General features: G+C 42.3%; 1 protein-coding gene across 2 annotated transcripts; it reads left to right on the top strand.

Annotated features, from left to right (window-relative positions):
* Positions 1-365: 365 nt before the first annotated feature.
* Positions 366-47255, top strand: CHRFAM7A (CHRNA7 (exons 5-10) and FAM7A (exons A-E) fusion). 2 transcript variants are annotated; one of them, XM_088148356.1, is made up of 10 exons: positions 366-626; positions 6215-6354; positions 23330-23374; positions 28347-28456; positions 37265-37344; positions 37981-38148; positions 40857-41051; positions 43145-43231; positions 43798-43907; positions 46481-47255. In XM_088148356.1, the coding sequence occupies exons 1-10, from the start codon at positions 572-574 to the stop codon at positions 46997-46999; spliced, it is 1509 nt and encodes a 502-aa protein (XP_088004482.1). In that variant the 5' UTR covers positions 366-571; the 3' UTR covers positions 47000-47255. The 2 variants fall into 2 exon arrangements, with proteins under 2 accessions (XP_088004482.1, XP_088004483.1); XM_088148357.1 differs by lacking the exons at positions 366-626; positions 6215-6354; positions 23330-23374; positions 28347-28456 and adding an exon at positions 31835-31855.
* Positions 47256-60948: the final 13693 nt, after the last annotated feature.

Here is a 60948-nt window from a genome sequence, read left to right as displayed (position 1 = left end):
GCGGGCGGCCGCCCCGGATCGCCGCCTCCAGCCGCCTGGCTCGCGCTCTCCGGTCGGGACGGAGCGAGCTGGGCCCGCCGCCGAGCCAGGAGGGCGGGAAGGGGTGGAGGGGGCGGGGGGGGGGTCCCGCCGCTATAAAGCCGGCTCCGTCCCGGGAGCTGCAGTCTCTGGCGGCAGCCGCCTCTCGGCTCCTGACGCGCGGCGCGGGGAAGGAGGGAAGCCCATCACGTGGGGAAGGCAGAGCCGAGGCGAGCGGAGGCGGAGGAGGCGAGCGAGCGAGCAGCCTTCCCTGCGCTGCGCTTGAGCCGGCGCCGGCGGGCGGGCGGTCGGGCGGGCGGGCACTGGGCGAGGGCGGGGGCAGGCAGAGAGGCGGGCCAGGCGGCGTCTCGCTCCGGCAGGCTCCGAAGAGGCGGCGGCGGCGGCGGCGCTCCCCGGCGCTCTCCAGTCCGCGGGGCTCCCCGGCTGCGCGGGATCCCCGGAGCTCCCGCCGGCCCTGCGCCGAGCGAGCGCCTCGCCAGGGCTGCGGAGCGCCAACTTTGCGTCTCGCCCCACCAGCTGGGAAAGCGGCGGGATGGGGCTCCGGGAGCTGTCCGTGGTGCTGATCCTCGCCGGAGGACTCGTGCGCGGTGAGTGGTCGGCACCTCGGGCTGGGCTGGGCTGGGCTGGGCTGGGGGGATCGTGGGAGGAGGCGGAGCAGGGGAACAGGGCCTCTGAGCAAGTCCAGAGTGTCCCGTTCCCACCTTCTTGGTCTTGGTGAGGGGTGGTGTTAGGACTTGGGCATTTCTCTTTCGAGGGATGGTCTCCATGCAGATCTGTATGAAGGTGCCGTATTCAGCCGGCGAGGCAGGTAACCCAAACCTTAGTGAGGAGCAACCCGCTAAAATTGGCTGAGGCTGGAAATAAGAAAGGAGGAGGAGCCAACAAGAGACCAAGAACAACCAAAGTGCTGCTCGTTTTGCGTAAACCTACTTTCTCCAGCAGGGCTTTCCTCCCCGCCCACCCCGCACCCCACCCCCCAGCATTGTGGGACCCTCCAACTGAGTTTGCACGTTGCGATGATGTGATTTGTTGGTTCTCAGCTTAGGCTGCTGCATGAACTCAGCCACTGGGTTTGGTGAACCCTGGTTGAAGTCGTGTGAATCCAGCTACTTGTCATTCATTCAACACGCTATGTCTAACATACTGGAGAGATCTGCAAGTGGGGTATAAAATCCAGAGGACTGAATTCAACTTGGGGTTATATGTGTGTGTAATCTCAAGAAAACACGCCTAGCTTCCAAACTTTCAAGGGTATTGTTACCCTGATACTATCACACCTACTCAGACACCCATTCCCATTTACAATTACTGGGGAAGTCACTATGCCTGAAAAATGCGGGTCTAATTTCTGGGGGGAAAATACGTACAGAATTGGGCTATGCAACTTGGCACGTCCCTGGAGAAGTTGGAAGGTTTGCTCAACCTTTTCCCCCCAATACTTAAACCCGGTTCAGTCACAAGCAAAGCTGGTGTGGGGGGAGAGAAACGGGTCAGCAAGAATCTAGCTGCTGCAGTTCTGTGGATGCTTGCCTGAGATAAGTCCCTCTGAACTCATTAGGGTTTCTGAGCTCTGTTGCAGACAATAGCACTGTGAGGCTCATGGCTCTTAAGTTAATTAGAAAGAATAAAGGAATTACTTTTTTTTTTTTAAGTACCCCATCAAGCCAATTTTCAGAAATGATTTGCAAAGAGTTTCCAGTAAGTTTTTATGATGCGGAAGTACTGTGTGTTCTTTCAATTTCTGCTAATCGGGCTCCATCGTGGTAGCTGTCTTTTGTACCCCTGATGTGCACATTTTTTTAAAAAAAAAATATTTATCAAGAGTGGTTACTGTAAGGCACGCGGAACTCATTTGGAAGCAAAGTTGGAAGCAGGGAGGCAGAAATTTGCAATAAATAAATAGTTCCGTAGAAGTGGCTTAAAGACCAAAGGGCTTTCCCCCCTGTGGCGTCAAGAACTGGTATTGAGAGATAGACCGCCTTTGTCTCTGGGGATTTTATTTCACCATGGGGGCCGATAGGTCTTAATGAATCTATGGTTCATAGATTTTTCCTGACTTCCTTCGAAACGATCTAAACTAGCATCCTTTCTCAGGTCCAACAGCTGTGAATTCCATCAATCGATTGGAAGCATCAGGTGAAGATAGGCGTTGATAGGTCTGTCTTGAACCTTCCACCAAAGAAAGACCGCTGCTCTTCCGAAGAAGACCCCCCTCTCTGCACGCTCTTAGGACAGATTCCCTTGAACGTATATCTAGAAACACTTCTTCTGGGGGAAACAAACTGAAAGAGGAGTTCTAAACGTGTGCAAAATGCCTTTCTCTTCTCACTGCGAAGCCCAGGTCTCCCCTTCCTTCTGTCCTGGTAGTAACCAAGTCTAGCAAACCAGCACTTCACAGGTCCCGGAGGTGCACTGGGAGAAAAGGGGGGCCTCCCTCAGCGTTAAGGTCCCAATCCAAATCACTGATCCCCTGACACACCCACCCCATATATTGCAGCTGGTTTACTCAATGCTCATGGGACTTTGGATTAGGGGCCATTGAAGTCTATATTGAGAGCCCCAGTTAGTATGGTTCTTTAAAGGCAAGGTGAATCTTCCAGGGGGTTTTCTTTCATCAGAGCTCCATCCAAATGCCCTTGGACGTGAAGAACCCAGGGCAAGCAAGCACCTTGCTTCTAATTTGGGGATCGGCCCTGCGGCTGAAGCCAAGGGGCAGGATGGACCTGAGCTGAGGTTTCACTGAGGAGCAGCACATCGCCTCCATGAGATGAAGCCCTTAGCAAGGTGGATTTGTGCCAAGGTGGATAGACCTATGGCTCCTTTTGGGATGATCAGGTGGACTGATGCTTTTCCTTCAAGGCAATAACACTCATCCCTTAAAATCCAGTTTCTGGGAGTTATTAGGCAGGTCACGTTTCCCGTGAACTTGACTTTGGGTGAGATGTTTGTGGAGGTTTTTTGGTAATAGTATGGAAGTGGTTTGTCCTTGTCTTCTTTGGGACATGGGGCTTGACTTCCTCATCCAATCCACAGCTCTGGAATTTCCTTGTGGTCTCCCATCCAAAAGCTAACCAGTCTGTTTTTGCTTTGCCTTTGATCCCATACAAGGTTGGCTAGGGGCTGCTCTTGGTTGAGATGAAGTGTTTGTCCCACATTGCACTTTTTTTTTTTGGTTGGGGATTTTGGTTTCTCCCCAAGCTCTCATTCACTTTGACTGGAATGTACACAAAACATCCAGTTTAGGACAGGAGAGAAGTGTGCGTGTAGTGATTCAAACAACCCTCTGCCCTTCTCAGCTACTTCAATGGCTTTTGAATGATTGCTTTTAGCCATGAAGTAGCTTGTTTGGCTTGAACGTAGCATGCTCCCAAGCCTTCTGTGTCACTTATCTCCGGACAATCGTTACTGTAGTTTTATTTGTTTCTAAACATTGTGCACAGGCCAGAGACATTTTTAATTAATTAAAATTTAATAAATTAAATGAATTGCTGAATCCAGGCACAGTGATTGATAAACCATGATGGCTTAGCATGAAAAGAAATCCCACCCAACAGTGGCTTATTCAATAAATGGCGATTAAGCAAACCACGGGTTCAGACGACAGAGGGATCCAGTTTTAAAGTTGCATGAAAGAATACGGGGAACGCATATTATGGATTATGTAGACTGGGAAGGTTGAAGAAAGAGATAAAATTTGAGGGAAGAATGTCTATTTCATTGAGCGGAGAGCTATGCACTGAGCAAATCTATTTATTTATTTATTTGTTTATTTTAAAAAAAAAAACACTTGCCCACAAAAATCGGCACATTAGAGCGATTGTTTTTCTCTTCCTGTCCCATCCCAATGGGCCAGTCCTTGCAAAGAGAATCCCCTTTGCAGAGAAGCCTCAACATCTGTCCACGAGTACATTTGAAATAAGAAGAGAAAGCAGAGTCAAGTTTCAAAAACAGCTCATGCCTGCAGATGTTTCAGTTGTTCTGCCAGATGCTCATCTCTTTTTCCCCGGGGAAGAGAAATAAGGCTTCTCAGTGCCTTCAGCTGAGAAACTTTACATGCATCATTATGAATCTGGGGGAGCCAGTTGGACGCGTGCAGATTTATATCCTATTTCCCCTTATCTAAGCATTTACTTTAAGGGGCAGTAAGGAAGGGTTAAGCACACCTTCTTCATGACTTCTAGTTTGATCTCCAGAAGGGATGTTTGGTAGCTGCTGAGGGGAGAAGGAAAGCTCTCCTGGTTAGTGATATGGTGCTGATCTCCCATTTTCATCTCCTGCTTCTTATCTACTAAACTAGTTTCCATACTTCGCTAAGCCAGAGGTGCATTGCCCAACACCTTTGAAGTCTTGGATGATGTGGTCCTCAGAAACTCTAAAGGTTATTTTCCAAATTCTGGTGAAGAATTAGTTTAATGTATTTCAGTTCAATTCTAGGCAAATGTAAATAAACCCATGTTCGCATTTGCTCCAGCCCCACCTGTGACTTTTTGGAGAGCAGCCCCTTGTGGTTTTGCATTAAATTATGGTTTTGCATTAAATTATGAACCTTGGTTGAGGAACCCAAAGGCTCACACAACATACTCAGTCCAAACCAAACCAATTGCATGTGAGCACTTAGCGTGATGTGGGTGAACCCAGCCATAAAGTTGTGAACCACGAGGAGGATCATGTCGGCCTTTGTGACTTGCTAACAATGTAGCGCAGTCATTAAGATGTTGGACTTGATAGAATAATATAGGGTTTCTCAACCCTGACAGCTTTAAAATGCTTGGACTTCAAAAGCATGCTGGCTGGGGAATTCTGGGAGTTGAAATCTACACATTTTAAAGCCTCCAGGGTTGAGAAACATTGGAGTAATAGAAGAGAATGTAAAGGTTGGAAGGGACTTTGGAGATAATCTACTACTACAGCATCCCCAACTTATGGCCTCTGTTTAAACACCTCTAGCAGAGGATCATCCATCATCTCCCTCACTAATCCATTGTTGCAACTTTTACCATTAGGGAATTCTTCCTATTGTTCCACCCACAGGCAGGTTCCAGTTCACCTTCTGACATCAGCCCAGTTGCTCTATCTTTCCCAGCCCAGCCAACCTCATAGGGTTGTTCTTGATAAAATGAAGAATGTTGCCTTGAGCAGGATAAGAATACAAAAGGAAGGATAGGAGGCAGCTATGGAGTTTGGTGGGTCTTGTCTAGAACGGTTATGATCTGAAGGATTGGAGACATGGTTTTCTCCCTGATTAACGTGTCTGCTCAAAGCACCATCCTCTTGGAGAGAAGCTCGGAGAGAAAGCACAACTAATCCAAAGACATTTAGGGAGCTTTGGGACAGGAGAGGGCTCCAAACTGTTTTTTTCCCCCTTTTCCGCTCCAACTACTCCACCAGGGTTCCTGATCATGACTCAGATATCAGATTCCAGGCTGGAGTTGTGAAAAAGTAGAGTGTCTAAGGCAGCTTAGCCTAAACTCAGATCAGGTTGGGGAGTTTGTGACCTTCCAGATGATGCTAAATTATTACACCCAGATATAATTTAGGTAGTGACCACAGTGGAACCCCTTGTTCAGTGGACGTACTCTTTCAGATCCATCTTTCAGTCAAGCTGAAAACACCTTTCCATAGAAAGCTATCACCCAGCTGGGTTCCAAGCATAATGCTTAGGGTTTGCATGTCTGGCACTTCTGACCCCCTTTTGCAAGCATTTGGGAGGGCAGAGGGCCCTTAAAGAAAGCGTGAGCTTGGGGCAGAGGGGAACTGGGTGGGAGGGGTCTGACATGCAGCTGACATTTTTGCAGAGTTTGCCTTTTGGGTTCTGGCTCCTATCCAGTTTGGGTGACATCACTTGGAAGAGCAGCAATTTTGTCACTTGATGCATTTTGCAGCTGACATCCCCAGAAGGTGTGAGTTGAAGCTCTTGCTGGTGCTGGCAAGGAATGTATGGAATTGCACTCCACGCCTCTAGAGCAGTGTTTCTCAACCTTGGCAACTTTAAGATGGGTGGACTTCAACTCCCGGAATTCCCTAGCCAGGGTTTCTTGACCTTGGCAACTTTAAGATGGGTGGACTTCAACTTCCAGAATTCCCCAGTCCCTGCTCTACAAGATGCCAGTTTGGGGAAGCTCTAGCTGATCCTGACTTTTGACCATTTTTATGACACACCTTTCTTCTCTTCCAGTGAGCCTGCAAGGGGAATACCAGCGAAAACTCTACCGAGAGCTGCTAAAGAATTACAATCCCTTGGAAAGGCCCGTGGCTAATGATTCCCAGCCACTGACGGTCTCTTTCAGCCTTAGTCTCCGACAAATTATGGACGTGGTAAGATTTCTTTGATTGCATCGTCCCGGATGCCTCACTCTCGCCCTCACTCAGGGGCAGCATTACAAACATCCAATTTCTCCCCGTGGGGGTCGGAGCATTGAAAATAGCCATGATGCGGCTACAGGCTCACTGGATCTGTATGTTCTATGTCGGTTTGGTTGGTCCTAACAAAGGTATTGCCGGTGTTTGCTGGACCTGGCTCACACTGGCTCGCGAGGGCCAATTGTTAAGTTTTTAGGACTTTTGCAAGCTGGTGGGGTGCAGAGGCTGAGCCATGGTGCCTAGAGTGCCAATCAGCTGTTAGGCAGCTCGCGGTGTGGCGCAGCGGTGGCAGTGGAGCAGGTAGAGCCCGTGGTTATACATCTATTGAGCGCACCATTAGGTACTGCCCATCTCTAGGTTTTGAATCCAGTCATGCCAGCTCTTTGAAGTAGGCCAGGTTAGGAAGCCAGGCCCTCAGGACTGACTGGAGCTCTGCTTCATTGATATAGGTATAGGGACAGAAACTTGAAAGCCTGATCGCGTGTTTCCTTCCCTCCCTCTTATATCCCAGGGAATTAGGGTGGAGCAGGTCTGAGCATCTTTCTCTGTTTCCCAAGGTGTTGGTTTTTGTAACTGTTTCTGCATAGTTCCTGCAAGGTCATCCCTGTGGCTCTCTACACAGCCTTTCGAGGCAGGCCAGGTCAGGAAACAGAAGACACAAGAAATACTCAACTGTATGGAATCTTCTACCCAAGAGAGTTCCTCCTCCTCCTCCTCCTCCTCCTCCTCCTCCTCCTCCTCCTCCTCCTCCTCCTCCTCCTCCTCCTCCTCCTCCTCCTTCTTCTTCTTCTTCTTCTTCTTCTTCTTCTTCTTCTTCTTCTTCTTCTTCTTCTTCTTCTTCTTCTTCTTCTTCTTCTTCTTCTTCTCCTTCTCCTTCTCCTTCTCCTTCTCCTTCTCCTTCTCCTTCTCCTTCTCCTTCCCTTGTCTTGGGTTTAAATCATGAGTTTGTAACTGCTCTTGCATGGTTTTGAGGCCACCTCCAAGGTTCCTCACAAGTAAGCCCAGCTAGATGGCAGCACCAAACTGTCCTTGGATGACCTTGGAAAAACCTCAGTAGGGTCACTGCATGGGGGACTCTCCATGAAATCCCAGGGCTGAAGGTTAGACGGAAAATTAAAAACAAACAAACAAACAACCCCCCCTCAAAACACACACACACACACACACAAAGAAGATGAAGGAGAAGGAGAAGAGGCCAACCATTTCTGATACGTTGCCAAGAAAGGAACATGGATTTGCTTGGGCATGTAATTTAAAAAAAAATAATTTTATTGTTGATTTACCTTTAAAGTCTTATAACACACCTTGAGATATCTTTGCTCTGGAGAATAGTATGTAAATAGGTTAATTAGACAAGTAATATAATTTCCATAGGGTTGAGCATTTTCTCTTCACAAACGGGAAGAAGACCCACATTTATTTCAAAGGCAGTTTTCTTGCTGAACTTTTCATTCTGGTGCTGTCTATTTTAATAACTGTAAATGGAGATTATCTATCTATCTATCTATCTATCTATCTATCTATCTATCTATCTATCTATCTATCTATCTATCTATCTATCTATCTATCTATCTATCTATCTATCTATCTATCTATCTATCTATCTAGTTTTGTGAAATCTGTTCTCTCCCCCCCCCCAGGGAAATAGATCTTTTATGCTAAAAAAAATTAAATGAATAGCAAGGCTTAACCGCCTCCCCCCCCCCATTTCTTCTACTACAGTCAGGGCTGACACAAGTGCTACTCTTAACTGATTGGGTCTCTGAATCTTTAAGAGCGGCATTCCCAGCCGTGCACATTGGCATGCAAATAGTCCAGAAAGGGTTAAAGTTGTTGGGGTTGTTGGTTTCTTGCAAGAGAAATATTCAAAATTGTTTCTCCTTTTGATATAGGCAGGGTGAGTAGATTGCAAGCAAGGCACAGGAAATATCACTCAGGGCTTGATTATCTGAAATTGGTATTTTGGAACTGCTTGTAAGAGGGGCATTTCAGAGACGGATGGGACTTTGGGCACGCAAAGTTGAGGAGCTCCAACTGAATGGAGAACAAATGTCGCGGAGCTATGCGTGCTGAAGAGGCGACTTTTTCTGCCTGTGATTTAGCTATTGGGAGGCGCAACGTTTCCATTCCGTTATGGTAACACTCTCATGCAATTTGGGGGTAAAAGAATACAGAATGTAGCAGCAAAGCTGAGCATGTAAGAGGGGAAAAGAACCTTACTTTGACTGGCTGTAGATCTGGAAAGTATTCTGCACCTACAGAAGTTGCAGACTAACTGATGGAAATTCAGCATCGCTGTTTCCAGTTGAGACAGTTTCGAAGAGGAATTAAGAAGAAGGTGCAGCAGTTAAGGCCTTTTCTCACCCATTGTGGAAATGTTTCTCCCTGATGAACTACATAACTACATGCAGGAAGCTGCATGGGAAAGAGAGGAAAATGCATTTCTTCTAGCTGCATTTATACAAGTTGCTGCTCCATTTCAGATCTCACCAAGGGCCGTGTCTATCATTCGACCCTCAATTTCTCTTTGTTTTGCTCTGTTTTCTCTCAAACCCATGGCTTGTCCCAAATGTCTCATTGTCTCCCTCTCTGGACATCTCTGTCTCTTTGCTCCACCATCTGCCTGCTCTTATCTCCAGATGTGTCAAGGTCACAATGCCTGGGAACCTCCAGATGTGTCAAGATAACAATGCCCAGCGTTCCAGCTGTGGGGTGCCAAGTTCCTCTTTTCAATTTCACCAGGATGGATCTGCCAGTCCTCTTTGGAGATGCAAACCATGCCTATTTAAAAAAACGAATGAAAGAGAAATTAGATTTTTTTTTTTAAATTAAGAGGAAAGAGAATTAAACCTGGAGAAGCAAATCACGGTGTTGCTAAATCATCAGCTCATTTGGAAGCGAGAGCTGAAAGATTGATAACCTGCCTATCAAATCCTACCAATCTCTGTCACCTTCACTCATCCTTGGAGATGTTAATCTAGTTGGTCTTGTGCTTTTAATTGTTTGCATTTTGAAGGTAGACTGGGAGGAACTTCCACTTCACTTTCTACTTTTGTCCTGTTTAGGATTTGCTCCTAGGCATTTAGAGTGAAAACAAGCTTTCAAGTCCTCTGGAAAGAAGTTCCAGATATCTACTTTGTTCTTTTATTTGAAAAAAAAAGCGGGGGGGGGGGAGTGCAGCGATATAATAATCACAAAGCGTTTTACAGGAGTCCTCCTCTTCCTAGTCAGAAATCAGAGAAAAGGCCTTCTTGGATTTTCAACTCCTTGAACATTTCTTTCGGTCTTCTTTTCCACCTTTCAGTTCTGCAGCAAGCTTTCATCCTGCTCTGAAATTGTTCCAAATCAAAAAAGTTTGGGAATATATACTAGCGATGACTCCAGGTAATAGATACCACAGCAGCTAAGAGATCAACAGTCAAGGTTCTACATCCTCTCCCAGTCAAACAGAATCAAAAAACCAAAATTTTGTGTGAGGCCAGATATCTGCGAGTAGGATCTCCAATCATGCTTGCTTCTATTTTAGTGTTAACTTCACTAATTAGCAGCCCACAGGATCATTCTAGAAGTGGGGAAATGCCACTCCTGACTTTTTAACTTGTGTAACTTATTTTCTGATCTGGCTGTATGGCACCTTTTATTTCCCAAGTTTCAGTAAAGCCAAATAAGGAGACTTGAGATGAGGCTTTTAATTAACAGAGGTTTTATTGGCCAAGGAAACCTTCTGGATGGCTCAAGGAGTGTTGCCCAGAATCACACCTTGCAAAGCAAGCAACAAAGATTTTACAGGCATATTCAGATATTTCAGATAGTACATCCCCTCATATCCATACAAGGGAATTTTGGGATGACCCAGGGAAAAGTAAAGGTGGGCCTAAAGAGGTGAATCTAAGTTTAAATACCTAACTTCTTTGGAATTTAGGGCCTCTCTCGTTGCAACTTCTTTGCCTGGTACCGATCTAATTTATGGCTTCAGGCTAATTGCTTTTAAGGAAATGGGGTGGGGTGCTGTGCTCTCTTAGAAGGCAATCAGGCATTCAACAAAGAGATAAGGTGGGGGAAAGAAACGCTGTGCTCTTTACAAAGCAAGTTAATCCTTATTAAATAAGATAGAGTGCACTATCACATGCATGCCCACACATTATGAGAGAGTGTAAAATTGTGTATCAAAACAATGCCCTTCATGGCCAAGGGACTGGACTGGAGGCCACAATCAGGCAATTAAGAGTGGACAGAAAATCAAGGCTTTGGACCAAGTTTAAGCCACAACAAATTTCGTTATTTATGAAAGATTTTGAAAAGCAGCCATTGAACAATTGCAGTAATCATATTTCTCAACAGAATAAAAGCAGTTTCAGTAGCTGACTGGAAGAATATTTCAGCTACCAAAATAGCACAAAGACGTGCATTAATCCAAACTGAAAAATGTAAGAGAGCAATATTGGGTCAGGCTAAATGCCTCGTAAATCCAGCCTTTTCTTTCCAGACTGTAAAGGGAGGCCCAGAAGTCAGACCGGAGTGCAAGGTTCCCTTCCCATGACCTTGAACAATGGCTAGTTAGAGGTAAAGCCTCTGATTGGTTGGTTGGTTACGTGCCATCAAATCATTGTTGACTCTTAGCAACCACAAAGGGTTTCTCCATGACGATCTGTCCCTAACCTGGTTCTTCAGGTCTTCCAAGGGTGTCCCCATCACCACAATAACTGAGTCCATCCACCTTGCTGCTGGTCATCCTCTTCTTCTCTTTCCTTAATTTGTCACCATCACAACTTAGTTGGATGGGCTCTTTTCCTTTTCAGCTTCATTGAATGATCCTGTTTCTGTGCACAGTTTTACACATCTCCATGACATCTATTTTCTCCCTTCTTTCTAAGAGAAAAAGCAATTTCCAAATGATGCCAAAATAAGGGCAATTTGCATAAAATGAACAAACCATCAGGTCTGAACAAAACAGGAAACCAAATTGCTAGTGTTTGCATTTCTGAAGTAGGTATGGAGGCATCATGAATTCCAAAGGTATTTTTTTATATGCATGTAAATTGGGCATTTAGTAATGAGTCAGCTGTGATTAAAGAGACTTGGGAAAATATCTAGAATCCTAGAAGATAGATTGCATGTGATAGATTGCTGTGATGACTAGGGCTGGAATATAAAGCTTCCTTTCGTTCCTAAAACAACAGAATCAGCAGATCCACACGTCATGGGATAGTTATGATCACCATTAAGCAGTTAATGCAATAGAATTACATCCCCGCACGTAATGTTTATGCCTGAGCTGTACGTGGTTCAAATGTCCTTGCCTTGTGTTGTTTTGAATTTTATGTAAGCACAGGGGCTAGAATAAATGTTTGCAGTTGCAGGGAAATTTGCATAGTGGACTACTAAATGGAGGGGGATTGCCAGTAGGCTTCCCTTTGGTATGGATTTATAGAGCATTATGTCCATGAATAAGTAGACGGTGGAAAAGAGATCAAGTGATGGCATCAGAGAGGTTCTTCTTCTTCTTTTAACTCCTTCAACTGGGGAAGTGCAGATTCTCAAATCAAAGAATTTATTTGTTAATTATTATATTCATATACTGCCAACTCCATATGGACTTCTGGTGGTTTAAAATATCTTCATATAAAATTATGAGTATCCATGGTGAACCCATCTCTTGAGAAATCTCTAGTGCTGGGAAAAGTGGAAGGAAAGAGAAGAAAAGGATGACCAACAGCAAGGTGGAGGGACTCAGTTATTGTGGTGATGGATGTACTGTTGGAAGACCTGAAGGACCAGGTTGGGGACAGATCCTCCTGGAGAAAATCTATGTGTTTGCTAAGTCAACACCAACTGATAGCACATAATCAATCAATAAATCAATCAAATAAGCACAATGACTCAAGGGTGGGAGGCAAATGCCAACACATGCTTGATGATGTCATCACACAACTTGCATACTTGCATCAGATGTCAGGATGCAAATACATAATTGCAGTATTGATGAGATGATGCCACCAGGCACACATCACTATTTGGGCATCACTGTGGTTCCCTGTGGATGCTACTGCATTAAACCATAAAACCAACAATTAAAACCATTAAAAACAAGCAAGCCTCTCTTGGAGTCCAAAATCCCAGCAACTTTCTAGATTGAAGCCTCTGCAAAATCTCTCTGTTTTTACTGCTCTCCTAAATGCCATCAAGAAAGGAGCCATCTGGATCTGCGAGACAGCCTGTTCCAAAGGGATGGACCCAAACTGAGAAACATGATCCCCTGGCCCCTCTCTCCCTGAACGTCACATAGCCAGAGAGAGAAGATTTAACTCCCTCCACCCGGCACAAAAAAGAAGCATCTGCCTGCTATGGGATGAACATAATGCGCCTTGCAACCCTTCAGAGGGTTCTGACAATTGCTAAGCTAACATCTGGTAATCTGTTTGCTCCCTGACCCAAGTCTTTCATTCTCGACTCTGTCCAGGGCTCTGAAGCGATGCCCATTGTAGAGTCTTCTGATCCTATTGCAAGCCTCAGTCGGTGTCTGTAAGTCCCTGAGGTCATCACCTCTCTTTCAAAATGTTGACTCTATCACTTGATGATCTGTGTCTCCAGCCTTTCACCTTGCCCAGAAGGAGAGCAAATTCTAATGCGGAAGGAACATCTTGGCTTGATGTGGTGTTTTGGATTTGAAGGCAAGTTTATGAGAAGGCATTTCCCCTACGATTCAGGCTCCATTTGCTGCTTCCTCGCTCTGCATTGAGTGGGTGTTCCATCTGCCAACTTGACTGATCAGCTTTCTTAATGCTCTGGACAAATAGACGATGGGGCATGTTTAGGACAGCTTAACTGCCCTTTTACAGGTTTGCTCTCATTGTCAAACTGTTTCTAAGCATTCCAGGGCTTAGAAGATTCCCACTAAACTCTTCCATCATTATATTTGAAAAACAGACCTGTTGTTCAGACAGATAAAAGAGAATCGCCATTAAAAGATCCCAGTTAAATGTAGCCCAAAGAATTAGTCAAAGGATGATCAATGACAAATGGGGAAAAATATCCGGAAGCCAACAGCAGTGACAATATATCTCTGGCTTGGTTGCTTAAAGTTGTCTATCACACCCTTTAGAGCAGTGTTTCTCAACCTTGATAACTTTAAGATGGGTGAACTTCAGCTCCCAGAATTCCCCAGCCAACCATGGCTGGCTGGGGAATTCTGGGAGTTGAAGTCCACCCATCTTAAAGTTGTTAAGGTTGAGAAACACTGCTTTAGAGACTTGCCCAGGATAACTCCTGACATCAAATACTTCCTGATTTAGGAATGTATTTTTGCCCAGAAAGTTTGTACCTCCCAAAGGGTAGAAAGTGTTAGTGGCTTGTATTAAAGTCAGTGTTGTTGCTGTTATCTGACAAAGCATCCACAATTTTCTAAGAACCATAAACCATTAAAAAAATTAAGATTATTCCCAATTGTAGGCTTACAGTTTAATAGAGGAAATACAGAAAGGAAAAGGGATGAAGATGGTAGAGGAAAACAAGCAGAATCCAAATCAAATACTGATTTTGATTCTGTAACTACCATGGGGGCAATACAGAGAAAGGAGACTTTATTTATTATTTTAAAACCTGTAATGCCATTTTAATTGCTCCAACTCAAAGTTACACATATGCAAAAAACACCATCATAATAAAATTACAATTTTCATCATAGATCTGTCCAATAATCAAAGCATAACCACGTACTCCAGAGTCAGGATTGAGCTGGGATACCTCTAAATTTAATAAATAAATAAAATCACAAAGAAGTTAGCACTGATGTTGTTAAACTTATGGTCAAAACATAACTTTTGTTTAAAAGGTATCACAGTAGTATTTTATTGATGCTAATTCTCTGGGCCCCCATTTCAGAGAAAGGCAGGCTACGAGTTTAATCAGCATTAAGTGTTTCTTTTAAATATGCCAGTGATGGTAGACAAGAAGTAGATTTATTGTGAGAAACGAAGGTTGATGAAGGAAAATTAAAATAGTTGTGCTCTGCCCGGAGAAGGATAACAGTAAACTGAAGGCAGTGGGACTGGGAGACTCGAGAAGAGATGAAATCAGGAATGAATGGGTAATGGATGAGTGTGGATTGAAAACAAAAGAGATTAACTAGTGTGAAAGAAGTACATTGAGGCGATTTAGACATAAAGAGAGAACGAATGAGGATCAAGTCGCAAAAAAAATGTAGGAAAGAAGAGTGAATGGGTTGAGAGGAAGGGGAAGACAGAGACAGTCATAAATGGATGGAGCTGATGTGATCCTCAAGACCAAAAAGGTCAGATGTTTAGAGAACAGAAGAAAGCAGGATGAATTCATGTATAGAAATGATGGAACCAGGAATTGTCTGCAACAATAGAAAGTATAAAGAGGTACAATGAATGGGCTTGTTACAGTGTTAGCTCTATTTCCTTTTCTTCTTCCTTTAATATAACTTGTTTATAATTTTGTCCCTGTCCTTTGCATAACATTTATTCTTCCAAACGGGAATAGTGTGCTGGGGATGTATGTGAACCCTTCCTTGGATCAAACCGTGCAAGTATTTGGTGTTTCATGTATCATCCCAATTCTGAAATTAATTGGAAAGCCCTGTTTGTGTAAAGCTCCATTACATTCCTACCAGCACCGGCAGGGGCCCTCAAATTAGCTCCATGTCTGCAAATATTCCATATATTCTATTAATGGACCATCCCATTAAATCAAAATTATATTCTATGTTCAACCAGCCTTGACATATCTGAACGGAGAAGCCTTACGCGTGACTTTACTCCAAACGCTGCACAAGAATATGTTGGTATATTGGTTTTGCTAAGTTTTCTAACGGCATAGCTTCTAAATACCATCAATATCCCTGCCATTTTATAATTATTGGAAACTTTCCCCATCTGAAGTGGAAGAAATACATTCACCTATTTAATAGCCTCTTCAGATTTCATTTTGGGAGAAGTGGAAATGCAGTTTCCACAGATCGGTGTTAGGACTTTTATTACTTAATAAGAAAAGTAATTTGTCTTGCATCAGTAAAAAAGATCCAATTAGGAGGTAGCCACAGCCGTAACTTTTATCTGATTAAATTGTATAAACTATGGTCTCTAACAGAATGTGGGAGATTTTTAAATACTGAGGATGCATGGAGGCACAGGCACTGAATATGAAAAGGGTTTCTTATAATCTCCTGAAAAGTGTATTGCAGTACACAAGGGGATCCTCTTCTGCAATTATGAATATTTGGTTCTGCGTTCACGTAACAATGGCGTTGCCATTATTTTTCTGACTGAAATGGACCTGAACGTAGCAAATATAAGAAATGATTTCACCCCACTTCAGGAAGATCTGTTCTTGCTGCAATTATTTTGAAAATGACATTTTCAAATTTGCATTTATCATCTAGATGCTAACGAGGCCTGTGCAAAATGCTTTGAATTAAACCATTCTGAATGGGAAACACCTCATTTTGAATTCAAAGCAGACTGCTTCTAGGTCAGAAAAGTTGTTCTGAGTGTGAAAGGGCAACTGTTTTGAAAGTGTTCTTCCAAGTGTTCAAAACTCATCTGAAATGCTTGGAACAGTCTGTTTCATAATTAAGATGCTGTTTCACATTCAGAAGGGGCCATTTCAAACAAAGAACTGAGTGTTTCAAATTCAAAAAGGGTTGAATGAAAATGTTTCACACATCTCTAATTATAACTTTATCTAGAAAGTAAGTTTGGATAACAGTATCGGCTTAATATCAGCTAGTTGAAGGCCTGTTTTCAGCTGCTAGGAGGTAAACTAGGATCTAGATGTTATCACTTACAATTTGGGTAAAAACTGATGTGGTAACGTTGTGCTTGTGAGAAGACCCGTGTGTAGTCAGGTCAAAAGTCTGTTTCTGGCTACTTTAGGACTCTGTAGCCATCATCCTCATCCTAATCATCTAACAAAAATTAGTGAAGATCAGGTTAATCTGACATGGTAGTTTTCTATGCACAAATAATTTGTTGCAATGGAGAAGCATCGGATTATGTGAGTTCCCAAACTGCTCATGATACTCAGAGGACAAGATACTCTGTCCATAATGAACAGATGTTGCTAAGTTGAGTCTGTTTTTTTCCCTGCAAAGCCCTCCAAATTGAGAAACGTCATTGGAGGTTACAAGGCAAACTTCTAATAGGGGTTTCAGCAACTGCGTCCCACATGGGCTGCATCTGGGAACGATCTGCATGGGTGCTGCAAGGCTTAACGCTTTCTCTTCATCTAAGTTCCCTAATGGAAGTTTGACCTGGAAGGAGCAGAACTTGTCTATTCTTGGAAATGAAGAAACTGCCTTGAAAATTCAGCTCAGGCATCACTGCTACTATAAACTCTCTTCAGCTTGTTTTCAGGGAGGAGAAAGAGATGGTATCCCACCCACTAGAGGTCCAACCCAACCCAACCCAACCCAACCCAACCCAACCCAACCCTTGCCTCGCCTCGCCTCGCCTCGCCTCGCCTCGCCTCGCCTCGCCTCGCCTCGCCTCGCCTCGCCTCGCCTCCCCTTTCCCCCTTTCCCCCTTTCCTTGTCTTGTCTTGTGGGAATTGAAGAAGCAAGAGAAGCTCTGAAAAATGTCTTGCTCTAATGCTCCTCTTTGTCATAAGGAAGAGAAAGGGAGCTCTTAATGCAACTGTCTCTGCATATGAAACTATCTTTGCTTAATGAGAAGATATCAGCTGCCACTTGAGCAAATAACCGAGCCTTGCTTTCAAAAAAATGGATCTGGGGCTGGGAGATGTTTGCTCGCTTGCTTCTTCATTTTTTTAAAATTTAAATCATTTCTGGGCTGCCTCTAAGGGCAAAACTCCTCCAGAGATGGCTTATAGAGGAAATAGAATGAAAGGTGGCTAAAAAACATTAAAACCAATGGCGTGCAGAAAATTGCAGGGAGCCAGTGGGGTGCAGAGGCTAAGGCACTGGGCCAGGCTTGGGGAAACTCAGAGTCAAATCCCTATTCAACCAGGAGCTCATTGGGTGATCTTGTAAAACAAACCATCATACGGTCCTCTCCAGCTAATAGAAAACATTCTGATTACGCTCCTGACTGGAAACAGGACAGTGTGCATGTAAATACCAGCAGCTCCTTGGAAGGGACATGGGAGAGAGAGAAGAGCTTTGACAGCGTGCCATTTTCTGAATTTTCAAGAAGATCGTTCACACTGCTCTCCTTATGGGTTGTTGCTCTGGAAATAAAGGACTTTGCTGGAACAAGATGACATACATCATACTATAACTGCAGCCAAGCCGTCTGTTATCTCAAGGCTGATTCCAGTAACCAAATGCCTAAATGTTGAAGTTGTGATGGAAACCCTTGCCAGATCCCACCATCTTTAGAGATGGGGTAAGGGGTCCCTATGAAAAGATTCTTTTTTCTTGGATGGTGGCTTGTTGGCCAGCCCATCTGTTAACTGCTTATTCTTGTTTTTTGGCTCTTTCTATTTGCTCCTAAGCCTCTCCACTTGCTTTAAATTGGTTTAACACTGCAGATTCTTATAACAGTAGAAATATGTTGTCTTCAATATACCTTTAAGCCATCTTAAAAACGTCCTTTTATGATAGATAGACATAATCTGACCAAACTGGAGGATTTCTTTTTATTCTATTGTTTTCAGAAGGAGAGTGATAGTTATTGCTTTATTTAGAGACAGAGATCAAAGAAGAGAAATAGTAAATTTCTGAATGTATCTACTCAGGAATAAAATCTTTTTTTGCCTTTAAGAAGAGTTACCCTCAGTCGAAACCATGGATCTTCTTCCTTTGCTTCCAGGGAGGTCAACCTTAGCTGGATTGTACTCAGATATTTGAAACTGTAATTGATGAAGGTATTGGAAAGGCTTTTATTACAAAACAGTGAATTTTTTATTGGAAAGAAGTATTATAATTATAACCTTTTAAAAAATGTTGGTAAAATTAAAGTAGGTTATGAGAGCTTCACTGCAAGAGTCATCCCTGCTGAATGTTTAAAGACTTCTTTCCCTCCAGAGGATGCGAAAGAAGTTAATTTTATTGTCTAAAGGAGAGGGGATAATAATGTTGATGCTTCTGCGCTGTTAGACAGAAATTTATTGCCTGGCATACTTGTTTGACCTCAGCGACAATCTCTTCATTAACGATTTGAGCTTAACTTGTTACTGCAATTAAATGAACAACAATATAACCTCTGTAGTAGAACAATCATTAGCTGGTCAGTAATGGATGGAGGAGAAAAGGTTAGTGTACCTCTAGGTAATGTTGGGGAAATGCAGATTTTTTTTTTTTTAATAGAGTAAATTAAAAGCTGCCCCAGTCAGCCGTTAATTTCTCAGCTCCTTCACTGTGTCCATTAATAATAATGATAATCATGATAATAAAGGTAATGATTATAAATGGCCTTCTTGACCACAGCAGACAACTGTCATTGGAAGAGCAAAGGAATGGAATAAAATGCAAGAAATCATTTGGTTGAGAAATGAATGCCAACGAGTCTCTCCTTCCGCTCAATGCAACCATAACCTCCAACTAACCAACCAACCAACCAACTAACTAACCACAACTTCCAGATTAGGAGGTGATCTCTTGCAACCCACTCCTGTTTGTCAGTTTTTTGAGCTCTGCCACATTTAATGTTTTATTTCCTATTTTTAAAATGAAGGGTTGTTTTAATTGTAATTCCCTGCCTCCAGCTAGATTCACTGCCCAAGTCCCACCCCTCTTCTGCCCGATGACCCTGGAGAGCATCAACAGCAACCCATTTTTTAATACTTATCTCTCCATATAGCATTTTTCTATTGTTGCGCTGTTACCTATTGATTTCTTAAATGGTTATGGAAGTTATCTGCTCATCATTGTAAAGATTCTTATTGAAAGCTGACGTGGGCCATCCCTCGGGAGTTCGAACGCAGAACATTTCTCAGCGTATGGTAGCTGTGGCATAAAGGCCCTGTGCCCCAGAACTTCTTAAAGTTTATTTTTAAGAACCTAGTCCATTTTCTGACTGCTCAGGAGAGGGATCTACCAGCAAGTTTATGGGATGTTACTGAAAACCAGGTTTGCTTCCAGTTTTGCTGGTTCAGTGTGTTATTCTGAATCATGAAGCCACCTTTACACAAAGCAATTTATTCTCTGGTTTTAGCCTGCCTCCCTCCCTTTCTGGTTTCCAGATTACACTGTTTGCCTGCAGGGAATTCTGAATTATGTATCATCAGTAGAATAGTAAACTAACCTAGAATGACAATTTTTACAACCGCTTGGGGAACTGGGACTGTGTTTTTACTATGGGCTATTGCTGTGCAGTGTGAATTTAGCGCTGGAGTAAGACATGGAGCGGGTAAGCAAAGTTATTCCTGTTTTTGCTTGTTGCATAGAATCCGTGTCTGGTTTCCTTACAGAATACTTCTTTCATATCTTCTGTTCTCCAAATTCCCTTCTTGTTGAAACCCTTCTGTAAGCCGATTATATGAGGATATTGATCTGTTCATATATTAGGTATCAGCTGCAGGGAGCTCTCTTTTACTTTCCAGATCAATAATAATGCTTCAGGGGTAGGGTTCCTTTTATGAAAAAAACCCACAACATCTTGTGAAGTCTCAGCCCAACCTTGCTGAGTCCTATTCTTTATTTAGCAACACTCATCCAAGCAAGCAAGATGTGTACAAAAGCGAATAGGACCCAGTCATTCAACATGGTGCAACCCTCCTCAATGATTCGTATCTGGCTAGGTGTTGCTTCTGTCCCCAAAGACTTTTTTGGGAGGGGGGCAGTGCCTTCAAGTCAATCTTGACTCCTGAACTAGCCCCTGCCGTTTTCCTGGCAAAATTTTTGGAAGTGGTTTGCCCTTCTCTTCTTCTTCCCAGGGCTGAGAGAGAGGGCCTGGCCCAAGGTCACCCAGCTGGCTTTGTGCCTAAGGCAGGACTAGAACTCATGGCCTCCCAGTTTTTAGCCTGATGCCTTTAACCACTACACCAGGCTGTCTCTCTTTTGCCCAAAGACTACCAAAGTCAATTCAGAGTGAAGGCAGTGCTTCCTATGAGAGTAAACACTGGATGAACGGAATCGATCTGAACTCATATCCAGAGGTGAAGCTGCATTACATGCATCTCCTGGCCTGAGAAGCATTTATTGTTATTGTAATCTATATCAAGGTAGAGAAATATTTGACATTTTATTGTTTTATTCTTTGAAGGCATGAATAATAATCATGGTCTTTTGTTGCACGCCATAACTGTGTTAAGAGTTTGCATGCTTTTAATCTGTTGCAAGTGGTCTGGGCAAAATCTGATTTTGAAGGGGAGCAGATTCCTTAATAAAACGGATGACTATTTTTGCAAAGAACAAGGATAAGGGGTCCCTACCCCAGGCTCGAGAAGTAAACTTGTCTGCAGAGGCAAAATAGCTGCCGCTGCTTTTATGGAGCGAAACAAAAATAAGAACAGAAAACAACCCCGTCCAATGTGTAAGTTAACACTTAGAGAATGACTTTCCAAGCTCTCTACTTGCTAAGAAATTATGCGCAGCTGTGGCAGAAACAAAATGCTCAAATATTTTTTCCTTTCGTTTTGGTGTGTATCATCTTACTTGTTGGAAAGAAATGGGCTGATCTTTTGCAAAACAGACCCTCATTTTCGTTGTTCCGGAGATGTTCTTCGCTTGTAGCCTCTCCTTTGCTTTCCAAATGAAACTGTTTGAAATACAACAGCCAAAATATCTTGTGAAAAAACCTGTGAAATAATTTGGTGTTCAGCAGACATCAGAATGCTAGCTTACTTTTAGAGCTGGATGACAATTATCTGGAAGAGGAATTTAGAGTAAAGAACCTTCAGTGCAATAATCAGAAGGGAAGCTACGCATCTAAAAATGCTCTCGCATGCATTCTGAATTTTTAAAGTCATGAAATATTCCACGGGAAGAGCTCTTAATAGAAATTTCCTTTTTCTTTGCTTACTCTCAACGAAGTGCTCCAACAAACTTTACAAATTAACAAGGCAGGAACAAGAGCATGTATATGATTCTTCAAGTCCTTTTCCCTCCCACAAGGGTAGCACTTGACATTTGATTACAATGGCTGTTAAAAGCCATGCAAACTTAGGCATAATTCTTGGAGCTGAATTTAAAAAAAAAGAATCTTGACATTTGGGTATTCATTTGTCCATTCAATTATGTCAGTAATTAGATTTGTATCCTACCCTTCAGCTGAAATTCTCTTGTAATAACAGTAAAATATAGACCTGGCTGATGCTGCAAATCTTGTACTTAAAAAAATAATTCTTGAGGGACCTAAAAGAAATGGAAACATGAGAAACCTTTGGGAGGTGGGAGAAGAGAAGAGAGGAGAGAAGAGGAGGAAGAGAAGAAGAGAGAAGAGGAGGAAGAGGAGAAGAGAGAAGAGAGAAGAGGAGGAAGAGGAGAGATCTTCATAGAAACATGATATCAACACAGGAGGAAAATAGAGATTAAAAAATAAAGTAAAGCCTTTTGCATTAAGAAAATCTTTCATACTCCTAAGTATTGGCAGAACAGGGGAGCACACACATTCACATTTGGAGAGGACTTCAAATAGTTCTCTCCCCCCACCAAACTTTGTGTGGGGCTTTGTGTGTGTGTGTGGTTGAATTCTGCAGGCAAACATAAATTCAAGGCTTAATAATAGATTTATGGCCACAGAAAGCTGAATTTTCATTGCTTTGGGGTTTTTAATAGGCTGCTGTTTGTCTGATGCATTTCCCAAATGTTTGTACAGCTTGGAAGCAATCATGTTGCCCATTAACACTGATGAGGCATCACTCAGAATAAGCAACACCTTATGAAGCCATTATTAATGAAGACTCCCAGGAAGCTGCACTGATAATGACCAACCAATTATTTCTCCATGGCACTGATGTGGAGGTTTGTGGCCAAGCAAGTCCATCTCCATCAGGGTCCTTAATAACCGTTCAGCTGAAAGGCAATTTTACCGGGCTGGGGATCCGTTTCCCATTTGCTAACAATAGCCCTGTAAGAGGTGACTGAAGGTAGAGATCCTACAAATCAGGCTGAAGAACCAAACCAAGGACCTTGTTCAGTGGCACACCTTTCATTTTCTAATGCTGAGACCTCTTTCACTGCTGAGACCAGTTTGGTGTTGTGGTTAAGGACTCAGACTAGAAACCAGGAGATGGTGAGTTCTAGTCCTGCCTAGGCACAAAGCCAGCTGGGTGACCTTGGGCCAGTCCCTCTCTCTCAGCCCTAGGAAGGAGGCAATGGCAGATCACTTCTGAAAACCTCACCAAGAAAACTGTAGGGACTAGTCCAGGCAGTTGCCAGGAGTCAACACTGACTCAAAGGCACACACACACACACACACACAGGAGGCACTGCATGACTGGTTTCATCCTTATTCGTCCTTGCACCATTGGTTCAAATCCCGTTAAAGGGTTGAACTTAGAACATCTCATATGGAGGATACCTACATCTGAAGAGACCCAGTAAGGAGGAAACTGGTTCTGTAGGGCCTCCAACTGGTCAGTAGGTAATATAACATCTGAAGTGGCATAAGGCCCCTTCCCTTAAGGAGTGGTGGTCTTCAGGCCTGTAGCATGAGGCCCAAGGAAGCAAAAATCAGAAAACTTTCTAGTATGAGAGCATATAGAAAACAAGAAGGTGTATTTGCATAACTTCCATACTTTTGCAGGCAAAAGATCTCCACCCTACTGTAGGGAAACCAGGAGGTTGGACTCCTTCTTTTGATGGGCCAACACTTTCTGAATTTGGCTAATATAAGTTACTATGCTGATTCCATACATCTTTCCTGGAAAAGCTCTTTATTTTGAGCTGATTTTTTGGGGGGGGAAAGACCAAGTGGGAAGACAAGCAGGAAAGGTTTTCAATCTCAACTTTATAATTCCTTCTAAACATATCTGATTTGGTGTATTTCTTTCCTTGGCTTTGCAGGATGAAAAGAATCAAGTATTAACCACCAACATTTGGCTACACATGGTAAGTTTTAAAGAGCAGAAGTTCCTTCTGAAGGGTGGTTGGGTAATAGTTTCAGGCAGTGAGACAGAAGAAACAAAAGGTGGGACTGTTGAACCAGTGATCAGATTTTGGTTTAAGAGTTAGCTCAATCTTAGCCCCCTGTGACGGAGTTAATTAATGAATTCAGTGAATGAAGTGGAGAGAATTCCATTGGAAACCCTGTATGAGGCCCTTTAACTGCTGTCGTGCATCAGCTGTCAAGTAGAAAAGAGTCCTGAAGTTGTCTGTCTCATCAGACAGGGTTTTAACAATGCTTGGTTTTAGGCCAGGCCAGCTGTCACTTGCTGGAAATGTCAAACAACTTCTTTAGAATATCAAATATCAAACAACTAGATAGGAATACCCATATGTTAGGAAGAACTATTCATATTTGTTTATTGCTAAGTCAAACAACCACATTAAATCAGGATATGGCCTCAGGATACTAAAATAGAGTAAAATTGAGGCAACGTGTTGTGATAGACAAAAAGTGTGCAGTCACATATTCATATAAATCCCTACCCTTGGCAATTGACCCCAATCTCTCCTAGGTAGGAAGGCTTGAATGGCCTTGAGCTATAAACTTGGCCATCTTTTGCCTTGCCCATGTGTTTCTTCCTTGAAGGAAGTTGATGGGATCCCAGTGGGTTGTCTTGTCAGTTGATGGCTCCATACAGCTGGCAATCAAAGAGGATATGTGCGATGTCTTCTACACGTGAGGCACCACATACATTTCCCCTCTGAATTGATGGAATTTGATCGCCTCCAAGCTTGCTGTGGCTAAGGTTCTTCTTTGGTCCAGTGTCAGACCCACTGGTAGGTATTTTCCTGGTTAAAATCTTGTTATTCCGGGAGGAAACTATACCGTTTTCCATCCAGATTCATGGCAGAGAAATCTGGAGACAGGGGCATTTGTAGGAGGAAGGGGTTCAAGAAAGTCAAGATAGCAGCCACAGCCACATAAAACCCACCCTTCTGATGGGCATCATGAGGCCCATCAAAAGGAGCAGAGTTTTGGTCATGAAGTCATGGTTGCCAACTTGACCCTTCCCTGTGGATGCCCTTGTCTGGAGAAGAACAAAACTCCAATGTTTGAAATGAATTCATTCTGGGTGCAGTCTAACATCCTTTGGGGGGGTGTCCCAAGGACCATCTTCAGAAGAAGCAGATTCCTGACTTTTAGAAAGCAGATTCTCTGCAGAGGTTCCTCCTTGATTAGAGATTGGGAGAAACTGGTTTAAATTTGCAGTTTGTAGCTTCATTCAAGGGAGATAAATGTTCTAGCTGGGGCTTGTGGAACTGGTAGTACAATCCATGTGACTGCTGGATGGGTAGGCAGATATGAGGGAGACTCCCGGGACTGTAATTTCTTAGAGAAATTAATTTGAGGAATCTCCATTCCGCTTTCCAATTCTACAGCAGCCTCATTCGAAGGCAGTTAAAACTCTGGCTCAAAGTTTGTTCTTTGAAGGCTATTATTGTTAGGCAATTGGGGCCTGAGGAACAAAGCAGTAAAATGAATCCATTAATATATAAAACGATATTTGAACCTGTCCAATAATACTTGCACCGCCTTGTGGCTCCTTGGATGTGAAGAAGCAGCCTTGAAAACGTAGCACTTCCTATGACTGTCTTCAGGGCCTCAACCCAGAAGGTGACCCTTTCAGAGAGAAGATTTATTGTAGGGGAGCGATTTCTTCTTACATCTGTGGTCTATTGACCTTCTTTTGAACGGTGGGTACAAATCTCAACATGACAGCTGCAGTCACAGTCTCTGCAAAAGAGAGACAGAGAGAAAGAAAGAGAGAGAAACTCACAGAGAAGGAATGCTAATTTGTCATGCATGCTGTCATTGGCACAAGACCACCAGAATTTCTGATTTATTTTTTTTTAAGTACTGCAGAAATCACTGGGAATGTTGGATGTGAGGGAGGGATGGGTGGGTGGTGGGGAGGTTGGACGATGTTGCTTTCCAAGAGCAAAAATGAAAGCGCCTACAAAATGGTCACATTAAAGAAGATGCTCTTTAGGATTAATTATCTCCCACGTTGGTCTGGGACCAAAGTTTTCCATGCAAAACACTTTTCTGCCCTTTTTCTGTGATTGATTTTAGCGACTGTTTTTGTCCATCTGCCAAATTAAGTTTTAAGCTCCCTTTGGCTTTCGATGCTGAGGTGTGGCAGTTCCTGGGCATTCAGACCCTTGCTTTGCTTCAAAGACAGATTAATTCCAGGTGCAGACATTTCACGAGGGGAAAGAAAGAACTTGGTTGTTCAATGTCAGTAAATATGCAGCAGGTCTCAAATTCCATGGATTCCAAACTAGTGGACACATATTTGAACTGTGGTTCAAAATATCCCAAAAAATTGATGTTACCTACCTTTGGTTATGCAGTGACCTCTCCAAGGAGTGGAGTGAGGGCAAGTAAGGGCAGAAAATCATGTCTATTTGGACATGGGATGGGGGGAAAATGGAGGAGGAGTGTTTCAGCTCTATCCAAGAAGTTCAGAAGAAAACGTGTAGATTCAGTTCAACCTTATCAAGGGTGAGTTAGGGCAATGGAAAGTGAAGTTTCCACAACAGGAGGAAGCAAAGCTGACAAGGGGTCATTGTGATAACGTATTTCTCCTTGTCCTTGTCCACACATCTTCAAGTTGCCAAGGCTGAGAAACATGGATAATCGCTTAAGAAGGAAAATAGAAAAAGTGTAGCAAGATGATGTAATGAACAAGACGGATGAGAAATGGGGAGGCAGGATATACATCTCATAAAGGAAAGAAATAAAAATAAACAAACAGGCCCAAGTTCTTTAGAAAACTAAGAAAATAATTTATCAACTTGTCAAAAAGGCATCTGAAGAGTTTTGCCAGCACTGGAAAGGATAAGCATTTATCTCTGGGAATTCAGATTTAACCCTGCCTCCAGCAACGTACATCTATCCAGTTACAGGGAATGCTGGTCCTCTTGGAACTGTGTTTCTCAACCTTGGCAACTTGAAGATGTGTGAACTTCAACTCCCAGAATTCCCCAGCCAGCATGGCTGGCTGGGGAATTCTGGGAGTTGAAGTCCACACATCTTCAAGTTGCCAAGGTTGAAAAACACTGCTGTAGGCTGATTATAGGCCTGACTGATAGGATTGTAAAGACGAAATCTAATGATCAGCTCCACAGCAAGTCAGCGTAACCAGGAACACAGCCTTGTGGAGTGCAAAACAATTATTTGGCGAAAAGTGTGTGACTTTGAGAAGGTAAAACGAATGACGAGAGCATGCTGCTAATTAAAAAGAAACCCACATCAGGCATTCTCGACATTGTGCAGAAATCGTGCTGATGGGTTCAAATCAATGAGAAATATTCAGTGTACTCTGGTTCTTCATCCTTTTCTCTCAGAACTGACTAAGTCTGTTGGCCAACAAATGAAGTTAATACAAAAGGGAGATTCACTTTGGAAGAGTTTAGGGATGAACTTCATGTTCTTTGCTGTATCCTTTAAAAGAAGAAAGGAAAAGTTTGGATCCAGGTTGATCCATATAATCCCTGTTGATTTCAATGGGCCTACTTTAATTTAGGAAAATGTAGAGCTATCTAATCCAGTCTTCCCTAACCCAAGAAATCTCCAGATGTTTCAGTTGGAAGAGAAATGAAGTCAGGTTCCCAAATTGGGGGAGACAGATCTAATTTGTATCAGTAGTTGGTTGTTGAAAAAATTCAAAAGAAAATTCATTACTGTGGAATTTGAAGTGGTATTTCACTTTCCGTTCACAGTTTTCCTAACGTGTGGATTTTATAAATAAAAGCTATAAGCAATGCATTTTTTTTAAATCCCATTTTTCTAGGTAGCTTTCCAAAATAATATATTGTTTAGGGAGATGTATCTTTGAGGTGGACACTAGCTGATGTGGGGAATTAAGTTCTTGTGGTGGATTCCATTCTGACATATCCATTGTTAAACTGGAAATTCAGAAGGGTGCATTGCAACCCACCACCAAATGGTTTGGATAAAGTGTGGTCTATAAATATCTATAAAAATAGGTAAATAAATAAAATAAGCTGAATGGAAGATGTTGGTGCAGTCAGATATCCTGAAAGTTTGGAAGTCATACTCCTATTTCGACAACGCTGCTACCATCTCTTTTCTGAGTTTTCAGATTTGGGTTCTTCTGATTTCAGAACTTCTGGTTCATTAGGAGAAGGTTGCAGATTAGAAGAGGAAAAGTGGGTGGATTTCTTCCGAATCAAGACATTTGCATGCTAGAAAAAAGTCTACCCACCAGAAGACTTTTAAAGGACTTATTTTTAATGAAAGGAAAACATAGAAAGAATTTCTTTTTATAGTCATAGACAATTTCTCCAGTAACAAACCTTTGAGTGCAAGCAGACTTCTCCACAGCATCAACAGAGAGATTTTTAGCAGTTCCTCTAATGGGCTTCTAATTGTTTGTTTCAGTCTTCTCCTGTTCAGCTATAAGGAGCTATGCAAATTATGGCTCAAAACAGAAATGTAATTGGGATATACAGTGTGTGTGTGTAATATTCCAATTTTCTGTCTGAGATTGTTGTATGGCACAAACATACCCAGGTTTCTTTTATAGGCAGTTGTGTGCAATTGGGTGAGCTAAAACACACGTTTATATTTACATAACGTTGTTTTTTGGGATCTGGGTAGGACTTCAGTGAGGGGGATATTGAATTCCATGGACTGGCATCTGGTATAATCCTTAGTGATGTCTCATACTCCGTGACATCATCATGTAATTTGTGTCGGTTGCACATAGAAATGTGACAGGGGCAGATTACACAAATTGCATTATGTTTGCAGTGACACTGTGATACATTTGACATCGCTTGCTCCTGCAGACATCCAGGTTCTAAAGCAGCAAGTTAGTGCTAATGGAAAAATAAATTAGCCTCTGGCTGGTTGCTCATGTTTTACTCTTTCTTTTTAATTTGCAAGTATTGGACAGACTATTACCTACAGTGGAACATGTCTGAGTACCCTGGAGTGAAGAACGTTCGCTTTCCTGCTGGACAGATCTGGAAGCCAGACATCCTTCTATATAACAGGTAGGATTACGTGACACTAAAACAACTGTAGTTGTTCGCATGTAAAGGAGATGGATGCCTTAGGTTTTTTTAACATCACACCCCAAAGTTGCATTCATTGGTGCTTCCCTTCCTTTTAGAAGCACGTGTTCATTTTATTTTTACTATTTAAAAACACAGATGTGTTTGGTGTTACGTTTTTGGGTTTATGTTTATCTCTTGTTTGATGGCTCCCCAACCCTCCCACCCCACCCCAAGAACCACTCTTGGTTCAGGAATTTTGCCCTTGAATAGTTTCAATCGATGTGTTTATCTCCATCTGTATCGATCTATCTATCTCTCATCTATCTATCTGTCTGTCTGTCTGACTGTCTGTCAGTCTGTCCATCTGTCCATCCGTCCATCCGTCCATCCATCCATCCATCCATCCATCCTACATTCCATCTTTCTGTTTGGAATGTACCTTCAGGGCAACAAAGAAATACAAAATACAAGATAAGTATAAATAATTGTATTTATGTATTTATAAACAATACAATATAACATAATAATATAGCTATTGAACCTTGAAGAGCTGCCTAAAGAGGTACTGTATGTCTTTAAAGATTTTCTGAAGGAAGAGAAGATGAAGACTAAATGCCGTTCACAAGGACTTGACTAACACATCCTGGGAATGAACCACATCACTGAGACTCTGAAAGCAACATATTTATTTGGCTGTCCTTTAAGAGTCAGGCCCCATTACACCTCCATAGCATCATATTGATCAAGTTCTGGCCACAGTTAGGGAGGCTGGAATAGGAGCCACTGAAAAAAGAAGAGGATTTCGCTTCAGGGATAATGGAGACGGGGTGTACATGTTATCAGGCCTCTCCAAAATCTTGAGATTGTCCTTGACTGGGTGGGGTTGGGAGCATTATTTATGAAACAGGGAGAAAGCTGGAAGATGTCCTAGATCACTGCTGCCACAAGGAAGAGCAATGGGCTGTCACCTCACCATTCATCTAGTTCCCACCTAGAGGCCATCTCAAGAATCACTGTGCATCTACTCAGGCTTCAGCAGAAATAGCTTCCAGGTTACAGTATTTCCACCTAGATGTATGAGCTTTGGAGAACTTGAAATCAGTTTGGCCCCATGATACCTGCAAATATGGAATGGCACATGGTCCAAAAGCAGGTTGGAATAGAGCTGCTGGGCGTTCCATACACATATAAATATCTCAGCCACTAGCAATGGCATCATCTGTAAAAGGATCAGCTGAAGCTCTAGCATAAGAAATCAGATTCAGAAATCAGTTTTCTGAAAAATGCCTGGATTGGGGCTGAAACTGCTGAGGTTATAAATAATATCTTGTAGCAGTCTGGGAAGAAGGCATTTCCTAAGATGCATTTGTATAAATGCATACATTAACAGTGACACTGGCAAATTGCACAAAGTTGTAACTTAGCTACACAATATTGTTGCTGTTATAATTATGCTTTCATCACCGGCTTAATTACAAAGTCATATTTCATTATGGAGATAGAGGAAGAGAACATGAGAGCAGTAAATTTTTATTCAACACAGTTCAGTGTAATTCAAGCATTCTCAGCTTCCTTAGTACAACATCAGCAGTTATTTGCAGAGGCTTATGGCTGAATAATAAACATGCCTCTCATTTGGGAACAGGAAAATCTCACAAGCCTTTAACAATGCTCCTAGCCCAACATTTCCACACCACTGGCTATCTGATGTGAATATAAGAGCAATTGTAGGTTATGAGAGAGGGTCATAGGTCCATGTAGAACATCTTCTTCACATCACAGCATCTGAAGTTGATCCCCATGGTCTCTGTTTCAGGGGATCAAGTTGTAAGTGACCTCAGCAGACTGAGATCATGAAAAATAACTGCCAGTCAGAATACATAAAATTGAACAAAAGAAACAAGGACATAGGGAAGGACCATAGCTTAGTGGTTTAGAACACATTTTACATATGAAACTTCTAAAAATTAATTTCCCAGCATCTCCAGGTAAAGCTGAAGAAACTTCTACCTGAAACCTTGCAGGGTTTTAGTTTCAGGCTACGAGACCTTGGTTGCAAAAATTCAGATAGCCAAGTGCTAGGAGTTTTCTGTCTCCTTCAGGCCCTGGCTGAGTTCCCGATCCTGGAGTCCTAAGAGTTTCAGATGTTCCTACTAGTCTCACCTTATTGCCATGATACGTTTAATGTCCATTCTGGTAAATAACAGAGTCATTCTCCACATGCTGGGTTTATTTGAATATTGGGAGGAATCCGTATGCAAACTAAGATTTGGGGTTCAGCATAAAACCCTTTGCACTCTCCTAAACATTCTTCCTTGGTGGTTAAGTTACAGAAATATCACAACATTCTCATCTCTGGCTGTTTTGCTCGCAAATTGCCCTTTCAAACCGCGTTCACGGCAGTCTGTGCCCATTCACCCTGCTAAGCTGGTGCCTCTATGCACGGTGAGTGATATTTATGCACCAGATAGAAAAGCTTGGTTGGTGAATGCTACTGAGAGAAGAGATTAAGTCAGAGAGCAGATTTAAATGTTCCCAGGGAGTCTGTCCCCTTCTGTTTTGTTTTGCTTGCTTCTGCTCAGCCCTCACCGACTACTTCTCTGGTGTTTAAAAACTGTAAAACCAAATTCTTGGCTGAATATGCAAATGGGTGGCCACCAAAACTTAAAGGCTCTCCGGCGTGACTCCTGCAATGAAAATAGGAAAGGCATAGCACCCAAAGCTGAAAGAAACACATCAATCACCCACCCGTCCAACATTTCACAGATAAAAATAGAAACGCTTGAGATGCATATTTCTATTTTCACACGAGATCAGAGGTGGACAGATATTTTTTCCCAGGTCCTTCCGTTAGAGACTACCAGATCTGGACTGCAAATGAGCACTGTGTGTGTCAGCAGGTAAAACTCTGGTTTTGGCTAGATTTTTGCAGATCTTCTCAGATACACAAGGTGTTTTAAACAGGCCACCAAGATTTTTTTTTTCAACTGTTCCCAAAGGCACACCCTGGGAATCTCTATATTCACCATTTTAACCTTGGTTAGTTTTGGCGGGGGCTTAGTGTGTTGTGGGAACCCAGCTTGCTTGGTTTACAGGTCACTATATTATGCAGTCTTGAAAAAGGTTGCATGTTCTGCGGTGTGAATGGAACTTGGGGGTTATTTTTACCCCCAAGCAAAATAGATCAGCATTTTTTATTATCAAGGGCCATCTTTCCTCAGGAGTAATCTGCTTGGGGTCAAACTGGGCTGAACGTTTCCAAGCAGTTGAAGGCACTCATTTGGAAACACTTTTCTTTTCTCTTTCTGACACGTTCCTTCTTCTTCTTTTAATGTTTTTCTCTCCCCCCCCCCCCAGTTTCCAGTTTCAGGGAAGGAACAGAGAACTATTTCAGAGGTATGACTCCGTCTGTGCAGATTTTCAAGGAAACCCTTTTCTTTAGGGAAGAATTGAGCGAAACCATCTTGTAAGATGCTTTGTGAAGAACAAGTCTTCCTGGCTCCTAACGGCGAAGCAAAGGGCCCACATATCTTCATTCTACTTACCTCCTCTGACATTTGCAAGAGCCCTGTATTGAAAGCCTCTTTTGGCTTTTGCAAATGCTGGAAGAAGCTGCGAAGAGGCTGGTCGCCTCTTTGAAGCCAATCAAAGCTGCCTTGGGTAGGCCAAATGTGAACTGCAATCTTGTGGAGGGCTTTTGAAATTAGGCCAAAGACCTCATGCAGCTTGGTAGATTGCCCTACGCGGCCCTCAGCTGTTTCTTCTGGTATGCATTTGATTAACAGCTAAATGGTAGATATTTTAAGGTGGTCTTTTTGCAAGCATTTTCACCTAAAGGGTACCTTTTTTTTTTTTTTTTTTGATATGGTCAGACTCAAGGTCAACCGCTCACAGATGCATATCTGAAATTCGTTACACCTAAGTCACTGCTTCTGTGATGAGATGGAAAATGGGTGGGAATGAAATGTGTGGAATAACACCCTTTAGGCTTGATCCAGGTAGCTCATTAAGGACTGTATTTTTGGTAGCCTTCAGAGGTTCAGTTGGATTCTAGTTTCTCATTCCTAATTCCCTCAAATGTTCCTCTGAGCCAAACTTCTCATTCATTTGGAGACTATGTTCCTCACGGAAGATTTAAAACAAGAGCAAACAAAGAAACTGGTTTTGAATGGCGGGGGATCAACTATTTTACATGCTCTGGCAAAAATTCATGCTGTACACGATGGTGGCTTTACAACCAGCAGTTAAGACTGAAACTTCCCTCAACTGAAAAGGAAGAGTGAACCCTCAAGTGGAAAAAACCCAAACCAAATAGAACCACAGAGGCCACACAAATGGCTTACAAAACTAAATCAGCCTGGCAAAGAACATGGATTGGCTGTCCCCCCTCCCAAATAATAACAACAACAACGTCTGGGAAAGGATTCATAGACTTTTGGAATTTGTATTCAGAGAGAATCAAAAAGACCAAACAAGTAGAGGGGTAAAAAACATGTTCGTGGATGGAAGAGTGTTACGTGGCCACAGTGAGTTATGTAGGCTCAAAGACCCTGCATTTAGGAGTCACAGAAGATGCATTCCCACCCATTTAGCTGGGTTTGATCACTTTTATTAGGACTTGGCACACCTTGAAAATAATTTAGCAGAAGAGCTTTGGACTTTGGACTTCAACCATAAGAAAGTCTAAAGAACCTCTTCCAAAGTGTTTCTGAAGAGCCCTTGCCCTAGTTTTTAGCTCCCTCCTGAGTGAACTTGACACTTGGAGGGGTGGTTGTATTAGTTGGGAATTCTCACTATTGTTGTCAAAAGCATTTGGTGGACCCCTTGGGTTGTAAGCCTTCTTAGATACTTTGCCATCCTTCTGAGTCTGAATTGGAAGGATGGGGATTCACAACCCAGGAATTTGGGATTACCAGATTGAGAAAGGCTGTGCTGGGCCTTGCAACTTCCCCCTCCAGACCCCTCCCCGCAGCATTTAGGCTGGGCACATCAAATCCCTTCCAGGCTCCATTAAAACCCATCAGTGGAGAACAGAAGGACTATGTCCACAGAAGATGCTTCACCATGTCAGTGAAGGAGGTAGCCCTAGTGCTTGCCTTATGTGTTAAGCTTAAAATTTTTAACTTTGGTTATTAATTTATTGGCAGCTTAACTGCTGTGCAAACCCCGGTTTTTGGATTAGACTGTGGTTCAATATATCGCATGGACTCAGAAAACAGGTTAATTCAGTACTTGGATTTCTTCTTGAGTGCTCTGGGCCTGACACCACATTGGCTCCATCAGTTTTACAGCAAGTGCTGGACTTTTTATCTTCTTTGGTTTCCAAGACCAGAGCAAATGCTGTTGGACCCTCCACCTCTGAGCTCACAATTGATATGGGAACTCCTCAATTCCATCTGCATTGGAGTCCATGAGTTTCAGCATATACCAGAGTAGCAAGATCGGGGCTGGAAAACTCCAGAGGACCACTAGATGCCACAAAAGTTGGAGTTTTCTGTAGCCCTTTGCCGCCATTCAGTGTTTTTCAGGATAACGTGGTCATCCTAGCATATATGTCTCATCTTAAAGGGCTAAACAAGTAGAGCATCTGGATCATCTTTGGAACGAAGGTGTTATCCAGACAGCACGTGTAACAGAGTAAGGCCTTTCTTTTGTCATTTTTAACCCATGTTAGTGCCTTAACACACTCATTACCCACTGATGAATAGAGGGTTCTGTTCTTTGCCCATACCCCCATGGATTGGCCACATTCCTGCTAAGTACCAAGAAAGTGCCTTGTTTTCTTTCTCAGGCAGCTTCTATGCTTGGTTAATTTCACTCCAACTTGGGGTTGCCGTTGTCAACCATGGTGGGGCTTCTCCCTGCTGGCCCACTTGAGGATTAGCATTGCAATTAGGAGCTAGTGTCCACTCATAATATCATTTTACTTTAGTGGTCTATGGAGAAGACACTTTCCTTTCCCCTTGCCAATCACCCAAGGACCTCTTTCAGATGTGACAAACTCATTGTGTTTACTTCAAGATCCGAGAGAGACTTTTTCTCATGCATCTCTTTCTTGTTAAACAATCTTGGATAAACCTTGCTCAAAACGTGTTCTACCAGCTCCATCTGTCAGGACTAATAATTGGTTTTGGCTCCAGTGTTTAAGCCAGAGCTGCAGTTGAGCATATGTTAGTCTTGGAGAGAAGGGAAAACAGTAAAAGGCTTATGAAGATTTCCGCATGGAAGAGAGGTCAATACATGCTCCGAACAGGCATTTTTGTTCAACATTCATTTTACTGCAGTGTGTTTTCCCCCTTGTTTAAGGAAATTTGGTTTCCTTAAACACTGGAAAAAATTCAGAAATGGTATACAGGTTCAGCTGTTGGTTCTGCTGAATTTGACCCGAGACCCTAGACCAACCTCAGTTTTTCCAAAATGGTCTGCACTGATAACTAGTTGGGTAACAAAATGTCTGCAAGGAAACCAGCAGGCTCAGAGAGCACCAAGAACTCCACAGTTCATCCCTGAGCTACAGAGGTTCTCTTCCATTGTCCAGCAAGCTGAATATGAAGCAATCTATTTATCCTTATTAGCTGGGTTTAGAGGTATATCGCCTCTGTACCTGGAGCTTCAGTTTGGGTTTTGGTGGTCAATCATATCAATAGACCAATCTGATATGAGATTGATCTTGCTGGATTGGATCAAATCAGCATCCTTGTTTTCCCAGGGCCAACCAGATGCCTCTTTGAAACTCCAGGAGGGGCTCTGAGAATGGGGAGCCCATCTTCCAATGCTTGGCTTCTTAGGAACTGTTCTCCAATAACAGATCATATTTCTGAGCCTGGAATTTCCATTTCATACTGGCAAAGTATGGGGAAAGGCTTGTTCCGTAGAAGAACAAGTTAATGCTTAACTCATGCCAGCTAAAATGCATCTTCTGGGAGGCCTGCGAAAGAGCCTTGGTGGATTCTGACTAAGCATATGCTCAGGTGACTTCTCTTTGCCAGGCTTCATTTTTCCTCGGTAATTGCTAACATGTTCAGTTGCCAATTTATCAAGTTTGTTAAGTGGCGTTGCAGGAAAGCAGAGGCATTGAATCTTCTGATCCAGATTGTGATAGATCTCCTTTCAGAAGGCAATGACAAGGTTTCTAATCTTCTGGGAGATGGTGTGATAAAGCAAATTTCATTCCCCCACATGCTCGCACCTATTTATGTGATAGCCATGCACAGCACATGGAAGACTACTAGAGACTACTGACCAATGCGGCCATCAAGATCAACCTCTTGCTGGAATCCAAAGGAATGCATCGACCACATTTGGGTGTCTAGTCTCTACCTGAACATATCCAGTGAATGGGATGTGTCTTAGAATACCTTTTACTGCTTTCTCAACTTTTCAGCTGGGGTCTCCCTTCCTGTAACTGAAATTCATTATTCAATGTCCTGCACTCTATGAGGACTGAGAACAGGTCTTGGTATCTTCTGTGTAATGTCCTTTCAAGGAGTTGGAAGACTGCTGTCATATCCCCCGCTCAGTCTTTGGATCTGTTCTGCCAGTAGTTGGCACAGTTGCACATAGGAATGTGCACCCTAATCTATGTGTGTGGCCTAGGCTCTACTGTGTCTAGGCCACACACCTAACATGCCAAAACTCTACTGTGGAATGTCTACTTGCTTCTTGTAAGTTCAAGAAAGCCACAAGGAAAAGGAGCTAAACAAAAAATGAGGCATTTTCTGCCTGTTGGTTTCAAATGCCATGTGCAGTCCTAGATTACATTTGCAGGTGGACTTAGAAGTGTTACTGGTGACTGCTTTCAATCCAAACCATGCTGAGAGATTGATGGATATGTTAAAGGAAGACCTGCCAACTTTCTGGAGAGCAACGGCTGAACACTTCATTCCTTTGGAATTTAAAGCTTCACTTCGTTTGCAAATTAAATCCTCAATCAGAGTAGATTTTCTTCAAAATATCAGGGCAAGTGTAGAAATGGGCAAGCAAAAACACTGGGTCATCCTGTCCTGTTAGAGACATCTTCCCCAAGGTATATCATGAAAGTATGATATACCTTGGGGAAGATGTCTCTAACAGGACAGGATGACCCAGTGTTTTTCTTACAAGGGTGTTGGTGGAATACAGCCTCTTCCTTTGGATGAGTGAAAGGAAGTTTTGATTTCCTTGAATATTGGTTCTGTTCCAAATTCCTCATTTACGTGGTTAGATTGGTTGGGGATGAGGGTCAGATCTTCTTAATCATAGCATCTCTGCTGTCCTCTGTATTGAATCTAGCAGCTCCATTTTCTCTTTTGAGTTTGTCTGGCAAACACATTGGGGGTGATGGGAAACATAGCCTGGGGGGAGGTGTAGGAAACACTTAACTCTGTCCTCCATTGCAGAAGAAGAGCAAAGGAATTAGCCAGCTTGAAGGAGTCATCTTCAAGTTGGACCAGCATGGCTCAAATTACAGCTTCCTCTCTAAGAACTGCCTTTCATGTTATACCCCAGGCAAAGTAGGAAATGGTCTTTTCATGGTCCACCTGGGTCCAGCTATGCCACACACTGCATACATCCAGTTATGCTTCTAGCCTTATCCATTGGTTTCAACATTACTACAACCATACGCTATTCCAGAAATGCCGAAGAAGAAAAGAGGACATCTATAAGCAGGCTTGTGGAAAACTAGCCTCCAGCGTGGAGGGGAAAGGATTTAGTTTGGAAAGTAGAAACCAGGATACTTGATATTTTGACCAAACATGGCTCTTCTTTGTTTGTTGGTTTTAATTCTAATAAAACCCTTCCTCTTTTCTTTGTTGATTTCCCTAGTGCTGATGAGCGCTTTGATGCTACCTTCCATACAAACGTTTTGGTCAACTCTTCAGGATACTGTCAGTATCTCCCTCCAGGTATGAATTATTGGGATCCTGGGAAAATTAACACCAGTCCCAGGGCTCCTGGCATGCTTCCAGCTGTGAGATGTGAAGCTTGGGAGTTAGATAACCTCTCCCTTGATTTTCTGCTGTTATCCCAGCTGTGACTTCAGTAAGATCATGGGGATAGATAGAAACACATTTTCAGGTCAGTTGTCCTTCAAACTTACAGAGATGCCAAGATAGTCATGGCAGGATTAATTTTTAGAACTATTTACAGATAAGGAATTGGGACATATGAAGTCATTCTCTTGGAGCACACATGCCGGAGACAATCTTGCTGGAAATATGTAAACAAAGATCACAGAAATAGAATGAAAAACAAAATAATAGTTGCAAGAAGGGAAAAACAGAACAAATGGTACTGAAAGGAATCAATGTGATACTAGTAATGTTGCTAGTTTGTGCTATTTTGCAGGGAACATGCATTAACAATATTTTTAAACAAATCAGTTGTAAATTTGGGAGGGCAGAAATTTCTCATTTGGACAGCTGCTTTTTTTTTAAGTGAATGGTTGACTCCTTCCTTCCTTCCTTCCTTCCTTCCTTCCTTCCTTCCTTCCTTCCTTCCTTCCTTCCTTCCTTCCTTCCTTCCTTCCTTCCTCAATTTAGGGATTTTCAAGAGCTCATGCTCCATTGATGTCCGCTGGTTTCCTTTTGATGTCCAGAAGTGTAAATTGAAGTTTGGATCATGGACTTATGGAGGCTGGTCTCTTGATCTGCAAATGCAAGAAGCAGAAATCTCTGGATACATTTCGAATGGAGAATGGGATTTAGTTGGTAAGCGAAATCTGTGGATCTTCTTTGGAAACATGATTTTGTTTTTCCAGTTTAATTGGGGATGACTCCCAATCCTATAAAACCAACGTCATGCAAAAAAACAACAACAACACACACACACACAACCCAGAAACAGAAACAGAGGAACAAAAATGCACAGTCATAGCCAACAAGTTGACTCTTTATGACCATACTCTGTGGATACCTGCCACCAGGAAATCTGAGGGCTGAAGATGAGAGGCAGTAGACAAACTACTTGGGTATGGTTGCCAAGAAAACTATGCATCCATAAAGTCAGCATGCCCTGAAGAAGATTTTCCGTTTAAGACTGTTCAGGGATCTACAGCTCCATGATGCACCAAGAGCAGGGCGGTGGGAGTGATCCATGCTGGGTGCAGGTAATAAGGGGGGGCATTATTTGAGGAGGCCATCCAGAGGGTCTGCAGTGGGTGTGGATTTGGGTCGCTGCTACTGGTGTGTGGATCAGCTGTTTGGTGGTCAGCAGCACAGCACAGCACAGCCATGGAGCAAAATGGGCTGCTGGTGGTGCGGTTGGGCCAACCTGGATCCTGCAGCTGCTGCTTGGCCCCCTCGCCCACTCCTGGTGTCAAATATGCTTTGAAAGGTCTTCCAAAAAATGACCAAGTATTGAGAATTGCCAGGGCTGGAACAAGAAACCTAAAAAACTCAGTAGTGTTGTCCTACCTGGGGAATCATTATGGCAGTGAGGAAGTTCAGCAGATGCTGCTTTACTGCACCCTATATGGAAAGTTGTGTTTTTATTGCCCCATTATAAAAACATGACAGATGCGGGGTGGGCTGATATCTTGATTTGATACTTCTTAATTGTCCATATTACTGATAGTTCATTAAGAGCAGCCCAAGTTTTGTGTGGCTGCCAATTTGAACAGGAAGTATTTTTCATTGGAGGCCTCTCCGATTCCTATATATAGTTGTAATTTAGTAAGTTGGAAGATGAAAAGTATGCCACTTTGTCAGTCTTTCTGATGAGAGTTAATAACAAAGCACCAGACCAGGGAATAGTTCTGCAATCTCCGTAGCTGATTTATGAAAGATGGCATGAGCGATATAGCTGTTTTATAAAAACAGCTATATCGCTCATGCCATCTTTCATAAATGAAGTTGGATATTTTGAAGTTGGAAAGAGTTAGATATTTTGATTTTTTTTTCATCTTCCCTTTGCTCTACTCTTCTATATTTGCTGAACGGGCTGGTCGCAATGCATTGATTCATTTTGATTGTTCTTCTTCTTCAAAATAAGTAGGAATGAAACTATGGTCTGGGTTAAAATATGTCCACAGCTTGGCAGCCAAGACTAAAGACGTACAGATGACAGCAAAATGGAGCTGACGTTTGGCAAGTGAGGAAAATAAACAGTTTGCTAATATGGAAATAACAGCGATGCAACAATTACAATAATGATAATAACTTATATTGCACTTAAAAATTCAACATGGAACAGTAATAAAGAAGTATCAGTTAAATAAGAATATACAAAAATATAAAGTAGATACACTAGGATGTCAGTATGGTGTAGTGGTTAGGGTGACCTTGGGCCAGTCACTCCCCCTTGGCCCGAATCAGCATCAGGTTCTAGGACAGGCGGCTGATAAAGAAAAGTCCTTGCCACGTTATGCATCAGTGGGTGGCTTGACTGCATGCACTACACAAGTGTAATGCAAAAACAAATAGGACAAACACTGAGAAAAATGTCAACAACAATGTAGACATATCAAAAATCTAAGCAACTCAAACCGTAGGGGAGTAGTGGAATACCAGCTAGGTGACTACTTTGCAATAGAAAGAATAGATAAATTGGATTGATTGATTGATTGATTGATTGATTGATTGGTTGGTTGGTTGGTTGGTTGATTATGTGCCATCAAGTAACTGTTGACTTCTAGCAACCACATAGATTTTCTCCAGGATGATCTGTCCCCAACCTGGTCCTTCAGGTCTTCCAAGGGTGCACCCATTGCAACTAAATGAGTCCATTCACCTTGCTGCTGGTCATCCTCTTCTTCTCTCCTTCCACTTTTCCCAGTATTAGAGCCTTCTCCAGAGAGCTGGGTCTTCGGATAATGGGTACAAAGTAGGATAATTTGAGCCTGGTCATTTGTGCCTCGAGTGAGAACTTGACAATCCATTTATTCATTTTCTTGATAGATAAATTGAAACCTACCGGCAATATAACTAAGCCAATTCAAATTAAGCAATGCACAATATAAAAACCAAAGAACCCTCTACCTGGGGCCAGTCCAGAAGCCAGAAGTCCTGAATCAGGGGAGACCCCTACTCCCCAGATTCCAACAAGAAGGTTTTAAGCCCAGGTTTAAGGGCTGAGAAGCCAGCCATCATCTGAAGTGAGAGCCAGTTCCAAAGCCGAAATGTGACTCAGGGGCTCAAGGCAGTAAATGTGGTTTTCTTCCCCCTTCCCTGTGTTATCCTTCCAACAACCCTACAGGAAATCCATGACTGTTCCAAATGTATCTCAGGGAGCTTCCACTACCTGAGTGAAGTCTCTTTTCCCTCCTTGAAGATTTGAAAAAATAACTGGCCACGTTCATACCTTACAAAGGGTGGCATGACATGAAGGCTGAGCTTTCAGTCACAGGACTATTTGATTAGGCCTGATCTAGGTGGACTCCAGTGGCTGGCCCATCTTCATTTTTGCTCTTCCCATACAGGAGTTCCTGGCAAGAGGACCGAATCCTTCTATGACTGTTGCAAAGAACCATATCCAGATGTGACCTTTACAGTCACAATGCGACGGAGAACGTTGTATTACGGACTTAATCTCCTCATCCCTTGCGTCCTGATATCAGCTCTCGCCCTTCTGGTTTTTCTGCTTCCAGCTGACTCTGGAGAGAAAATTTCGCTTGGTAAACAGATGACTCTGTTTGTTTTGAAGCAGGAGCCTTTCCCCTCTGTTTTTCACTCTGAAGGTCGCCTTCATCTTTTAGCTTCTGGAAAACAGGTAGAAGGAAACTTTCATGAAATCACAGAAGAACTGGATCAGGAGTGGGGAATGAAGAAAAGTTAAACCAACAGCTGAGGAAACTGTAGTCCATATAATTTTTATAACCTTAGACCTTTTAAAAAATGCAGGTTTCTTTTAAGTTGGTCACCTGGTGAACTTCATTTGCTGACTGGCAAAGAGGAGAACTGAGTTTTTGCTTCCAATTCTTAAGAGTTGCTACATCCAGACTGCAAAAATCCAGATGAACACTAGGTTGTAGCAAAGAGTTTCCTTTAATTATTTGCTGCCTTCCAATAGTCATCTGGATTTTGGGAGCCAGATATGATAATCTAGTCTTATTCTTGCCATTAGCAGAAGGAATTCAGCCGTTCTAAGCTGGGACAATGGAATTAAACATTTTGATTCCCACAATGCTGGTGGGCAGATCTGAGCAAGACAGAATAACTTTGCTAAAGATGCTGCTATGTCCACAGCAGAACTGAGATTCAGACCAGGCACTTCCAAATTTTCTTTTTATATTAATTTTTTTTATTACAAAAAAAAAAAAGGGAAAGAAATACATACAAGTGCTTTAACATAAAAGTGAACAAATACAACAAAAAAAGGTTAATATATCATTATAATAGTACAGTTCCAGTTCTATTTATGCTTATCTAATACAAATGTTATTCAAGTGTATATATACTTCTAATAGAGTTATATGACTATCCTATTGTTGTTGTTTTTTAAACCCAGTGTATTTTTGTATAAGTGAGTCCCATATTTCATTATACTTGTCCAGGCATTTCCGGATTTGTAGCTTCTTTGTAACCTACTCAGAAGCAAGCCCAATTCTGCTCAATGAGAATGGCTCCCAGGTAAACGCATAGAGGATTACAACTGCCTCCTTGCTGGAGTTTCCCCAATGAAGAGTGTAGACATAGCCCCAGTTTTACATCCTTATCTCATAATTCTATAAAAACTTGAGTTAATGTATGTGCGCAGCAATTGTTTGAAAAAGAAAAAAGACTCTAAGGAAGATTCATTTTGGGACTCCAATTTGGCATGTTTCTCTGTTGAGTAGATAAGCAATGCCAAAGGTCAGCATTTGCAACCTTGCATCGTCATCATCATCATCATCATCATCATCATCATCATCATCGTCATTGTCATCGTCATCATCGTCATGATGTATGGGCTTTTTCCAAATCCATATTGCACAGAGTCTGCTGGCTTCTCTCTCTTTTCCTCTCTCCCCCCACCCCTATGTTTTCAACAACATGTACAAGATTCACATGATGGCTATTAAATAGTTTGTATTTTGTTACTCAGCAGTGCAACATAGCCAGAATGATGGAAAACATTCATACTAATTTCCCTGCTATGTATAAGTAAGGTTGGTATTGCCAGGTGCCTACAAGGATCATCCTCTGTGAGGGGGGCGGGTGTCTTATTCCTCCTCAGAGCATTCTTGCAAGGGAATTAAGATTTCACCGGCCTTATATTCACCCTGTGGGTGGCTGTGCAGAGTGGACACAGCATGGAAAACAGTGTGTGAAGAGTGGTAGAAAGGACACTGATGGTGGGCTGTATAGAAAGTGGTAGAAAGGACACTGATAAGTCCCCCAGCTGGAATGATCTTTTCACAACGTCCTTTACCATCAAGGAGTCTCACCCTCCAAAATCTACCATCCAGTACCATAAGCCCCTTCTCCTTCCCTTCTTTGGGACATTGGTGAAGAACCCCAACTGTTCCAGACTCCATCTGTATCTTCCCTCTGTCTTCTCTTGTCCAACGTCACATTTCCAGTCTCGCCAACTTTACTCTTATCAGTTCCTTGGCATCTCTTTGGGTATTTGCCAATTGGTCTGCACCAGGCATCTTTTAGATGTGTTTGGACTGCCAGCAAGAACATCTGAAGGGCATTAGGGATGGGTAAGGCTGGGCTCCCTTTGGCAGAGAGAGCAATTTTCCTTCCTTGGTCCTGGTTCCAAACCCAATTATTTCTTTTCCAGGAATAACTGTTTTGTTGTCCCTCACTGTTTTTATGCTCCTGGTGGCAGAAATCATGCCAGCAACATCGGATTCTGTGCCATTAATTGGTAAGCCTCTTTCATAGGATTAATATCTTTTCAATCATGCGACATCGCCTCAAAGATCTAATTTAGGAAGTATGTGTTTTATGTAGTTCTAGCTTCATATAATTTTAGATTAAATCGTTCAGAAATCTGGCTTTTGGATTGGAAGTGGGAACCTTAATCCCTTCTTTCATTGGCATAGAAGTTGGGGCGGGTGGGCAGGGGGAGCACGAATAGAATGCAGTTTCAAAGTACAGAAGCTCCTGGACTTGTATTTTCTGACATTTCCACTTTCAATCTGTTTTTACCTATTTTCCATGATGCTATCTCAAAACCCAAGGCTGATTGGCTATGCCTTGTTTTGATGCCATCCTGTTTGGTACAGGATTCCTGATAGGGTGGCTTTATCCATCTGACTGACCCAGTAAAAAGAGAAGTGTCTTTAAATAAATATTTCTGCTTCTTGGAAATGGTTTGTACCCCCAAGATGAAACATATCCAATGGAGCAATCAGTAGATCTACAATGTCAGTCATGTGGTATCTCTTTATTATTATTATTTTTTAATGTATTCCTTGTTTCCTTCTGCAGCCCAGTATTTTGCCAGCACCATGATTATTGTCGGGCTTTCGGTGGTTGTAACAGTCATTGTCCTACAATACCATCACCATGATCCCGAAGGTGGCAAAATGCCCAAATGGGTAAGTACTTTTTTGTGGAATCTTATTTTTCCTCCATTAAAAACACCCCACCAGCCAGAGAGGCAGGTAAGTATCCCCTGTATACCAAATATGAGATTCTCCAGGCAGAGGAGAGAAGGTGCATTGCAATTTCTGCTACCTGGAGATCAATCGAATGTAAGTCCATTTCACACTGCAAAGTATCAGGGAGCAGCAGCAATGTATATTTTATTTATTCAGATATGTTGCTCTGCCTCTTCATCTGTGAAGACCAGTCAAGCAGCCAACAAATCATTAATAACTAAACAACACTGAAAACAAAGGAGTGTGTATATTTTCTCCCCAGGAGGCAGAAAATTCTTCTGCTGCACAGGCTGATTATTTAAACTTTCAGGAGGCATCTGGAATACCACTGAGGACGGGTCCAAGATCCTTTCTTCTCTGTGCAGTTTTGCACAGTTTTTGCAAGCACAGCATAATGTGATTATTCCCCATCCCACAAACCCCACCATAAAACTTCAGATCCGGTCTGTCCCCAAAAGGAAGTGGTCCACCAGTGCTTTGAAGGTGTTCTAAAGATGGAGGGACGTATATTTTCTTTGTTTAGTGCAACTCTTTGAAGGCCAGAAGATGATTATACTCCCACTTTGCCTTTGGTGAATCAGGGAGAATTAGTGGCAAGTTGGTAACAGAGAGAGCGTCAGCTTTGTTGATGGTTCCTACATTAAGAAGCACCAGAACATTCTTGAACATAACTGGGTGAAAAGGAGGTAGAACATCTGCCTTGCAAGCAGAAGATCCCGGTTTCTGCTGCCAGCTTGGGCTGAGATGGATCAGATGGACCAAGAGTTCTAGCTTGGTACAAGGCAGTTCCTTTCTATATCCTCAACTTCCTGGTTGAAATGGGGCATGACATGGATATTGAAACCCCCCTCCCAGTATTTCTGAGAAATAGGGTAGAGGTTGAAAGATAAATAATGGTGGGTGTGAAGGTAGTCCCCACTAGATCTCCTTCTAGTGACTTCTCATTAGAAGCCACCATATCCCTCTCCGTTTCAAAGCTCCAGAACATTGTTCTTACTCAAAATCATCCATTTAACTCAGGTGGTTGAATATGTTGATGCGTAGGCTGAATTCATTCCAGGAAAAGAGCCAATTTGATTTGTTTGAGTTGACACCTACACTCTTGCAGGAAAGTCCATTGAGTTGTTGAAATGGAGTTGCAGGTTCCCATTTTGATTCAATCCATTGAGCATTTTGATTCCCAGGGCTGCTTCAGTCGAATCATCTTTGCTTTGAAGTTTTGCACTGAAGCTTTGCACAGGCCTAACGGATATAGGATGACACGAAGTCATTCATTCAGTTTAATGTCCATTGATGCAGTAAGCTCAGGGTTAATTTTCTTAAAGAAATGGAATATAAGTGCATTTTGATGCATGCTAGATTGAACTTTGGAAAGTCTGCCTCACCAACTATCTATTACGGGAGGAGTGTGCAAACGAATTTATTATACTATGGAATCCACACCGCTACATTTGGGCAGCAAATCACAGGGAAACATGATTTCCTGCTGCCTTTGTGCGAAAAATGAATAAGGACAGACACGTCAACATTTCCCATCTGCCTCTTTAATTTGAGGAGGGAGTCTTCTCTTACTGTTACCAACCTCAAAGGCTCACCTGTGACCTTTTTTCAAAAAAACTGCATCAAACAGTTTGAATTTTAAAAAGAAACATACATGGAAACAGAGTAAATTTAATGATATCATGATTTAAAGAAAAAGGGTAGGAACCCCAGACCCCAAAGAGGAAGAAGACTTGGAAATTTATTTCAAGTACAAAAGAGCTCCCCCACATTGATGAGATTGCTTGGAAGACTTGTCACTTGTCCCTCTGTACATAAAACAAATGTAATTCAAAAGTTGTCTGATCATGCTTCTCAGTTGCTGCAAAACAAGTGTAGATTTGTCCTTCCTAGGTTGCATAATAATTCCTCTTGCCATCCCCAGGCAAAAAAAGACCCACAGTTCTTCAAGCTTTGATAGATTCCAGAAGATGGCATATAGACAAGCAGAACTGAAGCATCTTTAAACAGGAAGGATGGATCAAAGTCATGTTGACAGTCCTGTGGCTTTCAGCCCTTCCCCAACTTTAGTGTTAAGTTAAGCCTGTGCCAAACAGCTTTGATCTCCTTTGTGCAGGCAATGCAATTCAGGCCACATCAAAATCTCAGGTGGTTCCTGAAGTAGGCACAACAATCTGAGTTGGAAAAGTGAAGCATCACACTGCTTCTCTTTGTTCTCAGAAGCGAGAGTCCCCATGGCTTTGTGAAGGAGCTTCAAGAGAGGGAGTCCCTCAAGCCTTCTTCAAGGGGCAGTATCTCCTTGATGGTCTACACAATCCATCTTCAGCTTTTTGCAACTCCTGCTCCCAGAAGGAAGAGCTTGAAACTTAGATTAGATTTAGATTAGACTATCTCCTCCTCAAATTTGGTCACCCTGGAGATCTGTAGTGCCAACCACTTCTGGAAGGTGCTTAGGTAAGGTAAGGAAAGGCTCTGTATATCAAAACCGTATGCTTCTCTGTGTTTTCCAGACCAGAATTATTCTTCTCAACTGGTGTGCCTGGTTTCTGAGGATGAAAAGGCCTGGAGAAGGCAGAGTGCGCCCGGCTTGCCAGCACAAACAACGGCGCTGTAGCATGTCAAGTGTGGAGATAAATACAGTCAGTGGTCAGCAATCCAGTAATGGGAATATGCTATATATTGGGTTCAGAGGCCTGGAAGGTGTCCACTGCACCCCAACCACTGATTCTGGGGTGATCTGTGGAAGAATGACTTGTTCCCCCACAGATGATGACAACCTCCTTCACAATGGCCACCCTTCTGAAACTGACTCGGATCTAGCAAAGATCCTCGAGGAGATCCGATACATTGCCAACAGATTCAGAGACCAGGATGAGGCTCAGGCTATTTGCAATGAGTGGAAGTTTGCCGCATCTGTTGTGGACCGCCTCTGCTTGATGGCGTTCTCGGTCTTCACCATCATCTGCACCATTGGCATTCTGATGTCGGCACCCAATTTTGTGGAGGCTGTTTCAAAAGATTTTGCTTGACCTGCACTTGGGGACTGTCCCCAACCCCAAAGTTGGCCATTTCTCAAAATCTGTTATGTAGCAATAATGTATTCAGGGCACTTGATTATATTGGATATGTGGATGCAAACTTTGTTTTTTTGGGGGGGGGGAGTGATGGTGAAGGTTCAGGCTAAAAAAGACAGTCTCATTATTAAGAACCTCAGTGAGGTATCATAAGTGCTCCTCCATCACGACCTGACCTCACCAGCTTTGGTGTCCTGAATAAACTCTTTAAATAAACTCAACTTGCATCTCATTTGCATTATTTATTCAGCTTCTAGTGTTTTTGTTTTCAAGGAATTGACAATAATTTTATTGTTTGTTTGTTTGTTTGATTTGATTTGGTGCCACCCAACTCCAAACTACTCTTCTCTTCTCTTCTCTTCTCTTCTCTTCTCTTCTCTTCTCTTCTCTTCTCTTCTCTTCTCTTCTCTTCTCTTCTCTTCTCTTCTCTTCTCTTCTCTTCTCTTCCCTCCCCTTCCCTTCCCTCCCCTCCCCTCCTCTCCTCTCCTCTCCTCTCCTCTCCTCTCCTCTCCTCTCCTCTCCTCTCCTCTCCTCTCCTCTCCTCTCCTCTCCTCTCCTCCCCATATCTCTCTTTCCTCCAGGATCTCAATATAGACCCTTTTCCAGTTTTCTCTTCACCATAAGCCTATGAAGAGTGAGGAGCTCAAAATTATCCAGTAAGCTTTCATGGCTGAGGGTGGGATTCAAGTCCAACATTTCAACCACTACATGATATGCCTTTCATATCTCCCCACTATTAAACCCTGAGCTGTCTAATGAAGAATGCTTGCTTCGGACATAGCTGGCCCTGACTACAATCTCTAGCATCTCTAGGTTGAATTTGGAACAATGATGAAGACATCTTGGAAGGTTGTTCTCAATATAAACAAACCTTCCAATTTTATTGTGTGTTTACTCTTGTTTGTCTTCTGGATACTCCTTTTGCTTCCTGTGAAATTCTCCTGGAATTCAGATCCATGATATGGAAATTGGAATCCTTCAGAATGAATTGTGACTCTGTCTAAATGTTCTGGGTTCAGGACTGAAGGGACAATGATAACCCTTTTAACAATCAGGAATTGTACCAATCACTAGCAAAGAAGGTGAACAGGGGGTATTTCAGCACAGTTCCTTGCCCTCCCTCCCAAATAGCTAATCAGTACTACCACAGAGGTTCTGACACTCAGCCTGGTATGTGTCAGCCCTATGAGGTTGACCTGATCAGGGAACTGACTCCACAGAAAAACTACAACTCTCCTTTATTGACATAGGGGATAGTAACAGAACCTTGCAAGCGCACCTATATTTTCCCTTCATATACCCCAGGGAGCTAGTCTGAGTCTTTTTCTAATACTTTCCTACCTCCCCAAGCTAAACACATGGTTCTTCTGTACCAATTGTCCAAATGGCTTCTGGATGCCTTCTTCAAGGTCATCTCCATGGCTTCATGGTAGGATTCAAAGTGTTGACTTTAAACTTTGAAGACCTAAATGGCTTGGCTCCTAGGTTCTTGCAGGATTGCCTCCTCCAGGTGGAACCAGCCATCTGGCTCATCCCAGATGGGGGCACGGAGGCTACCTATGAGAGGGGAGATCAGTGAGGGCCTGCAAACGGTGCTTTCCTGTAGTGGCCCCTTCTTGCTGCACATCAGATGATACCCATTCTAGCACTCTTTCAAAAAGCTGCTAAGTAGGAGTTGTCCCACAAGGCTTCTGAGTGCAGAGTGGTGTCATCATCTCCTTACATTGTTTCTTCTAACTTTTCAATGCTGAAGTTGTAGGTCAGCATTTAAACCTGGCTTGTGCAGTGTTTTTATGATGGCAAGCCTGATTTACAGCCGTATGCAAATTAAACAAATAATATTTGCATAAAGAAATAAAGAAATCCCAATAAATGAAAGGATAAGGATTATCCCTTTCTGGTTAAGGATGCCTGGACGTCTTCTGCCGCATCTCCCTGAGCTGGATAGAAGAGCTTGCTTTGATTTCTTTACAAAACTTTGGATTATTAATGCCGCAGGCACTCTGAATTTATCTTCAAAGAGAAAGCAGCATCTGAGCGTGCTGCGAGCCATTTGACACCCAAAGGAGTCTCACTGATGGGCAGCAATGAGCAATTAATTTGGGGAGGGGGTGTCTTTGATGAACTGGCATTTGGCTGGGTTTCAGCTGCAACTCTGGCAAAGGTTTTTGTTCAGTCCCTGAGCCATTGCTATGTCATACCAATGTGTGGGGTTTGTTACTCCACTTGCTATTTTATTAGTTAAACCATTCTTTCCACATCACAGGGAATTTTGTGAACTCCCAGGAAGAAACAGAGAGAGAAAAATCTAACCTAAGCCTATTGCTTAGAGCAGTGTTTCTCAACCTTGGCAACCTAGTTGGCAACCATGCTGGCTGGGGAGTTCTGGGAGTTGAAGTCCACACATCTTCAAGCTGTCAAGGTTGAGAAACACGGGCTCAGAGAAACCCCCCACTTGTTCTTGTCTTTGCTGCAATTACAAGTCATTAGTTAATCAGTCCTGAACTGCTCTCAGGACGCACAGAATTCAGACTGTGCTTTGCTTTGTAGGGAGGATAAGTGTCCATTACTTTCCAGCCAAACCAGGTTGATCACCCCATCAGAGATAGGGCAGAAAGAGCTTAAAGTTTATTATTAATTCAAACACCCACCTATTCTCAGGGCGATTTCAGATGCATCTTCTCCTCCTTTCCCCCCATAAATTCTCTTGATCACCTGGAACTGTACAGTAGATGGCCTGGGGTTTGGGGCTGAGTTGCAAATCTCCAGGCTATGTAGAACCTCCAAACTGTATAATTTCCAATCATTATGCAGTAGGGGCCATGTGAAAAATGTAGCCCTCCAATAGGCATAACATTACCCTTTCTAATCGTCAAACCCATAAATCACAAGTTCATTTTTCTCTTTTTTCAGCAAAAAGCCCATCAGGGGTTTCCAGTCACTAATCAATGTAGTTATTGATCTTTCTCTAATCAAAGAAGTTAATTTTGCCATCTTTGCTAGTTCTGTCAAAAATCCACCTCTTCTTTAAAAAATATGTATGCAGTATGTTTAAGCATGGCTATGTATAGCCAAGGATACATGTAAATATGTATATGGGTACTGAAGGACAGGATTCTCCATCATGGGTCGTGATTCTTCAGGGAAGTAGGAACCAGCTTAAAGAGGATGTGGGATGGGAGGGAATCACAACATTTTATTGGTTTAAGTGCTATCAAAACTCACTCCAGACTCAATCTCTGCTTTGCCTGCACCGACTCAGCCACTGGGAACCTCTGTGATCTATGGATTAAAATTTTATTATTAAAAATAAGTTACTTGTCTAACCCTAACGCCAATGAAATGTCTAACCCCTAAACCCTATGCAATCATTTGTTTGATTCATGAAAGGGGTCACACGATTTCATTTATCCTTTGGGAGGGGGGTCATAGTAGTGCAATGTTTGAGACACACCCCCAACGGGGGGGGGGGGAAATGGCCCAGAAAACACCAGAGAGAAATTGCCCATGAAATGCCTCATAGAAGAGAAAAATCACTTGTAGAAGTATAGATATCAAGGTAAGGTTGAAAAAGTCAAGGTGGCACCTGCGATGGTGTGATCGAAGTTCTGCCTGCTTTTAGGGGTATTGCACATAAATCACACCAACGCAGCTGCTGTCTTGACTTTTTTGACCATACCTTGTGGATATCTGTGGTAGATGCTAAGAGAAGCATGAATGAAAATATGTCTATATGGCGTTGTCTCTTCCAGCAGAGGATCTGTGAGCAAAGGTCTCCTCCACCCATCATCCTCACAAGAACCCTGTGGAGGAGCTTCAGAGAAGGGAATTTTCCACTGAAGACCTTTGCTGCAGAGATGAAACTAAGACTTTCTCCCGCGTGGATTAGCGTGGAATACTTCATCATCACGAACGATGCACAAAAGCTGATGAGATAATAAAGCCTTGGTTTTTCTCAAGCCACAAGACTTCTACTTAGTTCTCTTGAATTCTTGCCTCGTGCCCTTGAAACCATATTAGCTTTGATGTTCATGAGATTGTTCCTCTTCACGGTTGAAATTCCTAGTATTTGCCCAGTAAACTTGTTTTGAATCTGTTTTGGTTGTTGGCTTCTCTTGAAGCAGGGAGCAGAGATATATTGCTTGAACAAGGACATCCAACATCCATAAAAAGGGAGAGAGAGACAGAGAGATGGTTATCGGATTGGGCAAAGGCAAAATTTAAAGCAACCCAGTAGAAGAACAGTTAAAGCAAATGTATCCACGTGTGCACCATAAATTGGTCCGTGGGTTGAAGAATTGATGCTCCAAATGAAACCAAGCATTCCTTGGGGAGACATATTTCTTATAGGAGTTTTCTTTCATGGCTTCTCTCTTTTCTTTTTATTAACAGCTGGTGGCCCTTGAACTTCGCATTGATCCTTTGAGGTCAGTCTAATGAGGGGGTGGAGGAGGAAAAGGGGTGGCTGGCCTCTTCTCCTTTGTGTGAATGATCTTTCAGTCCCAAGGAAGCAGGAAGGCAGAGCAGGCGCTGCTCTCCAAACAGCTTCAGCAATGTGCATTTTCAAAGATTATAATATAGACTGAGCAATCCAGTGGAAGCGGGTGGGGAAAAAGTGGATGAAGATCAGTCGTTTCTTAAATTCTGCTAGGCTCATGCTGGTCAGAGTAGAAAGTAGAGAAAATCCATCCTCCCTCCCTCCCTCCCTCTTTTTCCTTCCTTCCTTCCTCCCTCCCTCCCTCCCTCCTCCTTCCCTCCCTCCTCCTTCCTTCCTTCCTTCCTTCCTTCCTTCCTTCCTTCCTTCCTTCCTTCCTTCCTTCCTCCCTCCCTCCCTCCCTCCCTCCTCCTTCCCTCCTTCCTTCCATCCTTACTTCCTTCCTTCCTTCCTTCCTTCCTTCCTTCCTTCCTTCCTTCCTTCCTTCCTTCCTTCCTTCTTCCCTACCTGCCTTCCTGCCTTCCTCCCTTTGATTTATTCTTGTGCCCCCGTATAGTTTTCTGCAGATACAAGCAAAGCAAAGAGCGATTTAGCTCAATTTGGATTCCTTCTGAAATTATTGGAGGAATTACAGAATACTCTCCCTCTTACTTCTGCAATATTGTTTTGCTCCTTGAGAAAAGAGCAAGAAAGCTTCCAAAGACATTCTCGGGGTGTGTGTGTATCTGGAGGAAAAAGAGCTATATGGGATTGTAATTAGCTCAGCTAAATGGTGGTGGCGGCGTCTTCCGTTTATATGTTTTATATGTTTTAGCCTTTGTAATCTCCTGCATATTCCGACTGTTTGCAGTAAGGATGTCTCTTGGACGACAGTGCTTCCTGGAATGCTCATGTGAAAAACTGGCAGTTATGCCCAGCTAGGGAGAGGATGCTGAATTTTAATTATTAAGCCCGGGTGTGACTCAGCCTTCATCCATCCTATTTTATTCTGCTGAACGAGAGATGCTACTTTTTATTTTCTGAGAAGGTTCTTCTTCTTTCACAGTTACCGTTAGATTGGAAGTTTCTACCCAACTGTCTTTGAACTGCATCTCCAAGCTTGAACATTCACATAGCCCTACTAAGTGTTTGTTTCTGGAGTGAATTTGTGCTCCATTAATGACTTCAGCAAAGAAGTGACGTGCTTTAAGACTCAGTTGAAGCTGAGAATAGTGACCACTCTTCTATTCTGTTGTTGTAATAACACGGATTTGGAATTTTCTTTACCAAGCCTGCAGTGGGATCTCAAAGTCCCACCAGGCACTTTTCTTGAAAGAAACTTACTTACTGGTTTGCCTAATGCTGTAGAGTATTTTGGGCAACAATCGTTCTCCAATAATTTTTTGTTCAGCTGATCTCCCTGAATTGAATTAGATGTTTCAGTAGCAGTGGAAAGGTTGGATGTCATGCTAGCAACCCGACCCTGTAAAAATTTTATTTTTATGCTACTGAAACAACGAACACTCGAAAGAAAACACTTTACTTCTTCATGGTTGTTGTTCCCCACTGGCTACATATTAGTTGGAAACAGGATGCAATTCAGTTTTTCTTCAGTTGGGAAGCCTTAAGCAGCTCGGTGGCTTCATCAATACTGTGAGCTCTGAGTCATTTTCCCTCTCTGTTATTTGAGAAAGAATAAGAGAGATAGGATTTTGAAAAGAATTTTCAAGAAGTTATATTAATTGTACTTGGTCCTTGCAGACCAAGAGAAAAGAAAAAGAATATTGTAAGTTCATATGGCTCCTGGTGGACCATTAAACACAGCTGGTGGTCTGTGTTGCAACTAAATCAAAAGTTGACAGAGAGCACTGGTCCAGTCCATTAATTTCACCTTTTTGATGTCTTGATTGGACTCTGTTTTCAGCTAATTTCCAAAAGTTCAGAGTTTGTTCCAACCTTGTTCCTTCTTACTGTACAAGGAGATGGTCTATCCTGGTATTGATGGGTACTCTTCTAGAACTTTTCAGAAAGAAAGAAAGAAAGAAAGAAAGAAAGAAAGAAAGAAAGAAAGAAAGAAAGAAAGAAAGAGGGAGGGAGGGAGGGAGGGAGGAAGGAAGGAAGGAAAGAAGGAAAGAAGGAAAGAAGGAAAGAAGGAAAGAAGGAAAGAAGGAAAGAAGGAAAGAAGGAAAGAAGGAAAGAAGGAAAGAAGGAAAGAAGGAAGACCTCACAAAGAGTAAATAATTACACATTTCAGCTGGATAAAGAAAGTCTCAGAATCTCTGTGGTCTCAAAATCTCTGTGCAGTCAGAAGAAAGCATCAACTTGTCTGGTACATTTTGCTCAACTCGCTTCTCTCTGGTGACCATACTAATTGGGAATGACTGGAGTTGTAGCCTTCACATTCACTGGGTACTAAGTTGAGGAAAACTGCATTAAGAGTGATGGTGCAACAAATTCTTCCCACTGAATTAAGTTTATGGGTTCATAAAATGCTCCCTCTTTTTGAGGGAGTTAGACACATCAAATAAAATTTCTGCAATTTTTAGAATAAAATTGGGAAGAAGGAATTGATGGAGAACATCCCTCACATTAAAAAAAATGCCTAGTTGTATTTCAAATATCTTGGGGGCTCTGATGAATGAGAATGTAAATCCAATAAGATCTTAAGGATAAATCTGACGACGTGTGCTCTTCAAAGCAATGAGAGGATTTAGCAGTTTCATATTTCCATGCTAGTCCATGGATTTGTTCCAGAATGTATTTACATTTCAGATGAAGCACAAAACTGTTTCCACATCATGCCCTTCCATATTGCTTAGCTTGTCAATAGCAGCGTGTGAAACAGAGTAAACAGAGAAATAGACTGCAAGATTTATCACTTATTTTAAAGCCAGTGTGCCAAAGCAAACCTTTCCTTCTGCGAACTTTTCATTTGGCTTGCCTAAATTGGTTTCTGTCCAGATTTTTAGTTTTTGGCCCCCTTTAAATAAGGAACCGAGGATCAGCTGAAACTGATCTTACACTGCAGCCAGGTCACTCTCTCGTGATATCTACAGGTATAATGTCTTTGGGTAAAGTTGTGTGTCTTCTAAGATTATGGCTTAGATATTATATTATGGTTGCAATCTCGTACACATTTATTGGGAGAGTCACTAACTAACTAACTAACTAAATAACTAACTAACTAACTAACAGAAACTAATATAGAATAAAGATAAGAGAGAAAAAAAGAAAAAGCTAAAAGTACAGAAAAAAGAAAAGGAAAAAAGATACAAAGAAACAGCTTCCGATTTTCTTTACTGCGGTCGTAAGTACAAATATAAATTTACTTATAACCCTACTCGGTGATTACAGCATAACTCACTTTTTTCTATAATCTATTTTTTCTAATCATTAAAACCATAAATCATAAGTTCATTTTTTTCTGTTTCACAGAAAAAGTCTATCAAGAGTTTCCAGCCAGCCATAAACGTAGATAATGTCTTTTCTTGAATCAAAGAAGTCAATCTGGCCATCTCAGCGAATTCCATCGACTTCATCCATTTCTCCATTGAGGGTAGTGTTGAATCTTTCTACCGTTGTGCATATAACAACCTCGCTGCAGCTCTCCTGTATAAAAACAAAGTTCCATAACTTTTTTCCAACTGTTTGTCCATCCCAAAAGGAAAGCCTCCGGTTTCAACTGTGTATTAATCTTTAAAATCTTCTGAATTAGTGTATGTATTTGAATCCAAAACTTTCTGGGTTTTTTACATGTCCACCAAGCATGATAAAACGTCCCTTCTTGTTGTTCACATTTCCAGCCTACATCTGAATTACCTTTATACATTCTAGACAATTTCTCTGGGGACCTATACCAACCACACATCATTTTATAAAAATTCTCTTTCAGATTATAACAGAATGCAAATTTCATTCCTTTCAATCACATATTCTCCCAATTTGTATACTGTAACCAAATTTTTTAGCCCTCTTTTCATATATTCTTTCACTTCTTCTTCTTCTGTTTCAAACCTCAATAAAAGTTTATACATTTTTGCAATAACATGTTCATCATTTGTGCACAGTTCTATTTCAAACTCAGTTTTACACTCTTCAGAATCAAAAATTATTTTGTCTACATTGAATCTTTCTAATAATTGTATATAAGAGAACCATTGGTCAACATATCCTTCTGTCATCAGAACTTCTCTTGATTTTTTTTACATTCTCCTTGACAAAATAACACAATATCTTAGCCATTTGTATTTACTTATCATTTCTCATATATAAAATGCTTCTTGTGCTGAAAGCTAGAGAGGTGTTTTCATGTACAACCTGGGTTTGTATCTATTCCATATTCTCAATATGGCACGTCTAACAAAATGGTTTTTAAAATCCACATTAACCTTAGCTTTATCATACCATACATATCCAAGCCACCCAAATCTCAAATCTTGTCCTTCTAACTACGAAAGCCTTCTATTTCTCAATAACACCCACTCTTTCATCCGGCAACAGGCTGCAATTTCTGTCTCTCTCTTTTTTTAATGCGCTCTCTTCTCATAATTGAAGAGGCTGATCTTAACAGAGTCTAATACGAAACTCTAAATAACTGATTTTCCACTTTTCAGACAAAAAGGAGGGCTGAGTCATATTTAGGGAACGAACCTTGCAAATCCCTGGTGGGAAATAATTGTATAAACTTTTCTCATTAATGAGAAATTCTCTACATTTTCTGAGATGACTGAGCTGGGTTGACAGATTCTTTTTTGGAAAAGCGGGGAATGACGGTTCAATAGACTGCTTGGTGTCAAAGCAGATTTGATTGTGATTATAGGAGGACAAATTACAACTCTCAAAAGCCATAAACATCATTTAATATCTGGATGAGTAGCTCTGAAGGCTGGAAGCTAAGCAGTCTTTAAGCATTGTCTGAGTCATAACCCTAGGACAAAAATGTATTTATTGTTTGGGGGGAAAGATATTTTAGGCAAAGAATAAGGGTTCTACTATACCCTGGCAATGAGTAGATTTATGCCTCGGTTAGCCTAATCAGAGATTTGTAGAGATGAACTCAAAGAGATCTCTCTGTTGGTTGACTGAGGATTTGGAGGCCAAATCCACCCCATTAGAATTTTAATGCAAATTCGTCCCATTTTTGTGCTTTCAGAACAATAAATGCCACCCAAAGCACAACTGACCTTTGAAACTGCGCTTCTCTTGATTCTGCAATGCTGTTTTCAAGGAACAAAAGGCAAATTAGAAACTCATATGATCTGGGGAAATGCCTGTATTATAGTACAAATAACATAAATGGGCAGCTGAGGAAGGATGATGGAGGAAACTTATACACGATTCCAGCGCCCCTATATACAGGCCATGCTTTTGGGAAAAGAATATTATGGGTTGGTTCTGTCTTATGGAACCTAACGTTCCTTTAATAAAAACCGGAACAGCATATAAACAGTTGGGTGGTTTTAAGTTGTTGGGGGCCTCTCTCCAATCACGGAGAAATAATGTAATTCTTCCTTCAAAACAGGAAAATATTTTCTATTTTTAAGGTGTAGCTAAGCATGCAGTCATTTCCCATATTGCTTCTATTCGTTATAATTTCTGCTGATTGCATTCATCATAGAGCAGTTCGGTTATTGTCATTGTTAATTACTCTTTAAGAAGATCAGAAGGCATTGTTAACATTCTTCTGGAAAGCAGCTGCTGTATTAACTGTGTTAATACATCTTTCCCTTACATTAATTAAGTAACTGCATTGGGATGCATTTGGATTATACCAATAATAGGTTTGCCTTGTGCTAGAAGACGAGACACCAGCTGACCTTTGCTTGTTTCAAATAAGTGCTTCCGGCTTTTGAACCCATGTTCAAAGAAATCAGTCGAACTTATGGACGCTTGATGTTGTCTAGATACCTTTCATACAGATATCGCAATTAGCTCAAGGATGTCGAGCTTCTAGCAGGAGATCCATTAAAAAATAGAGATAAACAGCTCTTCAAATTGAGCTTTATTCCTGGTGACACATCCATACTTTTCTGGCAATAATGTCGAAATGATTTGCAATCTCTGAGGTCCTTTTTCAATTTCCCAGCCTAGCCTCCTGCCCTAGGATTTCCTAATTGTGCCTCATCTGATTACTAGCCAGGTCCATCCAACGGTAATTAATATTTCTATTCCAGAAGTGATGCTCAAGAGCAATTCTGATTGAATTTGGAGTGGCCAATTTAATCCCAAGCAAGTAAATCTACATTTCTGGGCTTAAGCAGGTGTTGTTAATATAGCCTTGGATGTAGCTGTGGTTCATGCTAATGGTGCCAACTAAATTGGCCCATCGTCATCGCTTATTCTGCAGTCCTCTTTCCAATGAATAGAAAAGGAGGGAGGGGAAATAGAACCTGGATTATTTGATCCCTGCTCTGAAGAGCTCAGCTATTTTCAGTTTTCCTCCATTAACTTGGCAACAGCCATTCCAAAAATCTTCCTGAACAGTATCTCATTCTTGGTTGTGGAGTTGTAAATCTAAAAATAGTACCTGAAGTTGTCTTCTCCTTCTCCTTCTCCTTCTCCTTCTCCTTCTCCTTCTCCTTCTCCTTCTCCTTCTCCTTCTCCTTCTCCTTCTCCTTCTCCTTCTCCTTCTCCTTCTCCTCATCTTTCTTCTTCTTCTTCTTCTTCTTCTTCTTCTTCTTCTTCTTCTTCTTCTTCTTCTTCTTCTTCTTCTTCTTCTTCTTCTTCTTCTTCTTCTCCTCCTCCTCCTCCTCCTCCTCCTCCTCCTCCTCCTCCTCCTCCTCCTCCTCCTCCTCCTTTTGTATACCACCCACCTCCCAACAATTCTGGGCACTTTATCCCTTTTACTTTGTGTGTTAAGTCTTGTAGTAGCTAATCCCTCTCAAGACACAGAGTGACATACTATACTACTGATGTTCAAAAGCTGTTCTGCTAGACTTTGGGGGGCTCCAGCACAGAGTTAAAAATACTTTCAATAAAATTAATAAAAATGATCTAAATCAGTTGCGACCCTATTATTAGCCACTACCAGCACAGACTCCTTTGTGGAAGTCCAACCACTGCAGATGGGCTGCAACTTTGTTTTCCTAGTCATGTTTTCCAGGGCTCCTGCGATACATTTTCAGTTACAATCCACTGAAAGCAGAATCTAAACTTCCTACAGTTAGATGGTACACTTTGAGCACAGACCCACTGACTGGGTTTTAGCCATCATAACAATGGAGTAAGTCAACCTTGGGCTGCATTCACATAAACTACTAAGTCAGGGAGCTAGTACTTTTATGGGCTTTTGGTTTTTGTCTCATCGGGCTCTAGGTTCAGCACAAAATTCTGGGTGGGACTGACAAAATCTAACTTTCCTATCCTTCTATTTCTGTTGAATTAAACTGAAATAAGGGCCAATTCCCACAATATATTCAGTGCTTCTGCCCCATTAAAATCGGCAAATGGGGTACAACTTTGGGAGGGCCTCTAAGAGTTGCCCTGCCTGGTCCAGCATTTCTGTGCTAAGTCAGAAACCATGGTTACAATCCATGACATGCTAAACTGGGGATGGTCAAGATCCAGCCTTCATTTCCAGGGTGGGGGGATTGTTAAGGGTCACTTCATATATGGAGGCATGGCTGAGACTTTGCTTGCTTTTCTTTTTAACAGAAAATGTTAGGTTTCTCTCTACCCCACCTCAAAAGAGAAAGGGTGTCAAACGTTTTGACACCCATGAGCAGAGGAGGCTTCAAAAGGGAGGTACAAGTTGCTTGCTCCTGTTTGAAACACAAACGAAAACTGCATAGCACCATGCTTGAATAATGCACACTCTTGAGAATAGCGCACACTCTTCAACACGCTGTTCCATGAAATGCAAAGGCTAAAAAGAACCAACCATTATTTGCTTCCCATAGCAATCTAAACTCATTTGAGAAATCTTTACAGTATAAGGTTCAGCTCAGCTGAAGGAATTAGACCCAGAGAGTAAATTGAAAAAAAGGAAAAATGGGTGGCAAACTCAGGACTTCTTTTCACTCTTATTCTTATTCTACATTTATCTGTGTCTAAAGGGGAGTTTCCTTGCCTTTATATTACTGGGGTCTTTTAAAGGCTCTCTAAGCATATCTGTGATGGGATAATACCGATGATAAGAGTGTTGTTTGTCTTGTCAGAGATAATTCAATATAGGATGGCTTTTGCATTTAATAACCTGGAACATAAGGGCTGGCGTGGTTATCTTTTGTAGCATAAACACAAATATTGCATGCTTGACTTCAAGGGGGACCAAAAAAAGCAAGCAATGGGGAAGAAGAAGGCTATTTCTTCTGAACGCTTGTTGTTGTAATCTGGAGAAATCAATGCTCTTTAGGAGAATGACCCAGAAATATCACTGTTATTTCAAAAAGTTGTCCTTTGAGTAGAACATAGGCTTGTCCAATGCCCATCCCCTACTTTCCCTTGCTTTACAAATTAAGAAAGATAAAGTGGAATTGGAGAACCTGTTGCTACAGCTCTTTTTTTTCTTTTCTTTTCTTTTCTTTTCTTTTCTTTTCGACAGGCTTGGATGGGATCTCTAGGATCATCTAGTTCAGCATTTCTCAATCTCAGCAACTTTAAGATGTGTGGACTTCGACTCCTGGGATTTCCTTGGTTTAAGGGAATTCTGGGAGTCGAAGTCCACACATCTTAAAGTTGCTGAGATTGAGAAATGCTGATGTAGTGCATTTCCCATGTTGGAACCCTCCAGTCTTAGAAAACTCCACCAATTTACAAGGCAGCCTGTCTCGTTGCTAAATCCAGTGGTACCTCTACTTACGAACGCCCCTACTTACGAATTTTTCGAGATACGATCAGCTCCGGCCCCAAAAATTTACCTCTACTTACGAACTGGCCTTGACTTACGAACCGGATCCGTGGCCATTTTCTGCCCATTCCACGTGGTCCGCGGCCATTTTCTGCCTGTTCTACGTGGTCCGCGGCCATTTTTCCGCCCGTGCCACGTGGTCCGCGGCCATTTTCCCACCCATTCTACATGGTCTGCGGCCATTTTTCCGCCCATGCCACGTGGTCCATGGCCATTTTCTGCCTGTGCCACGTGGTCCGCGGCCATTTTCCCACCCATTCTACGTGGTCTGCGGCCATTTTTCCACCCATGCCACGTGGTCCATGGCCATTTTCCGCCCGTGCCACGTGGTCCGCGGCCATTTCCCCACCCATTCTACGTGGTCTGCGGCCATTTTTCCACCCATGCCACGTGGTCCATGGCCATTTTCTGCCTGTGCCACGTGGTCCGCAGCCATTTTTCTGCCCCTGACACGTGGTCCGTGGCCATTTTTCTGCCCCTGACACGTGGTCTGCGGCCATTTTTCACCCGTTCCACATGGTCTGCAGCCATTTTTCCACCCCTGACACGTGGTCCACGGCCATTTTTCCACCCTGCCGCATGGTCAGCGGCCGTTTTTCCGCCCGTGACGCATGGTCCATGGACACCGGAACGGATTAACGG

The sequence above is a fragment of the Python bivittatus genome, unplaced genomic scaffold (assembly GCF_059951505.1).
Source record: "Python bivittatus isolate LINGU-HERP-01145 unplaced genomic scaffold, Pbiv_v1 ctg000530_np1212, whole genome shotgun sequence".
Classification (NCBI taxonomy): Eukaryota; Metazoa; Chordata; class Lepidosauria; order Squamata; family Pythonidae; genus Python; species Python bivittatus.
This window is presented reverse-complemented; position numbering and strand designations above follow the sequence as displayed.

What these genes read in the sequence shown, in the direction of transcription:
- CHRFAM7A (XM_088148356.1), top strand. Translation starts at nt 572, where the DNA reads ATGGGGCTCCGGGAGCTGTCCGTGGTGCTGATCCTCGCCGGAGGACTC. An exon ending in TCCGACAAATTATGGACGTG is followed by an intron (nt 6,355 to 23,329) that starts GTAAGATTTCTT and finishes TTGGCTTTGCAG; the next exon opens with GATGAAAAGAATCAAGTATT. An exon ending in GACATCCTTCTATATAACAG is followed by an intron (nt 28,457 to 37,264) that starts GTAGGATTACGT and finishes TGATTTCCCTAG; the next exon opens with TGCTGATGAGCGCTTTGATG.